Source organism: Rutidosis leptorrhynchoides, chromosome 8 (genome assembly GCF_046630445.1).
Source record: "Rutidosis leptorrhynchoides isolate AG116_Rl617_1_P2 chromosome 8, CSIRO_AGI_Rlap_v1, whole genome shotgun sequence".
NCBI lineage: Eukaryota > Viridiplantae > Streptophyta > Magnoliopsida > Asterales > Asteraceae > Rutidosis > Rutidosis leptorrhynchoides.
In genome coordinates this window covers 143,791,784-143,863,872 of record NC_092340.1, presented here as the reverse complement: position 1 = coordinate 143,863,872, position 72,089 = coordinate 143,791,784, and the positions used below count along the sequence as shown (strand labels likewise).

The following is a 72,089-nucleotide window of genomic DNA, read 5'->3' as shown; positions in this document are numbered from 1 at the left end:
AATCAATTAATATGGAACGTTTATAATCAATATGAACGGGACATTTCATCACCGGCGGACAACACAAACAAAGAACCTTTCTTTTCTCCCGTGAAAAGAACATCACCCACAATCTCCTTGACATTCTCAAGGACTTTCACATCCGTTGGACCAAAAAGAACATACTTCCCGGATTCGGTAATTTGAGGTACCGAAACTAAGTTCTTGGTCAATTTAGGAACAAGATAAACATCTTCCAAAGTAAATGTATCATTATTAACATCAATAATAGCATTACCTTCCTTTTTCACCGGATGAGTTGAGTTGTCGGCCGTGATTACAACTCGATTTTGATTGTGATCTCTAACGTCATGAAGAAGAGTTCCATCACCGGTCACATGATGAGAGCAACCCGAATCAACAATCCATTGATTCTTCTTGACAACATTATCAACGGTAAAACATTGCTCCCATTTGACATCATCATCATCGTTACTTGAACAAGCCACGTTTGCTTTTGTGACTTTGGAACGACAATATCTCTTGATATGACCAACCTTCCCACACTTGTAACATGTAGGAGGTTTCTTCTCATAGTTACCTTTGTAACTAGTTTGCTCTTCTTCCTTTTCTTTGCTTGAAGAACCTTTCTTGTGATTCTTTTCCTTTGAAAACAAAACTGCGTCATTTTCAAATCCTTTAGCCATTTGTTTGGCCAAAGCTTCTTGATTGGAGAGTAAATTCTTCAATTCTTCAACCGAAGGTTGAGTAGCCCACCCCTGAATAGAGGTTATGAACGGGACATACTCTTTGTTCAAACCGCGAATTAGATATCTTCGCAAACGAGCTTCACTAATTTTCTCTTTGTCATCAATCTCTGAAATTTCAGAACATAGATTTTTGACCCATAAGAAATATTCGAAAACACTCATACCTTCTTGTCTTGAGATTGCTAACTCATTTTCCAAGAATTGCAACCTTGCGGTGTTTTTCTTAGAAAAGAGTTTCTCAAGAGTATCCCATACTTCTTTTGGAGAAGTAATATCACGGACGTGTTCAATGAACTCTTTACTAATTGAAGTTCTCAATGCAAAGAGAGCCTTTCCACATCGTACCTTTCATTTTCTTCTTGACTCTACATTATCTAGAGTTTCTATGGGAATTATGGCTTCACCTCCGGACACAAGTTCCCATAGATCATAACCTTGAAGAAAAGCCTCCATACACATCTTCCAATACTTGTAGTTGTTGCCTACAAGTTTCTCCATTCCATTGACCATACCACCATTGTTTCCATTTGAGCCTTCCATTTTTGATAGCAAGATAACTAGTTAGGAACTTTGAGTAAACTTTGAGTATTTGCACACAATAGTTTATCTTAGAACCAAGCTCTAGATACCATAAAACAACTAGTTAATTGCTGTAAATGAAAGAATAGGAAAATAATAAGTAAGAACAATTGAAAAACTGAATGTGTTTGGATTAATTCAATTGGTTACAAGCTTCAAGCTTAAATACAAGATGAAATCAAAAACATAATCATAACAAACAACAAGGCACACTTAAGCCATCTAATAAAGCATGATGACAACTAATAAAGCAAATCAAGTAACATGGAGACTAGTTGGCCACCAGATCAATAACACAACAAAATAAGCAAAAGTATTCGGATTAACTTTAACAGCCTGGACCTGATCAGTGAGTGATGCGCCGCATCTCTTTGTGGTGATGCGTCGTATCCCTTTGAAACGCCGCATTTAAAACCTTCGGGACATTTTGGCGAAGAGATGCACCGCATCAGTGAAGGGATGCGCCGCATTTGTGTGTTTCACGCATACCTTCGGGACATCCCTTTGAAACTCACTTTTAGTGGCGCTTTTATTTTCATATTTTGTTTGCACCAATATTTTAACATGTAATTAGAGGCATACGCTAGCTTAGCTATCATCTTCCTTAAAGGGAACTAGGGAGTTGATTAATCTCATTGGGGATTAATACTTCTCCAAGTTGAAGACAAATTGATCTAAGTTGGAGGTAATCTTTCAAAGAGATAGAAGGATTATGTTTGTTGTTTAAGGAGAAGTACAAGGCTTGTAAATCGGATCTTCTCCGGATTTGAAGAAAAGTGCTTAGTGAAGCAAATACCCCGATTAGTGAATCGGAGAGTGGATTAAGGTGGATTAGTTAACATCCACTCGAACACTATAAATCATTGTGTTTATGTTCTTTACTTTACTTTCCGCATCATTACAAACATAAACACACCACACATTAGTTTGAGTTGACTAACGTGATCAAGTATCGTTCAAATCGTATTGATCATCAAAAAAGTTTTAAAAATCGTATTAAGTAACTATTCACCCCCTCTAGTTACTTACGATTAAACTCATGGTTTTACAAGGTCATCTAACTACTTAGGAATTATATTTGAAAGCCACTCAAGTATGTAGTTTTATTTTTGTAGAACACTCGCATTTAAAACAACTTTATATGATACTCAAACTTGTATTTTGCTGCTTTTCGACTAAATCAAGCCAAAAAAAAAAAATCAAAATATAAAAATAAGACAAGTAACCTTGTATTTAAATAAATTATATTAATTAATTACGCTTCTGTTTAAAAGCAAAACTGCACTTGTTTCATTCTACCATTTTCCTTGAGGTTTATTGGTCGTATTTGGTCGAGATGCAACAAGTTACAAGTTTAAGTGGCCTACAAACTGTTTTTAATACGGGAGGCCACAAAAAGAAAACTGTGTATTTAAGTTACCTCAACTATAAAAACCATTTATAAATTGAGGAATTCTTGGCTTACAAATATTTTACAAAAAATTTACTGTATTATAAAAAGAGGTGGACTAATTATACTAAGACCACTTCCAATCATGACGCACTTTATCCCCAGGACACACCACCACATCAGCGCCACATCAGCTTTCTCTCTCCATTTATTTTTCACTTCCTCCCCATCACACACCACTACATACTTCCTCCCCATCACATATCCACAAAATTAATTAATTAATTAGTGTACAAGTTGTTAATGGTATTGGTACAAGTAAATAAAGCACAAAAAGTAGGAGAGAGAATGATGGAGCCGTCCTCAAAACTGCATGGTGAAGAAATGAGTGAGGGCGGACCTCTTGAGAAAGCTTGAGGAAGCTTGAGGGCGGAGTGAATGCCAACGGTGCCCTCTTGAGGAAGCTTGAGGGCGGAGACCGTTGGGAATGGTTAAGGAAGAGAAATATGGTTGAAAATTTAAGAACTCATGTGATTGGTCCCTATGTGATGTCACCTTATTTTGTAAAACTTTTTTTTATAATATTTTTGTAAGTATAGAATTTTCCTTATAAATTATATTGAAAATATCAATATCATGTTTCCTAGAACTGTAAATTTTCAATCTTTCTCTCCCGACTAACATTTTCAATGTAAAATCATTTTCGAACACATTTGAATTCAATCATTTATTCGATTGTAATAGCCATTATATATTTCTAGAAAAAGTGGCTCCATTTATTCCATTTTGCCACTAAAAAAAAAGTCACTCCGTGTGTTAAATCGCCACTTCATTTATTCAATTTAATAAAGATAAACACATGGAATTTCAGTTCAGAATATATACCATTAAAAAATCTGTATTCACATGCAAGCTAAGTCATTTTCATCTGTAGCTAATTGATTATTATCTCAAATTTTGCTGGTGATCATTTACTACTACACCACTAAATTATATGTATACAAGTGGGATGTATGATCCGGGTGGATCAAAGTGCCAACTTATTTTCGAGAAATCAGGATGGTGTGAAGAAGTCAATAGAGGTTATGAGCATGATCTCTAAGTTGGTTACTGCATCATCCATAATTTTATGCCCATGTTTTATAATGAAAATGGAATGTGGAGAATTATTTGATTCTTTTACTTAGTAAAAAGGACTGATTTCGCGTTGCAGTGAGTCCCAACTATCTCTTTTAGCATATATGAAACTTTGTTGGCGAAAGTTAAGCGAAAATTATAGGGGAAAAGAAGGATAAAAATAGGAAAATAAGAAGGAAGCGTAACGTTTTTTTTTTTTTTTTTTTTTTTGAGAAAAATAAGTTTAAGAAAAAAAAGGTAAAACGTTTTTGTGCAGGCGTTTAGTAAAAATTGTAGGGAAAAATGTAAAAATTAAAAATTAAAAAAAAAAATAAGTCACTGTAGCTCAGTACTTGGCACTTATGTGTACAACTGTTTGTGCACAATATACAAGCGGGTAAAGCTTGAGAGGGAGCACTATTTACTAATAGTAACTCAACTATATGTCTAGTATATATATTATATATGTATATAATTATATTATATTATATTATATTATATTATTATTATATTATATTATATTATATTATACTTACATACTAAACCTCCCCCAAATTTGTCGCTTCAGTTTTAACGAGTTGTCGTTTTGAGTTTGCGTTCACACTACAACTGGTACTCCAACTTTCACACAAATTACACAACCCCCTTCAACTTTACACTTTTTCAGGGGTAAAAAACGTAAATTTATAATTTAATTAAAATAAAAAAACAATTAAAATAAAAAAAACCTTACTCCACCCGAATTTATAACGGGCCCTATCTTCTCGCTCGGTGCGAGTTAAATTTTTTCGATGCCACCGTTCAACTCGAAAAAATCTCACGAACCCAACGGGACTAACTATATGCAAAACGGACATCGTTAAAAAAACACTAAATAACGGGCCCTATATTCACGATCGGTGCGAGTTAAATTTTTCCGAGACCACCGTTCAACTCGAAATAATTTTACGAACACAACGCGACTAACTATACGCGAAACGGACATCGTTAAAAAAAATAAATATTTCGGGCTATATTACATACATATATATACATATACAACACGACTAACTATACGCGAAACGGACATCGTATATCCAAATTGGACCGCGCGTCGAATACAACCGCAGCAACGCGCGGTCGAATTTTTTCTAGTTTAATACAAATATAAGTGTGAAAGAAAGAGGGGAATAGTGCCTCCAGGGTTCTTTACCAAACAAGTAAAAGCTAGAGAGACACATGCCTCTTTATTTGTAATTCAAAGTGTACAATTAAAGAGAGAAAGAAATTAAAGGAAAGAAAACAATATTCCCCATATTGTGTTTGCATATTTACTTTTTGTTACATAAGTTAGTATTGCAAGCATCCATCTTTCAATATCCTTTTGATCAGTGGCGCAACTTAAACTCGAATACAGACGGGGCAGTGTAAAAATTTATTAAATCTTTCAATGTCAGTCGGGGTAAACACTAAAAAAAACCTTATTTTTTTTTAATTTTTTTTAGTGTAAAATTTTTTGTTCCGTAAAATACAGGTGGGGCGGATACCTCCTTTGAATTGCACTAAGTACCGCCACTGCTTTTGATTGTTTAACAATTTTGTTTACAAGTCGTCGATCACAAATGTCAAAAATAAATATTTTTATATTCTTACGAAGAGCGTCGAATTCATCTCTTTTCGTAAATGTACACTATTTGCTATTAATGTTTGGGTATTTAAAATCTTGATTTAATATTGACTAATAATAAGGATAAAATAGTCAAGAAAATTATTTTAGTGATATATTAGTGGGGAAAGGATCATCATCATTTTAATTATCAATAAACTCAAATGATATCGAGAAACCATAGGCTTTTTTTTTTTTTTTTTTTTTTTTTTTTTTTTTTTTTTTTTTTGAAAAGCAAACCATTATATAAACATGAAAGATTTACAAAGATTTGAATTGAACCGAAGAGGCCCAATTACAACTACTACAAATACGACTTGTTGCAAAGTGAGCAACCTACAAATACAATCTCGACAATTACATACACGACAATTGCAATAACTAATTTAAATACATACTAGGATTGCTCAACCACGTTAACCAATCGAATTTTCGTCCTCTCGACCTACGAGAAATTCATTCGAAAGACTTTACTTGAATCTCGAATATCGCCATCGGAATGCACCAACCTTTTTCACGAAAATCAACATTGTTCCGATTCGACCAAATAAGATAGGCACACACCCATAGGGATGGCAATGGATCGGATATGGATCGGGTGAGGCCGTATCCATATCCATATCCATTTATTTTTGTTACTTTTCATCCATCCATATCCATATCCGTCGGGTGAAGCGGGTTAATGGATAATTATCCATATCCGTTTAAATTTATTTTATTTTTAACAATTATAAGCGGTGGTTCACTATATACGATCAAAAGTAATATTTTTAATAGTTTATGCGACTAAAAGTCACATTTTACTAATCTATATAACAAATATTCAATAGATAACCTATTAAACGTGTAAAGATATCGACATGTAAGTTGCTTACTTTTAGTTACATGGAATCACATTTGAACCAACAAAGTACGATAAATACATTTGATTATTTAAACAAAACAAAATATAAGAAAAAAGTTATATTTTTAGAAAAAATATAAAGAAAGATGAATATGAATATAATTAATGAAATATCACTACACAAATGATACTAATTTGAGTGATAAATTTCTATTTTTAGTTATTTTGGGTGAAAGCGGGTTCATCCATGGATGAAATTTTTTCATCCACATCCATATCCATATCCATTTATATCGTCCATATCCACGAATAATCGGGTGGATCGGATGGATATCCACTGGATCGGGTATCCATTGCCATCCCTACACACCCACTCGACCGCTTGCCACACGCATTTTCCTTGAGCCGACATATTAACCGGGCCCATTTCCACGAAGGATTTCGCTCATGCTAAGGTTAGACATTAATCCAAAATCCCACCATGAGAGAATCCGATTCCAAATGTCCATATATTTATTACAAAAAATTAGTGAATGTTCAACGGTCTCAATGTCATCATCACACAATGGGCAACGAATGGTGTCCAAGTCTGCACCTCGCTTATCTAGTTCAATCCTAACGGGTAAATGTTTTTGTGTTGCCCTCCAAACAAACATTTCAATCTTCTTTGAAATTAAATTATTGCGCATAGTAAATTATTTACGCATTAATTTTCAAATACACGCTCTCTGGAATATGAAAAGTCTTCGTCCCTTCCATCTACTATCTCCATCGCCGGTACATTATTCCGGTAACTTGTTCTAGTTTTTTCAATTCATTGCTCCTGTTTTTTATCTTATAATTGTTCATCTGTATTCGATCTACCTTCCCACCATGTATCCATTCCACACATCTCCTTTCACACCCAAAACCGATGACCGCCGCCCTTACACCACCGGCACCACCGTCAACCACATCAATTATCGCCCCATCAATGAAGGTATTTGGGTCACTGTCAACCGGAGTAATCGAAAACCATCAACCAAATCCTCCAATAATCCTGACCTTCATAACACTAAACCTAACATTACCAACCTAAACTCTTCATCTAATCTCATATACAATCACTTTAAACAACGAGAGGCCTCTATCAATCTAATCAAACAATTCGGTAAACCTAAAACCAACACATCCCCACCACTGAAACCTATTGATAAATCCCGTATCACCTCTTACATGTTTCATAATTTCCCTGATAATTGGACCTCGGTCGACTTCTGGAACATTTTTAAACGATATGGCAACATTCATGAAGTCTACATCCCAAACAAAACCCTTAAAAGTGGCAAAAAAAATTCGGGTTTGTTCGGTTCATTGACGTTCCTGAGTATCACAAGGATTCACTCGCAAGACGTCTATGTCTTGTAGTTGCTGGTGATTTTCTTCTCAAGGCATATAAGGCATGGGATAACAACTCTAAAGGCAGCAAAAAACCTATTCCTCAACACACCAATAAACCTACAAACCCCCTTCATACTAAATTGAGCACCTTCAATACTACGGATGACCGAAGTTACATGGAAGCTACCTCAAACAAACAATCGTCTTCAGCCAAAATTCCATCTATTAAGGTAAACTTGAACGAGCCTCTAATCGATCTTCTGGGCCACGCGGTTATAGGTAAGGTTATGGATCTCGAATTTCTTGAATATTTTCATGAGATTTGTCAAAGCGAAAACCTCGATGGTTTCTCTATCAAATATCTCGGGGGCCATGATATAATGCTCGTATACGATGACAAACGACCGGCCCTTGACATGCTTAATAATCCGGGGCACCCTCTATGGAACTGGCTCGATGATATTACCCCCTGGGACCCGGAAGAGTACTCAAACTCCGGTCGTTTAGCTTATATTAATATTTTTGGTGTCCCGATCACTTGTTGGTTAGAGTCTACTTTCCGTGATATAGCGAGTAATTGGGGACAGGTTATCGAAACCTTTAACTGTTCCATTACCAATGATAGTAACCAAGATCTTTCACACGGTTCGGTTATCATCAAAACCATGGATTTTAAACCTATTGATGGGCAAGCTTTTGTTATACATGGTGAATCCAAGCATGTTTCGGTTTTTGTTAATGAAGTACAAAATTTCTCAATGTTTAACTATCAAGAAGATTCGACATATGAATCTAATTCGGATAACGGTTCGGACATTAATGAACCGGTTTCTGACGAGGAGTCTAATACGGAGGATGATGATCCTGTCGATGATATTCCACAGAATGTCCCTACGGTTCAAAATCAAGATAAAACCTACCCTGGCAACACCTCTGACCAAAATTCCAGTAATAATTTACCGGAAAATATAACACCCTCCCAACCATCGAAACGCATGGAAACTTGCAACTTCAATAATTATTCTTCAACTATCCACCTCGACCGCCCTAACGTCCCTGTCCCCTCTACTGATGTAATCCACGATGATAATATCGATCCCATATTTATCCCAGACGCTACTGTACCAGAGTCCCCATCTCCTGATAACCCTAATGATAATCCAAATACTCCAATTACCTCTGACCCACCTGTAGCCCATGTTTCGCCAAGCCCACTTAACCGCTCTATTTCCACCGAAAATAACTCAAGTGAGCCCACCTATCAGCCCAATACCCCCCACAACCATACCACCAGCCCACCAACTCACAGTTCAGGCATCCCCATCGATCAGGTTACTCAGGATCCTACCACTCCAGATACCCACATCTCTGAAACGGCTCCAGACATCCCTATCTCCCCTAAACAGCATCATCATATTTCGCCAGTGGCCCTCATGCCTGATCCACCTCCTACACACACCCGTATTGACTCCTCCGATCCATTTAACCTTGATGAATTGATCTCCATCGGCAAAACTAAAACCAAAAAGAAAAAAAAACCCACTGTTCGAGCAAAATCCACCTTGATTCCAAAAGACAAAGATCATCCGTTCAAAAGAAGTATCAAAGATGATATCCTTAAGGTGAACCCCTCGAGTCAAATCCCACCTGAGGTCCCTCATCCTAACTGTCATAACCCGTCCTTAACCATAAGAACGAGTTAGATAACGTATGATTTCATTGCGAGGTATTGACCTCTATATGCGACATTTTTAAAAGAACAACTGCATTTATTTTACATTACAAACCATAACTCTTATATTAATACAAGCTTTAGACAATATAAAGATGATTATCGTTTAGCGATAATCTTAGACTTACAAACTTTACATGTGATGATAACAATACGATTTCTAGCATATTTTACATTACAATTCCTCGGATATGCAGTTTTATTTTTGACACAAATATGCATACTCAAGATCTTGCTTAAATTCAACATGTTGCAGCGGAAGCTTTTAGTTATCACCTGAGAATAAACATGCTTAAAACGTCAACATAAAGTTGGTGAGATATAGGTTTAATGCCGGCAGCGATATAAATATAGACCACAAGATTTCATATATAAACATTTTAATAAAAATATTCTAAGTGGTTGAGCACTTGGTAACCATACTTAACATTTAATCACGTCGCATATTCCCTTTATTATGAAATCTTACTACACCGTACCAAGTGTAGTCACAAAACGAAGTACTGTGCAACCGTTGAATACTGGTCGTCCAGTCCGGTTGGGGTTGTCAGGCCCGATAGATCTATCAACAGGATTCGCGTTTACAATACCGCTGTAAATATTAGTTACCAAGCTACAGGGAAGTATGCCAGTGGTACAACTCAACGTAGAATATATTTTTCAGTTACTTGTGTCCATAGCGTAAAACATAAAATACATGTATTCTCATCCCGAAATATTTAGAGTTTAAAAGTGGGACTATATACTCACTGTTGTCTTGAAGATATATATAATTTGACTTGGTCTTCCGGTTGATATCACGAACCTATCCATATATAATATATCAATATATATTCATTTTTAAATAATCGTCACATATATATACTTATAATACTTTTAATACTTTGAATAATTCCTTAGTCCGTAGTTAGCATTCCGATGTTAGTAATTCAATTTTAATGGTTCATTTTTAGATGTTTAATAAACCCGCAATGAAATAAATAAAACCCCCATCGTATATGTATTGGTCGAGATTAATCTTGACCCACGGTACCGGTGTTGTCAAATGACGTGTTGCGTACAAACATGGGATCTTATGATTAATCTTCTCGTATTGTTTACGGGTGATCCTGAACCATATAAAATTGAATTATGAGTACATATATATAAAATATCATGTTAATTAAGAAAGATGTGATTTATATAATTTTTTCCCAATTAATCCCGAAGTTAAACTAGTCTTGGATAACCAATTTTGTTTCGGTCATAGTTTCTTCGTTACAACTCCGTTTTCGTTGATTCAACTTGCCATCTCCTTGGATCGAGTCCCTCTTTAAGACTATGAACTGTAAATACCTTAGTTTGTATTCAAAATCACACGGCATAGGTGAAACTTTAGTGAAACTTATGAAGTTAAACATTTTTGTTACAAAAATATCATTCAATGACCATTTTTCTAAAAATACTTATACTTTGAATTAAATCATGAAATTTTTATGTGTTATCATATTCATAGTAAAAATCATTTTTCCAGAACATAAACCTTCAATTCAAAGTTTAAGATGGTTTTTAATTATCCAACCCAAAACAGTCTCCGGTTGCACCCCGACGTCGTAAAAACAGTTTTTAAGGTATTCTTTGAAAAACCAAGTTTTACCTTGTTAAGTTAACATATATTTAAGTTATATTACAGGTCTTGAAGTATTTTAAAAGTTAAGTTAGAAGGATCTATTTAGTTTGCAAACAAGTTTGAAAACTTTCAAACTATATTCTTGTTGTTAAATTTTATACCATAAAATAAGATAGCTATACATATATGAATCGAATAAGGTTATGAACATAGTTACTACCTCAAGTTACTTGGACAAGATTGCTGTAAAAGAGGAGTAAAGACCTAGAACCAAAAGAGTGATGGAATTGGATGAAAGATTGGAAGTAAACTTGTGTTCTTGGAAGGATTTCTTGAAGTGTTTTTGTATGGTTTTCTTATGGTGTTTAAGGCTTGTTTCTATGGCTAGATCTTCGTGGTTTCTTGCTGAATGGTTATGGAGTTTAAGGCTCTTGAGTGTGTGTGTGTTTTTAGCTAAAGACTTGAAGTAAAAATGAATCAAAATTTGGAAATGGATGCTTGTATAAATGGTGTTGGTGGCGTGATCATGGGGGGAGACAAAGAAAAAGTTTTAACTTGTATCTTGTATAATTATTGAAGGTAAATGTCAAAAAGGAATTCCCTCTTGATGAGGGCAGATATAGGATTGATTTAAAGTTGATTTGATGTGTATATACCAATAGTAAATACGTATAGAAGCTAGGTATGATACGAGTACAAATACTCTAGATATACGTATAGAAATTTTGTGAAAAATGGAATGAGGATTCAAATATAGCTATCTTTTGTGAATACACTTATATGATTTTATGTATTTAAGTCCTTAAAAGTGATTAAATACATTACATATACGATATATGTATAAACATTATAGGTTATAAGTATTTATGTCAAATAACGTTACGTATGGTTATCGTTTTGAAAACTTAAGTTAGTAGTTTCAAAATATACTTATAACTTATTGTTATTAAAACAAAATGAGATATTAAAACATTCATTAATCATGTTAAATATGTATATATACATATATATACACAAACGTATAATTATCATATATTGTATAGTTCGTGATATCATCGGTCAAACTAGACGGTCAAACGTTGTGTAAAACTCATTTCAAAAACATAAGTCTCAATAATTTGGATTGCTTATCATGTTGGTAAGGTTTAATTTATGTAAAAATTAATCTTATAAGTATAAATTGATCGAAAAAGTGCGGGTCATTACAGTACCTACCCGTTAAATAAATTTCGTCCCGAAATTTTAAAATTGTACCTATTTTGCGTCATCGAGAAACAAGTGCGGGTATTTTTGTTTCATTTGATCCTCTCGCTCCCAAGTAAACTCGGGACCTCTTCGTGCATTCCAACGAACTTTAACGATCGGTATGTTGCTCTGCTTGAGCCGTTTAACTTCACGGTCCATGATCTCGATTGGTTCTTCTATGAATTGTAGTTTCTCGTCAACTTGAATTTCTTCAAGAGGAATGGTGAGGTCTTCCTTTGCAAGACACTTTTTAAGGTTCGAGACGTGAAATGTATTATGTACTCCGGCGAGTTGTTGCGGTAACTCGAGTCGATAAGCTACCGGTCCAATGCGTTCGATAATCTTGAATGGACCTACATATCTTGGGTTCAGTTTACCCCTTTTTCCGAAGCGTATTACACCTTTCCAAGGTGACACCTTTAACATAACCATGTCACCGATCTGAAACTCTAATGGTTTCCTTCGAACATCGGCGTAGCTCTTTTGGCGACTACGGGCTGTTTTCAATCTCTCCTTGATTTGTACTATCTTCTCAGTCGTTTCGTGTATGATCTCGGGACCAGTTAATTGTCGATCTCCTACTTCATTCCAACAGATAGGAGATCTACACTTCCTTCCATACAATGCTTCGAATGGCGCAGCTCCAATGCTCGCATGATAACTATTATTATACGAGAATTCTGCTAACGGTAAATACTTATCCCATCCGTTTCCAAAATCGATCACACATGCCCTGAGCATATCTTCAAGAGTCTGAATTGTTCTTTCACTCTGCCCGTCTGTTTGCGGATGATATGCGGTACTCATATCTAAACGAGTTCCTAGTGCCTCCTGTAGTGCTTGCCAGAACTTTGAGGTAAATCTACTATCACGATCGGATATAATGGAAATAGGTATTCCATGCCTTGAAACAACTTCCTTTATATACAATCGTAATAGTTTCTCCATTCTATCCGTTTCCTTTATAGGCAAGAAATGTGCAGACTTGGTGAGACGATCAACAATCACCCAAATGGTGTCGTAACCCCAGGCAGTCTTTGGTAACTTCGTGATGAAATCCATGGTAATACCGTCCCATTTCCATTCTGGGATTTCTGGTTGTTGAAGTAACCCTGACGGCTTCTGGTGTTCTGCTTTGACTTTGGAACAAGTCAAACATTCCCCAACATATGTTGCAACGTCTGTCTTCAAATTAGGCCACCAATAATGTGTCTTAAGATCTTGGTACATCTTTCCAACTCCAGGATGTATCGAGTATCTTTTCTTATGTGCCTCGTTTAATATCAACTTCCTTAATCCACCCAACTTTGGTACCCAAATACGATTTGCAAAATATCGAATTCCATCTTCCCGCATAACGAGTTGCTTCTCATACTTCTTCATTATTTCATTTCCTATATTTTCTTTAGTAAGTGCTTCTCGTTGAACTTCTTTGATTTGTGAGTTGAGATTCATGCGAATTTTTATGTTCATCGCTCGTACTCGAATTGGTTCTCGTTCCTTTCTGCTTAGAGCGTCGGCCACCACGTTCGCTTTCCCGGGATGATAACGAATTTCACAATCATAGTCATTTATTAACTCAACCCACCTACGTTGCCTCATGTTCAGCTGTTTTTGATCGAAAATATGTTGAAGGCTTTTATGATCAGTAAACACAGTGCATTTAACTCCATACAAGTAGTGTCTCCACATCTTCAATGCAAACACGACTGCTCCCAATTCTAGATCATGCGTCGTATAATTCCGCTCGTGAATCTTTAATTGTCGGGATGCGTATGCAATAACTTTCTTCCGTTGCATAAGAACGCAACCAAAACCTTGTCGCGAAGTGTCACAATATATTTCAAAATCATCGTTCCCTTCTGGTAACGACAATATAGGCGCCGTAGTTAACTTCTTCTTCAGTATTTGAAATGCGTCCTCCTGCTCAGAGGTCCATTCATATTTCTTACCTTTTTGCGTTAACGCTGTCAACGGCTTAGCTATTCGGGAAAAATCTTGAATAAACCTTCTATAATAACCGGCTAAACCCAAAAATTGGCGTATCTATATTGGTGTCTTAGGAGTCTCCCATTTTTCAATGGCTTCAATTTTTGTTGGATCAACCTGAATTCCTTTGCTACTAACAACGTGGCCAAGAAATTGCACTTCTTTCAACCAGAAAGCACATTTAGAAAATTTAGCATATAGCTGTTCTTTTCTTAACAACTCTAATATCAACCTTAAATGCTGCTCATGCTCTTGCTCACTCTTGGAATAAATAAGAATATCATCAATGAAAACGATAACAAACTTATCTAAATATGGACTACAAACTCGATTCATGAGGTCCATGAATACAGCTGGCGCATTCGTCAATCCAAACGGCATGACCAAAAATTCGTAATGACCATAACGTGTCCGAAAAGCAGTTTTCGGAATGTCCTCTTCTTTGACACGTAGTTGATGATAGCCCGATCTTAGGTCGATTTTCGAATAAACACATGATCCTTGTAATTGATCAAATAAGTCATCAATTCTCGGTAGTGGATACCGATTCTTGATAGTTAACTTATTTAATTCACGATAATCTATACACATCCTAAAAGATCCATCTTTCTTTTTAACAAATAGAATCGGAGCTCCCCACGGTGAAGTACTTGGTCGTATGAATCCACGATCCAGTAATTCTTTTAACTGACTTTGAAGTTCTTTTAATTCAGACGGTGCAAGTCTATATGGCGCACGAGCCACTGGTGCAGCTCCTGGTACTAAATCTATTTGAAATTCTACAGATCTAAATGGAGGTAATCCTGGCAACTCTTCCGGAAAAACTTCAGGATAATCTCTTGCCACAGGCACGTCGTTGATGCACTTCTCTTTTTCTTTCTTTTCGACTTTATTAACATGTGCTAGAATAGCATAACATCCCTTTTCTAAACACTTCTTAGCTTTCAAACAGCTAATGAGTTTTAACTTTGAGTTACCCTTCTCTCCATAAATCATCACCGGCATTTTATCCTTACAAGGAATGCGAATTGCCTTCTTGGCACACACAACTTCAGCTCCTACTTTGGACATCCAGTCCATGCCGACTATTACATCAAAACTTCCTAATTCTACGGGTATTAAGTCAATTTTAAATGTTTCTCCGGCTAAATTTATTTTACAATCACGGAAAATTTTATCGGCTTTAATTAGTTTACCATTAGCTAACTCAATCATGTACTTAGCATCTAGAGGTAATGATGAACAATTCAATTTAGCGTGAAAGTCTCTACACACGTAACTTCTATCAGCACCAGTATCAAATATAATAGATGCGGATAAGTTATTAATGGTAAACGTACCCGTAACAAGCTCCGGGTCTTCACACGCCTCTCTAGCATTAATAACAAATGCTCTCCCTCGTGCAGGTCCGATATTCTTCTCTGGATTCGGGCACTGGCTCTTATAATGACCCTGTTTCCCACATCCATAACAAGTAACAGTAGCCAAAGCAGTTCTATTTGCATTAGTGGCAGGAGTCTTGGTACCATTTGTATTTGTAACGAGAGCCCTACAATCTTCAGCAAGATGACCCTGTCGATTACACTTGGTGCATAACACACTACAGTAACCAAAGTGATGTTTGTGACAACGGTTGCATAAAGGATTTTGTCCTTTATACCCAAAGCTTAAACCACTACCCGCACCTTGCGTGATTTCTTGTTTCTTAAAAGATTGTTGTTGGTTACCTCGATCATAATTTCCATTCCACTTTCTTTTGTTACCTGATACCTTCACATCAGTATTGGATACTTTCTTATCCATGATGACCTGATCCATTAGCTCGTTTGCCATGGTTATAGCTTCATGAATTGTCTTAGGTTTCGATGCTGTAACATTTGCCTTGACCTTTTTGGGCAAACCATCTTTGTACATTTCAATCTTCCGTTCTTCGGTTGGAACCAATTCAGGACATAGCAAAACTAATTCCATGAATCGCTGATTGTAGTTGGTGATTTCAGTACCAACAACCTTCAGGCTTCGTAATTCATCTTCCAACTTCCTAACCTCGTTCCTTGGACAATACTCATTGATTAACATTATTTTGAATTCTTCCCATGGAGTATCATAAGCTACATCTCCTCCTACAGCCTTCACATAATTTTTCCACCACGTGAGTGCACTATCTTGTAAAGTGCATGATGCATACTTGGTCATGTCCTTTTCAACACAACCACTGATTTTAAACACAGTCTCCATCTTTTCTATCCATCGGGTTAAACCGATCGGTCCTTCCGTTCCACTGAATGATGAGGGCTTGCAAGCTTGAAAAGTTTTGTAGGTGCATCCTACACGAGGATTTGGGTTAACTGCAGCAGCTCTTACAGCCTCGACCCATAACATTCTGTCGTTCACTCGCTGATTGATGAGTTCCTGGATTTCTTGTTCCGTCATTCGGTTCAATCGTGCCATAATCTTCAATAAGAATGAAGAAAAAAAAATTAATTATTCACATGGAATATTATAGATGTAGTATGTATTTACAGTACATCATAGCTTATTAATAATATGAACCAGTTATTATTATAAAAGCCTTTTCTTCTTATTAGCATTTTATAATTATATCTAGGGTAGTACCTACCCGTTAAAGTTCATACTTAATAGCTTAGTACGAAAATCAATTACTACCACCCAAATAATACTTAACCATGGAAAATTATTGCATTTCACACTTCACTATTTTACATATGCTTATCTTACATCGAACATTAAGCAAACCACACTAATAATATTATACAAAACATTATATGATCCCATGGTTTAATATGGCAGCGCATCGTTTGGTCTATTTTCTAGGACGTTTAGGTTCAAAGAATCGCTTAACGCTTATCCTGGCTGTCTGCCTATATTTTGGCTGTGGGACTGAAGAACTGGATGCCGGGATAGAACGAATAGGAATAGCGGGAATAGGGGTGGTAGTGTCTAGTGAAGTTGGTGCCACATCATCCTTACTAAACTCGGGATTTGAATTTTCTAATTCATTAGCCTTTCGTTTCTTTCTTAGTTTGAACTCGTCTTTTGTAATTTCCTGTATTTCTTCCTCGGGTTCACTTTCCTCCTCGGGTTCACTTTCCTCCTCGGGTTCACTTTCCTCCTCGGGTTCACTTTCCGGGTTCTCTATAGTCGGTTCATCCGGAATTTGTGAGTCTTCCCCAAAGATATTATTTTCGTCATCGGATAGGTTAATGACTGGAACACCATCTGAAGATTCTGGTTCGGAGTCGCTGAATGTGATAACAAGTTTTGAGCCCGACATCTATCACACAACAACTAACCCATTAGTACTACATAATATTTACATATAAATTTTAACCAACAATGATAAGCAATGGTTTTTAAATCAGACCCGGTCAAAGTCCAGACTTACTAATGTATCCTAATGACTTATCAGTTAGACACACTAATGCAAACCTGGTTCGCTAAGACCACCGCTCTGATACCACATGTCATAACCCGTCCTTAACCATAAGAACGAGTTAGATAACGTATGATTTCATTGCGAGGTATTGACCTCTATATGCGACATTTTTAAAAGAACAACTGCATTTATTTTACATTACAGACCATAACTCTTATATTAATACAAGCTTTAGACAATATAAAGATGATTATCGTTTAGCGATAATCTTAGACTTACAAACTTTACATGTGATGATAACAATACGATTTCTAGCATATTTTACATTACAATTCCTCGGATATGCAGTTTTATTTTTGACACAAATATGCATACTCAAGATCTTGCTTAAATTCAACATGTTGCAGCGGAAGCTTTTAGTTATCACCTGAGAATAAACATGCTTAAAACGTCAACATAAAGTTGGTGAGATATAGGTTTAATGCCGGCAGCGATATAAATATAGACCACAAGATTTCATATATAAACATTTTAATAAAAATATTCTAAGTGGTTGAGCACTTGGTAACCATACTTAACATTTAATCACGTCGCATATTCCCTTTATTATGAAATCTTACTACACCGTACCAAGTGTAGTCACAAAACGAAGTACTGTGCAACCGTTGAATACTGGTCGTCCAGTCCGGTTGGGGTTGTCAGGCCCGATAGATCTATCAACAGGATTCGCGTTTACAATACCGCTGTAAATATTAGTTACCAAGCTACAGGGAAGTATGCCAGTGGTACAACTCAACGTAGAATATATTTTTCAGTTACTTGTGTCCATAGCGTAAAACATAAAATACATGTATTCTCATCCCGAAATATTTAGAGTTTAAAAGTGGGACTATATACTCACTGTTGTCTTGAAGATATATATAATTTGACTTGGTCTTCCGGTTGATATCACGAACCTATCCATATATAATATATCAATATATATTCATTTTTAAATAATCGTCACATATATATACTTATAATACTTTTAATACTTTGAATAATTCCTTAGTCCGTAGTTAGCATTCCGATGTTAGTAATTCAATTTTAATGGTTCATTTTTAGATGTTTAATAAACCCGCAATGAAATAAATAAAACCCCCATCGTATATGTATTGGTCGAGATTAATCTTGACCCACGGTACCGGTGTTGTCAAATGACGTGTTGCGTACAAACATGTGATCTTATGATTAATCTTCTCGTATTGTTTACGGGTGATCCTGAACCATATAAAATTGAATTATGAGTACATATATATAAAATATCATGTTAATTAAGAAAGATGTGATTTATATAATTTTTTCCCAATTAATCCCGAAGTTAAACTAGTCTTGGATAACCAATTTTGTTTCGGTCATAGTTTCTTCGTTACAACTCCGTTTTCGTTGATTCAACTTGCCATCTCCTTGGATCGAGTCCCTCTTTAAGACTATGAACTGTAAATACCTTAGTTTGTATTCAAAATCACACGGCATAGGTGAAACTTTAGTGAAACTTATGAAGTTAAACATTTTTGTTACAAAAATATCATTTAATGACCATTTTTCTAAAAATACTTATACTTTGAATTAAATCATGAAATTTTTATGTGTTATCATATTCATAGTAAAAATCATTTTTCCAGAATATAAACCTTCAATTCAAAGTTTAAGATGGTTTTTAATTATCCAACCCAAAACAGTCCCCGGTTGCACCCCGACGTCGTAAAAACAGTTTTTAAGGTATTCTTTGAAAAACCAAGTTTTACCTTGTTAAGTTAACATATATTTAAGTTATATTACAGGTCTTGAAGTATTTTAAAAGTTAAGTTAGAAGGATCTATTTAGTTTGCAAACAAGTTTGAAAACTTTCAAACTATATTCTTGTTGTTAAATTTTATACCATAAAATAAGATAGCTATACATATATGAATCGAATAAGGTTATGAACATAGTTACTACCTCAAGTTACTTGGACAAGATTGCTGTAAAAGAGGAGTAAAGACCTAGAACCAAAAGAGTGATGGAATTGGATGAAAGATTGGAAGTAAACTTGTGTTCTTGGAAGGATTTCTTGAAGTGTTTTTGTATGGTTTTCTTATGGTGTTTAAGGCTTGTTTCTATGGCTAGATCTTCTTGGTTTCTTGCTGAATGGTTATGGAGTTTAAGGCTCTTGAGTGTGTGTGTGTTTTTAGCTAAAGACTTGAAGTAAAAATGAATCAAAATTTGGAAATGGATGCTTGTATAAATGGTGTTGGTGGCGTGATCATGGGGGGAGACAAAGACAAAGTTTTAACTTGTATTCTTGTATAATTATTGAAGGTAAATGTCAAAAAGGAATTCCCTCTTGATGAGGGCAGATATAGGATTGATTTAAAGTTGATTTGATGTGTATATACCAATAGTAAATACGTATAGAAGCTAGGTATGATACGAGTACAAATACTCTAGATATACGTATAGAAATTTTGTGAAAAATGGAATGAGGATTCAAATATAGCTATCTTTTGTGAATACACTTATATGATTTTATGTATTTAAGTCCTTAAAAGTGATTAAATACATTACATATACGATATATGTATAAACATTATAGGTTATAAGTATTTATGTCAAATAACGTTACGTATGGTTATCGTTTTGAAAACTTAAGTTAGTAGTTTCAAAATATACTTATAACTTATTGTTATTAATACAAAATGAGATATTAAAACATTCATTAATCATGTTAAATATGTATATATACATATATATACACAAACGTATAATTATCATATATTGTATAGTTCGTGATATCATCGGTCAAACTAGACGGTCAAACGTTGTGTAAAACTCATTTCAAAAACATAAGTCTCAACAATTTGGATTGCTTATCATGTTGGTAAGGTTTAATTTATGTAAATATTAATCTTATAAGTATAAATTGATCGAAAAAGTGCGGGTCATTACACTAACCCAAAAAACCGTCCTAGATCAAACATGCTATACATCAAACACCTCGCCCGGAGTGGACAAAAACTAAGGTTCTCACAATTAACAAATCGTGGCAAAACTTCATCAAGCTCATCAAAAGACGTAAGCATGGACACAAATGAATTCGGACAAAGCATCGGTATCCGTTGGAACTCAAGGTAACCTCGCTCCTTCTCTTTCGTCTTTACTTTTTGTTATAAATGTGTACGATCTCTCTTAATATCCGGGGTATTGGGCAAATGGGTAAAATTAGTTGGCTAAAGCGTATTTGTAATAAGGAGAAACCCACAATTCTAGGACTACAAGAAACAAAATGTGAAAAAACCGAAGATAATATTATTGAATCATTCTGGGGTAATTCGGATTTCAAATTTGTACAAAAAGATTCGGTCGGTGCCTCAGGGGGAATCATTACGATTTGGGACTGTAACATATTCTCCTTCGATTATGCTATTGAAGGAGAATTTTTCCTGGCAATATGCGGATCATGGGCGGGTTACGATTCGAAGATTGCTCTTGTCAATGTCTACGGCCCACACTCCCCTTCCAAAAAACCCAGACTCTGGGCTGAACTTACCTCTCTCGTAAACTCTCTCACGTTCCCTTTCATCATTTTTGGCGATTTTAACGAAGTTAGAAACACTTCGGAACGCATGAATTGCGAATTTAACCAACATTGGGCTAACAATTTTAACAATTTCATTAACAACTCCGGACTAATCGATTTTCCCCTAGGTGGGAAAAAATTCACTCGAATCTGCATAAAAAAATGAAGTTTAGTAAACTAGATAGATTCCTTGTCTCCGATGAAATCTTAAAACTATGGCCCAACATCTCTTCCAAAACTCTAGATCGTGACCTCTCGGACCATTGTCCCATTCTCCTTAGGAATACATTCGCAGACTCCGGACCTAAACCTATTCACGTTTTTAACACATGGCTCGATCTCAAGGGTGCTGATTCCGTCATTGCTCGGGCTTGGTCAATTCCAATGATCGGTAACCGCCCTGATTGTATATTCCGTAACAAACTCAAAAATGTAAAATGGAACTCAAAAAACATAGTACACAACTCGATAACATCGACTCCCAAATCCTAGATCACCTTAATGCCATTAATGAATGGGAAGCTATAGCCGAAAATAGACCCTTGTCCGAAACTGAGAAAAATAATTGGCTAAATGATAAATTCTCTCACATTGAAAAAGAAAAAATTAAAACTAATATGTTAAAACAAAAATCAAGAATTAAATGGGCTCTCGAAGGCGATGAAAACTCGAAATACTTTCATAATTACATTAAAAAACGCACAAGTAAAAACAACATACACGGCATATCCATTAATGGAACTTGGATCGAAGACCCAAACATCATTAAACATGAAACATATCTCTATTTCAAAAATCTCTTCAAATCAAACAACCTTAGCAATCACTGTTCCTTCGATAATGCTCCCCACCTTCAATACATCTCCCCCCAGGATAATCTCATTCTCGAGTCCGAACTCCATGAAAAAGAAATCTGGGATGCACTCTCCAACTGTGATAGCTCAAAGGCGCCAGGCCCTGATGGTTTTAATATGAAATTCTTCAAAAAAATACTGGGATCTTATAAAACACGACCTCATTAAAGCACTCGAATGGTTTTGGACCAACTCTGAAATCTCCAAAGGCTATAATGCTTCTTTTTTCACCCTCATACCCAAAAAACCTAACCCTATCGGTCTGAATGAATACCGACCTATTTGTCTAATCGGTAGCTATTACAAAATTCTGACCAAAATTCTCTCTAATCGTCTCGCCAAAGTCATTCACAAGGTCGTTGGGGTTGAACAAACAGCCTTCCTCAAAGGTCGCAACATCTTAGACATCGTTCTTATTGCTAACGAAATTATTGATGAACTTAAACGTAAGAAACGCAAAGGTCCAATTTTTAAATTCGATTTTGAAAAAGCTTTCGACTGTATCGAATGGGACTTTCTGTTTAATACCATGCATCACATGGGATTTGGCCAGAAATGGATTAATCTCATTCGTGCGTGTCTTTCGTCCTCATCCATTTCCATCCTCGTTAATGGCTCCCCTACAACGGAGTTCTCCCCTGAAAGAGGCATCCGCCAAGGGGACCCTATCTCACCTTTCCTCTTCATCATCGTCGCCGAAGGCCTCAACATCCTCGTTAAACGTGCTCTTTCTAATGGTCATATACATGGTATCAACGTCGGGAACGATAATGTTACTGTTACCCACCTCCAGTATGCCGACGATACAATTTTTTTCGGGGAATGGAGTAAAAGGAATGCCAAAAGCATTTCCAAACTCCTTAAATGCTTCGAAAAAGTTTCTGGACTCAAAGTCAATTTCCGAAAAAGCAAACTCTACGGTATTGGAACTTCCCCTTCTGAAACCGAAGAAATGGCAAATTATATCAATTGTTCCACCGGTACCACTCCTTTCACATATCTCGGCCTTCCCATCGGTATCCCCACATCACACCCTTCATCTTGGCACCCTATCGTGGAAAAGTTCGATAAAAGACTATCCGATTGGGCGGCCAAAACCATTTCTTTTGGCGGCCGACTTACCCTCGTTAAATCCATACTAAGTAGCATACCGCTTTACTACTTTTCTCTCTTTCATGCACCTTCTTCTATCCTTAACCTCCTTGAGGCTAAAAGACGCAAATTCTTTTGGGGAGGGACATCTTCAGAAAATAAAATTAATTGGGTAAAATGAGATCAAATACTTCTTCCTTACGAAAATGGTGGGTTAAATGTGGGCTCCCTTTTTAGCAAAAGTATCTCACTACTATGCAAATGGTGGTGGCGTTTTAAAAACGAGGAAAATGCGCTTTGGGTTAAAATTATCACTAGTATCTACGGGAAGGGGGGGGTTGGAATTTAACGTTTCTTGCAGGAATATTTCAGGTCGCACAGTTTGGAAAGAAATCATTAAAGCTGGCAAAGTCGCGAACAACTCCGGGACTTCATTTTCATCCGCCATCACAAAATGCCTCGGAAATGGTGACACTATCAAATTCTGGAATGACATTTGGTTTGGGTCGGAACGCTTCAGCACACTTTTTCACAGGTTATACATGCTCGAGCTCAACAAAGAAGCAACTGTCGCTGAAAGAATCACGCAAATCAACGGAACTCCTTTTGGTAATTGGTGTTGGACACGTCCTCCAAACGGCCGTGTGCTCAACGAATTATCGGAACTAAACAATATTGTATCCTCCATTACACTATCAGACAAACCTGACCCTTGGAAATGCACTCTTGACCCCTCGGGTACTTACACCACCAAATCTATGGCACACTTGATAAACTCCCTTAAGCTTGGTGGTAACGCTCTCAACACGACGATTCCTCGCAACAATCTACTCCCCCAAAAAGTCTTCATTTTCATATGGAGAGCATTTCAAAAAAAGATACCGGTTCGATACGAATTAGACAAACGTGGCATTGATCTCGACTCCATCTTGTGCCCTTTATGCGAGACGGAAATAGAATCCGTTGAGCATTCTCTTGTTCTTTGTCCAAAATCGGCTCTAATATGGAAACACGTACTAGATTGGTGGGCCCAAGACATCTCAATAATTTCCAATTTAAACGATGCTATTATCAATAATCAAGCCTTCGCTCTCAACAAACACGGATCTTCACTATGACAAGCAACCAAATGGATTACATGCTACATAATCTGTAAACATAGAAACTTAAAAGTATTTTCCAAAAAAGTTTGGTCCCTCGCCTCGATTCTCTCCGAAATTCAAACTCAAAGTTATAGCTGGATTTCCAAAAGATTGCGCAAAAAGAAATCAATCATGTGGCATCAATGGCTCATTAATCCTTCCTTCTTCGTGGCGGATCCTCCACATCGTGTCGGTATCGGCTAATACAATACTTACACTCATGTGTAGCCATCGAATACCATTTCTTCTATTGAGGGTTTGATTAATCGGGTTAGTCTGTAGTAACTTTGTTGGCGCTTGATCGTCACTGTTCCTCTCTCTTCCCCGGCTTGACATTTCAAGTTCTTATTCCCTCTTTAGTTTTTATAGTATCCGTCGGCTACCCTCGATAAATAGATTCCTACAATATGTATCTCCATTTCAATTGTATAGATGTGTATAGGGACTTGTAATTTAATTTTCCATTAATAATAATAATTTTTGCTTTTCAAAAAAAAAAAAATATTGTGCATAGTTTCATAAGAGGAGTTACCCGAATAAAATTGATCATAAATAATTGAGGTGGAAAAGTTATCGTTAGATGTGAATGACCATTTCCATACATCTCTCTTGTCCCGATCAAAGTCGTAGTCTTCAACAATCTTATTGGTTTAAGATTTCAAGTCTTTTTTCTATTACTAATCCAAATTAATTATCCTATTTTTTAAATACTTTCTTATTGGTTTAAGATTTCAAGTCTTTTTTTTTTTATTAATAATCCAACTGTCACACGCAAATTCATGCATAACAATATTCCATTATAATTAATAATAATTGTTTTGTTAAATCATCATCTAGTATAGATATTTAATGACTAAAACAAATTCACACTAGACGTTGACGTTGACTAATAAAGCAATTAAGACTGTATACATATATATAAACCCATATTTAGATTGCAGATCAAATTACTCACTCACATTTCAAGGCTTTTCTGTTTTCATTCATCTATCATAGACACATAATAATCGCTATTTAAAATCAAACACTGAAGCAATTATCCTTAATAATATTACTATTATCCGCGCATTTAAATCTTGTATATCCAGATGATTCCGCAAATAACTCCGCCACCGATCCCTAATCCACTACCACCTACTCTGCCATGTATGGATCTAGTTCAAGGTAATTACCCTATAAATTTATAATCGCATTTCTGGAGTTTCCTTAAAGTTATATTTATATTAATACATATATACAAGGTATAGTACTAACTATTTGCATTGGAATTAAATTTAAAGGACCCAGATTGGAATACCTCAAAATTGGCGTCCCTTTATATGAAGCATCAATCAAATGTGATTGGAAAGCTGCTAAAGCCATTCTAGATGAGAAGAAAGAGTTGGTTCGTTATAGTATAACTGAAAATGGAGAAACTGCACTTCATGTTGCTGCATCAGCAAAAGGTGATCCCAAATTGATGGTTGATTTTGTCAAAAATCTGGTTGATATGATGGATAACAAAGACTTGGAGCTGCAAAATAAAAACCACAACACGGCTCTATACTTAGCCGCAGTCGCTGGAAACGTTGAAACGGTTAAGATAATGATGGAAAGGAACAGGGTCTTGCTGACAATAGCTGGTGCTGGAGCGAAGATGTTGCCGTTGTATGCGGCTGTCTTGTTTGGACATTATGATGTAGCCAATTATATATACGAAAATTCGAATTTGGATGATGATTGTTGGACACCTGAAAATCGACGTTGGCTTTTTGAGAAATGCGTCGACAATGAAATTTTCGGTAATACACTTATACTCTCTAGTACATACACTTTCACTCCTAGCTTTGTAAATCGGTGCATATATGTTGTTAATTGCACTTCAATCTGTTTTAGTAGTTAGTACTTATAAGTATTAGCTTATTGTGGTCATCATGTAATATATAACCTAAATTTATAGGTTTTTACATGATGAAGACCAAACACTCCTTAAAAATGCTCACAGGCTCTCTGTTTATCCATTTAAAAAACTTTATGAAATTTTGTTCTGAATTGGTATTTGTTACTCCTGTTATGAATGCTTCCTAAAGTTGGTGATATTTTTTAATCTCCTTTAGATATCGCACTACGTATAAGAGAAAAGCGCCCGGAAGTAGCAAGCAACGGGAGTACACTTGTAGCTTTGGCTCGCAAACCTAATGTGTTTATTGTACCAAAATCCAATGTCATCTGGAGATTCTTTATTTGGGGTAAACATCTCTTTTCCTCGAGTCCAAACTCCGAAGTCTTGTGAGAACTAGCTAAAGCTAACGATCATATTATTATTATTATTTGGATATAAGGTTAAAGTGAACAATAAATATCTATTTTTGTCAACAATAATTTTTCAGTTTTTGCATTCTTTGGTCTGAAAATGGGAGCTCCTGAAAAGGAAACAAAAGCAATGTTGTTGCTAAGAAAGATTTGGGAAGATATTGCGAAGAAGCCTAAGGTGGAAATTGATAATATACTCAGAGGGCCAAAAGATTCAATTAAGAAAGAGAACAAATCATGGTCCGTTCAAGCTACGCGACTACAAGTACTTATATCTAAACATGTTGCAAAAATGAAAGTTGAAACCAATAGCATTATCAGTCGGTTACAAGAATCGAGTAATAAAGTTATCGAGCTACAAACTCTCATTACTAAATACCTTGAAGACATGCATGATGAAACCCATAACATAATCAGAAGTGGTCCGATTCCGATGACGAAGCCAGACAACAAGACATCTTACGGTAAAGAATATCAAGCTCGAGAACTAAACAATCTAATATCCACACATATTGTAAGCATGCATGGACAAACACATAATTTGATCAAAAAAATTCGAAATGAGGATCAATTAATTCAGAAACTGAAAGAAGTCATTCATAAATGTGTGGACGATTTGGGTGTTGAAAGCCAGAAGATACTCCCAAAGCCTGAAAAGGACACTTACTCATCTCGGGTCCTTTTTATTGCTGCCGAAGTAGGCAATGCTAGTTTTTTAATTGAGCTCATCCATCAATATCCCGATCTCATTTGGAAGGTAAATGATAACAATCAAACTATCTTTCACATTGCTGTCAAGCATCGCCATGAAGGTATCTACAACCTATTGTACGAAATAGGTTCAATGAAGGATATGATAACTCCTCTCAAAGACGAAAATGATAACAATATGTTACATTTAGTTGGGAACTCTGCAAAGAGAAAGAGACTTCAAGATGTATCCGGAGTTGCTTTGCAGATGCAGCGTGAACTACTTTGGTTCCAGGTACATATATTCCCTTCCATGCTTCTTGAATTTATGACATTAACTCTTTTTTAAAGTAATCTATAACTATTCTACTAACTTTGTATTGTAGGAAGTAGAGGGTATGATTCCACCTTCTTATAGAGAACGTAAGAACAAAGATGGACTAACACCGTATGAGTTATTCACAGATGACCACAAAGAACTAGTCGCAAAAGGTGAACAATGGATGAAAGAAACAGCAAATCAATGTATGGTAGTCGCAGCTCTTATTGCAACCATAGTATTTGCTGCTGCTTTTACTGTTCCCGGTGGTTATAACCAAAACACTGGTATCCCTTTCTTCATATCCAAAGCAACCTTTATGGTTTTTGTTGTCTCTGATGCCATTTCTCTATTTTCGTCTTCAGCTTCAATTCTTATGTTCTTATCTATTCTCACGTCTCGCTATGCCGAGCGTGATTTTTTGGAATCGTTACCCCGAAAGCTGATTTTAGGTCTATTAACTCTTTTCCTTTCCATAGCAACCATGACACTTGCTTTTAGCGTTAGTTTTTTTGTACTTTACCATAAGGGTTTGTTATGGATTCCAATCCTTATCGGTGTATTTGCTGTGATACCGGTCTTCTTGTATGTGATGTTACAGTATGGTTTGTTTTTCGATGTAATTCGATCAACATATCGTTCCAGATACCTCTTCAAGCCGACAAAGCGTACTCTTTACTATGAAAACCCCAAGGTGTAACTATTCTTTTCCCGATTGTAACTAGTTTGTTTACGTGTATGCATTGTAAGTTGCGTATTATATAATTATATGTATTTTTTTCATGATGAATCGATCTGTTTTGTTAATTATTAGCATTCTTGTGATATGATTAATATTTAATACATTGTCTGGCCAAATTCACTTAGTTATAGGCTATACATATAGTTAGTCGGGCCCAATATCATTGTATAACTTGTCAGTAGAAGTATATATAGTATGACAATATAACTTACATTATCTTATTAACAACAACATCGTAGATATTAAAAGTATCACACTTTCACTTTCACTCACATTTTTGAACGTATGCTTTAAAGTCCTTATATCCTAATTTATTGGTTAACTAGTATGTACCGTTTTCTTCCTCGATTCACTTAAATTGAAGAAAAACAGAGTAACATTCTGAAAGCCCATATCTTAGAACAGAGCAATAAAATTGATACCGAGTGATGTTGATTACTAACCTAATGATTTACATAATGAAAGAGAGAGTGTTAAGAACAACTGAAAGCTAGTGTTATTATGAGTCGTATTTTTAGAAATGAAATGGACTGGGAATAAGATAAATTCACTGCACCATATTGTATTCAGGTAATTTCCTTGTTGTTCCTTTTGGTTAATTTCCTATCCAAAATTTTCAATGGTTCAATTGCAATAATTCCATCATTACATGTAAATGTGAATCTCGTGACCCACTTTATGTAAACACTGATTCGTAATCCTATACTTGATCAAGTCACGTATAACTTCTCATGCCCAAAAGCAAAGACTAACGTAGCAGCATTTTAAACTTCCATTTGGATCACAAATGCATCATTCTCTTTCTTTTGAATCGATCACTGATATTTTGAAACATACATTTACACTATAACGCCCATTTCCCGGATAAACTATAACGATACACTCTCAAAGAATCATATTGCAAAAAAGCCCATGCAAGTCGCAACGAATGCTTGCGACCTTGCAACTATTTAAATTCTGAGAGGTATCATGGTTCATCAGGCGGTCCCAAGGGTCAAGAGATATACAGTTATAATGTATCTACATCTTGAGTTGAGTTTGATGCGCCGTATTGTGATGAGCAACCTGAAATAGATTATAACAAGATGTGTCAAGAAGAAGAAGAAGACAGGCCTACTCAAAGAGACACCAACAGTGCACATCCACGAGTTATATCTGTCAAGTTTGATGAATCAGAGTCCGACTATGTTGAGGAAATCGAGATGGAACATGAACATAATCGTTTTAGTGAAATGAACCTAGGTCCACCAAAACAGTGTACCTTTTGGGAAACAAGGTCAGCACTTTCATCCTAAACTGCCAGATTATGATACACTTGCGGCTCATTTGATGCTATCAAGCAGCACAAATAGTATCGTCAAATGACGAGCCTTCTGGTTAGATATTAGATCAGATATAATATGGAAAGAAAACTATATATAGTAGCAGATAAATTTCGATATGGGTCGCTCTTGGGAGCGAGTTTTACTTTTGTTTTGCATTTTTATTTTTTTTTTACTTAGATAATTCGTTTATTCAAATGTTGTTAAATGAATTCTCTTCATTCATATGTAATCAAATCAAAAATTAACTTAAGTAGTTAATGAAGAAAGTAAAAGGCACATTCCTATAAACGTCGATGGTTGTTTCTCTATTTACAAGTCTCGGTTGCTTTTCACAACAGGAAGTCAGCAAAACATAATCACATAAGAATGTGTATTCGAATGCTGTCAAAACATTTGATTGTAAAAAATCAAACAAACTAGAGTATGGAATGTGTCTATATAATATGATACAACAAACTTGTGTCGTCCAGCACAAACTCAGCAACATCTACAAGTTAGAAGATCCAAACATGTATAAACCCTTTCTACATTTGATCAAGTTCTTCTGCACTTGTTAATTGTTCCATTCTGTATATGCTTGTTCTTGCCCAGCAAAAATTGTACAAATTTCTACAAACCCCTTTACTAAATGGATAAACCCTTTCAGGAACCGATCTGCACATTAAATTGACCAAAAATTCGATCTTGTGTGGTTTGAATTCTAGATTATAAGCTCACGTAACCAACCTTTCTACCCAATAAAAAACCATCCAAGTCTCAAGAGAAAAAAAACTTATAGGGAAATCCATATAGTTGACCGGTTTCCATGAGCCACATAAGCTCTAATTCATCATGTTGAATTTTAAACCATAATTATAACTAATCAACAGATAATTAACCATTTGTTTAACCCTTACAAGCATTACACTTGTAATTTCTTTGTTTGATTTACATATCTATCAGAATTTACATAGAAGTGAAACACATATATGCCAATGAGCCACGTGTGTTACATCGAGATCATATTTAGAGTTTAAATATACAAAACAATAACATTAAGACACGAGTTGCAATGACTAACCTCATGTATGGTATACGACGTCGTCTCACCAGTTCATATGTAGTTTGATTTGTCATGATCAGATAACTACAAAATAAGAGTAACAGTAGTATGCACAAACATTTATGACAATCAATTAATTTGTAAGAGTAAAATTGTAAAAGTTATCTAAAGATTATAATATATAGATGTTTAATTACTGTTTGAAGACCGAGTACTCACCTATGAAATATGAGTAGAAGGACGAGGAATATTAGCGACATTAACAACACAGATAGCATTATGATAACAATCACATCAATCAACCTGATAAGAAAACAAACAAAAAAACGTTAAATTTGGCACCTACTTTCCTCACATAACATAGAATTTTAGAGGTTACAACCTACCATGCATCTGTAACATGATCTTGTAGATACTCGACATATAAGATGCATGTCCAGACGCATAAAGCTGTTTCTTCAAATATGTACCACCTGTCAATCATTACCCTAAGTGAAAATATTGTTACGAAAGTTCCCTCGAGTATGGAAAAACGCACACACAGAAGCATATACAAGATTCTTTTGTTTCTGTCTATATAGTTTTCAATCAATATAAAACCTTCTACAGGTTGTAATGAAGCTGAGGTAACTTATTCTAAGGAGGCTAATCAAGAACAGATTTAGTGGATTATGCGTATACAGATTTGGTGAATGTAAGTAAAGTAACCAGAAATAAACTTCTATGGTTCAGTTTTAGGCAGGAAGTTGCAGTCATTTAATGCTCAAACTAATAAGCTATGCATCAACGCATAACAGTACCAATAAACTAATATGTAACTCACTTAATGCTGAGATGTTTTTGAGATGAAAATCTCTAAAGACTCTTAAGCTCCTTAAAGAAAGATGTATTCACTAAGTTTAACAGGCTACATTCCTTAAACAAGCAACAGGCACATCTCCAATAGCAGGCACAGAGGTAACTATGAACAGCAACGAGTCGAGTTTGGGTGAACTGAGTAATGAACTAAAGATAACTAGACGGCACCCAGTAGATGTAAAGTGGAAATATCATATATTGAAAAGCAAGAAAATATTGAATTAATTACAGTTTAAAAACTAGTATGGGTGAGCAATAAATGGTTCGGTCCGGTCTTTAATCAGCGTCTCAAAACATTTTTAACCACAAATACCAAACCAAAAAATAATAAAACCGAAAACCGAATTGATGAACACCCTAAAAACTACACAGTTATTACATACAAGGTAATAGGGATATTACCAAGCAATTGTATGAAGCAAATCAATTTCATGAAGCAAAAAAGATGTACACACCAAAACCGGCAATGGTTGCCCTGTCCTATGCAGGTTCCCAGCCAGGTGCAATGGTGATCAAACTGAAGAACGCATTTGTCGCAGTCATAACAATGTTTTGTTCTTGGAGGCTGTCATAAAGTAACACTCACACTGTTAATTAATTGGATCACTACAAAAAATTTAAGTGACTACTGTCTAGATACATGATCTCAGTTATGTATTGCCATATCAGTCATATTTGAATCTTAAATTACGCAACCATGAGTCTACAAAAGCCTTGGTCATAACGTAGTTCACATATTACCAACCAAATTAAGCAAGTGAAAAAAAAAAAAATTCTAAAAAAGAAAGGTACCTGCACCACATTACAGCAGGAGCAGGTGCACATCCTGAAAAACAAACAGAATTCGTCACGTAAGGAATCTTCTTTGGCATAATATTTTCTCCAAATGGTACCACAGAAAGATTCACTAAATAAGGAGTTCCTGTGAATTATACTATATGTATATGTATTATGTGTCATCTATTAAAGAAAAGATAAAATAATTCTTGTTTACCTGACAGATGTTCCACGAGGATACAGGTCCATCACGAGCTCTGTCCACTTCATTCCGTTATCAACTAAAACGCTTTCTCCCAATTGGTTGTCTTCCATTGTCACAACTACACTTCCATTTTTAATTTGGAGCACTTTTTCTTTCCTTTAATCATATATATAAATACAAAAACAACACCGCAACTATTAGATACTCCAATGTTTCATTCATAAACACAAGCACAATCCATTAAAACTACCTTTTCACCTTAAAAACTGTTTTAACTTAAAGATGAACAAATTAATTTAAGCAGGTGCTTACTTTGATATCTCGGATGTCCTTAATGAGGCATCAGTCCTAGCCAAATCTCTCATTGCATCAATCACATACCTGATTTAAATGAATACATATCCATCCATCATAAATATGAAACAATAGCTTTATAAATAGATACATCAATCCTTATTATTACTTTGTTACTTACCCTGGAGAAGAAGCAGATGTTAAAAAATATTGAGATACTGTAGCTACAAATAACAACAAATACACCACTGTATGCCTGCAATTAGCAACTTTTTCAGATTCCGACCAAATTACACAAACTGCACAAACAAAACCGAATTAATTTACTAACTACGAGCGTAATATTAAGAAGTATATTCAAATTAACCACTAATTATATTGTTCCAACACATAACTGATACAATACCTAGCTAATAGTGTGCTTACCATTACCAATTCTTTAACTGTTCAAGGAATTCATCGTCAAAAATAAAAATAAAACCGATGAAAATAAGATGTAGCACCACTAGTGTTAATTTCATACACAACGTAGATCGTCTACCTGCAACCAAAATTAAACACGTGATGTATACCGAATTCCGTTGAGAAATAATCATTTATCAATATAAACTCATACGAAGAAATTAAACATATATACATATAAAATCAGGTTGTATGTATTACCAGGATCGGAGAGACATTGAAACCAGTTGAAGCATCGATCAGAATACCGATCAGATGTGTCTCGCAACGGAATGCAACAACTGATTATCATCATGATTCAAATCCGCATTAGATTCGAACACTATAAAAACCCTAGAAAACTGATTGTTGCATCATCTGCAATGTGAGCTAGAAATGATAATTCAATGTGGGGTGAATAGAATTTCAGTCTCGACTGGAGTGGAAACAAGTGTTTATGGCAGAATTTCAGTTTTAGTCCTTTAGGTTTTTGAATACTATTATTTCGGCACTCATATTGTCTAACAAGTTACATTATTAGTCGTTTTATTTACCCTTAATTTTCTTTTCTTTTATTTTTTTACCAAAACCAAGGGAATATATTAATAGCAAAACTTCACTAAATCAGTGAAGAATCGCAAACATTACAAAATACTCAAATGGGTTTACAATGACTTACCCACTTGATAAAAACCTTACAACTTCTTATAGGAAATAAAATGCAAAAGCCATAAAACAGTATACATTGCTACATAAAATATCCATATAAGAACACATAAGTAGTAGTAGCCTTAAAATATAAATTCAAGTAAGTTTGATTGAAAGTTGTTATTAGATTTTATGGTTATGAAAATAAAATAGGGTTAAATACGGGGGCGCTGAGTTTCGCAGATTTTGAACAATTTTTTTAGACAAAAAATAATACTCTAGTAGTTGGGTAATACATGAAGTGACCCGTCCTAATCCATAAGGATGAATACAATAACATATGATTTCATTGCGAGGTATTTGACCTCTATATGATATATTTTACAAACATTGCAATCGTTTTTAAAAGAAAAACTTTTTTTATATTGAAAGTTGACAGGCATGCATACCATTTCATAATATCCAACTATAAATGACCTAATCTGTCATTTACTTAATCATAATCTTTATTGAACTCAACGACTTGAATGCAACGTCTTTTGAAATATGCCATCAATGACTCCAATTAATATCTTTAAAATGAGCAAATGCACAGCGGAAGATTTCTTTAATACATGAGAATAAACATGCTTTAAAGTGTCAACCAAAAGGTTGGTGAGTTCATTAGTTTATCGTAATCATTCATTTCCATAATTTTAATAGACCACAAGATTTCCTTTATCCAATAATCATACACTCGCAAGTGTTTAAAAATCATTCATATGGATTGAATACCTGGTAACCGATATTAACATAATGCATATAGAATATCCCCAAAACAGAAATCCATCTGTATAATATAAACTCAAAGTACTAAAGCATACCATTTTTCATTATGGGTGGTGTTAGTGCCCGTAGATCTACCTTTAGGATTCGCGTCAATTAGGGTGTCTGTTCCCTAATTCTTAGGCTACCAAGCTAAAAGGGGTGATATTCGATTCAATAATCCAACCATAGAATGTAGTTTCGATTACTTGTGTCTATTTCGTAAAGTATTTATAAAAGTAGCGCATGTATTCTCAGTCCCAAAAATATATATTGCAAAAATATTTAAAAAGGGAGCAAATGAAACTCACGATACAATATTTTGTAGTAAAAATATTCATATGACGGAACTGAACAATGCAGGGTTGGCCTCAGATTCACGAACCTATATTGATTATTTATATTTATATGTTGGTCAATAACTGTCTAACAATTTGTAGTGACCCGAACTTTTCCATGTTTATATATATTAATTGAGATTGATGTTTACATGATTAAATGTTTCCAAAATGTTAAGCAATCAAACTTGTTAAGACTTGATTAATTGAAATAGGTTTCATATAGACAATTGACCACCCAAGTTGACCGGTGATTCACGAACGTTAAAACTTGTAAAAAAAACTATATGATGACATATATATGGTTATATATATAGTTAACATGATATTATGATAAGTAAACATATCATTAATTATATTAACAATGAACTACATATGTAAAAACAAGACTACTAACTTAATGATTTTGAAACGAGACATATATGTAACGTTTATCGTTGTAACGATATTTAATGTATATATATCATATTAAGAGATATTCGTACATCATAATATCATGATAATATAATAATTTAAAATCTCTTTTGTTATTATAAACATTGGGTTAACAACATTTAACAAGATCGTTAACCTAAAGGTTTCAAAACAACACTTACATGTAACGACTAACGAAGACTTAACGACTCAGTAAAAATGTATATACATGTAGTGTTTTAATATGTATTTATACACTTTTGAAAGACTTCAATACACTTATCAAAATACTTCTACTTAACAAAAATGCTTACAATTACATTCTCGTTCAGTTTCATCAACAATTCTACTCGTATGCACCCGTATTCGTACTCGTACAATACACAGCTTTTAGATGTATGTACTATTGGTATATACACTCCAATGATCAGCTCTTAGCAGCCCATGTGAGTCACCTAACACATGTGGGAACCATCATTTGGCAACTAGCATGAAATATCTCATAAGATTACAAAAATATGAGTAATCATTCATGACTTATTTACATGAAAACAAAATTACATATCCTTTATATCTAATCCATACACCAACGACCAAAAACACCTACAAACACTTTCATTCTTCAATTTTCTTCATCTAATTGAACTCTCTCAAGTTCTATCTTCAAGTTCTAAGTGTTCTTCATAAATTCCAAAAGTTCTAGTTTCATAAAATCAAGAATACTTTCAAGTTTGCTAGCTCACTTCCAATCTTGTAAGGTGATCATCCAACCTCAAGAAATCTTTGTTTCTTACAGTAGGTTATCATTCTAATACAAGGTAATAATCATATTCAAACTTTGGTTCAATTTCTATAACTATAACAATCTTATTTCAAGTGATGATCTTACTTGAACTTGTTTTCGTGTCATGATTTTGCTTCAAGAACTTTGAGCCATCCAAGGATCCATTGAAGCTAGATCCATTTTTCTCTTTTCCAGTAGGTTCATCCAAGGAACTTAAGGTAGTAATGATGTTCATAACATCATTCGATTCATACATATAAAGCTATCTTATTCGAAGGTTTAAACTTGTAATCACTAGAACATAGTTTAGTTAATTCTAAACTTGTTCGCAAACAAAAGTTAATCCTTCTAACTTGACTTTTAAAATCAACTAAACACATGTTCTATATCTATATGATATGCTAACTTAATGATTTAAAACCTGGAAACACGAAAAACACCGTAAAACCGGATTTACGCCGTCGTAGTAACACCGCGGGCTGTTTTGGGTTAGTTAATTAAAAACTATGATAAACTTTGATTTAAAAGTTGTTATTCTGAGAAAATGATTTTTATTATGAACATGAAACTATATCCAAAAATTATGGTTAAACTCAAAGTGGAAGTATGTGTTCTAAAATGGTCATCTAGACGTCGTTCTTTCGACTGAAATGACTACCTTTACAAAAACGACTTGTAACTTATTTTTCCGACTAGAAACCTATACTTTTTTTGTTTAGATTCATAAAATAGAGTTCAATATGAAACCATAGCAATTTGATTCACTCAAAACGGATTTAAAATGAAGAAGTTATGGGTAAAACAAGATTGGATAATTTTTCTCATTTTAGCTACGTGAAAATTGGTAACAAATCTATTCCAACCATAACTTAATCAACTTGTATTATATATTATGTAATCTTGAGATATCATAGACACGTATACAATGTTTCGACCTATCATGTCGACACATCTATATATATTTCGGAACAACCATAGACACTCTATATGTGAATGTTGGAGTTAGCTATACAGGGTTGAGGTTGATTCCAAAATATAAATAGTTTGAGTTGTGATCAATACTGAGATACGTATACACTGGGTCGTGGATTGATTCAAGATAATATTTATCGATTTATTTCTGTACATCTAACTGTGGACAACTAGTTGTAGGTTACTAACGAGGACAGCTGACTTAATAAACTTAAAACATCAAAATATATTAAAAGTGTTGTAAATATATTTTGAACATACTTTGATATATATGTATATATTGTTATAGGTTCGTGAATCAACCAGTGGCCAAGTCTTACTTCCCGACGAAGTAAAAATCTGTGAAAGTGAGTTATAGTCCCACTTTTAAAATCTAATATTTTTGGGATGAGAATACATGCAGGTTTTATAAATGATTTACAAAATAGACACAAGTACGTGAAACTACATTCTATGGTTGAATTATCGAAATCGAATATGCCCCTTTTTATTAAGTCTGGTAATCTAAGAATTAGGGAACAGACACCCTAATTGACGTGAATCCTAAAGATAGATCTATTGGGCCTAACAAACCCCATCCAAAGTACCGGATGCTTTAGTACTTCGAAATTTATATCATATCCGAAGGGTGTCCCGGAATGATGGGGATATTCTTATATATGCATCTTGTTATTGTCGGTTACCAGGTGTTCACCATATGAATGATTTTTATCTCTATGTATGGGATGTGTATTGAAATATGAAATCTTGTGGTCTATTGTTACGATTTGATATATATAGGTTAAACCTATAACTCACCAACATTTTTTGTTGACGTTTTAAGCATGTTTATTCTCAGGTGATTATTAAGAGCTTCCGCTGTCGCATACTTAAATAAGGACAAGATTTGGAGTCCATGCTTGTATGATATTGTGTAAAAACTGCATTCAAGAAACTTATTTTGTTGTAACATATTTGTATTGTAAACCATTATGTAATGGTCGTGTGTAAACAGGATATTTTAGATTATCATTATTTGATAATCTACGTAAAGCTTTTTAAACCTTTATTGATGAAATAAAGGTTATGGTTTGTTTAAAAATGAATGCAGTCTTTGAAAAACGTCTCATATAGAGGTCAAAACCTCGCAACGAAATCAATTAATATGGAACGTTTTTAATCAATAAGAACGGGACATTTCAGTTGGTATCCGAGCGTTGGTCTTAGAGAACCAGAAAATTTGCATTAGTGTGTCTTATCGAGTTTGTTAGGATGCATTAGTGAGTCTGGACTTCGACCGTGTTTTCTTTAAAAATGATTGCTTAACATTTTTGTTGGAAACTATATATTTTTAACATATGAATATTATGTGATATATTAATCTCTTAACGTGTTTGATATTATGTGATAGATGTCTACCTCTAGAACAAGTCCCATTGACTCACCTAATAATAATGAAGAGTCAAATGTAAATTGGAATGATTTGTGGACTGATTCACAAGTTCCCGAAGAGGAACCGGAAGAAGAGTCGGAACCGGAAGAAGAATCGGAACCGGAAGAAGAATCGGAACCGGATGAAGAAATAGAACCGGTGGGGGAAATAATAAAACGGTTAAGTAAAAGAAAATCCTCAACCAACCGACCAAAGTTAATTATGGTCAATGGTGTTTCCGCCAAGGAAGCAAAATATTGGGAGGATTACCAATTCTCCGATGAATCGGATTCCGACGAGAATTCCGATGATGTTATAGAAATTACCCCAACTGAATTTAAAAAGGCAAAAGAAAATAATAAGGGAAAGGGCATAAAAATAGAGAAATCTAATTCCAACCCCGATGAACTCTATATGTATCGTCAACCCCCGAAGTCCTTAAGTTGTAACAATGACCCGGGAACCTCTAAACCACCAGGTTTTTCTAAACCAATGTGGACAACGACGGCTCGTATTAGGGGAACATCATATATCCCTAGAAACTTGGCAAAACGAACCAAAACCGAAGAAGAAGAAACGAGCGAGTCGGAATAAGATAGTTGTATTCGTGTGGTGTAATATATGGAATATAGTGTTCTTATGCTTTATGATATATGTAAAAATTGCTTGTATTAATAAGTATTTTTTTTTATGAATCTAACTCTTGTCTATTTTACAGTTTAAAAACACAAAATGGATAGACAACCCAATATTTTAAGAGACCTACCCGGAGACATGATTGATGAAATCTTGTCTAGAGTCGGCCAGAATTCTTCGGCACAACTATTTAAGGCGAGATCAGTTTGTAAGACATTCGAAGAACGTTCCAAGAATGTCTTGGTTTATAAGAGACTTTCGTTTGAAAGATGGGGGATATCACATTGGGAAACCCATAAGTTACGATGTGTTTACTTTGACACATATATTGCGGGGAACCCAAATGCTATTTTACGCAACGGGTTAAGAAATTATTTTGACTCAATATATCCGAATATTGGACTTCGTGATTTAGAAAAAGCGGCTAACATGCAACATAAAGAAGCATGTTATGCTTACGGATTAGTAATGTTCGCTTCTCACCAAAGTGAGAACAAGAACATCGGGCTACAACTATTAAACAAAACGTTTCCACAAGTGACGGAGTCGGTAATTGGGGTAAGAAATGAGGTTTTTAGATTATTACGGGACTGTTGGAAATTACGTAACCCTCGTCCCTTTGATGACGTTACAACACGCTGTCTTATCAACGGCCATAACGGTTATGTTGCACAAGACCAAGGATGGGAAGTAGTCCTAGTAAAACCAGAATGCATGACTTGTTTCTGGACGTATGAATTACGTGTCTTTATTGCCTTTGCTGAACGACTTGTGTACTAGCTAGAATTGTCTTCACAACTATCTTGTATCAAAGTTATTGTGTGCTATATTTCATGCTTTATGTAAAATAAGCGGTATTGTAAGTTTGTAAAATATTGTATAAAAGTTTGAACGCGAAATATTATTATAATCAGTTTTTCATATAGAATTGTAGTAGTTGAATTGTATATTAGCTACTAAGTATGAACTTAACGGGTAGGTACTACCCGAATTTAAACTTATAAAACGCTAATATGAAGAAAAAGCTTTTATAAATGAGTTCATATTATGCTACGAAATAATATTAACTACTCTTAATATTCTGTATGATTAACTTGTTCCATTTAACTATTTTGAAGGAAATGGCACCGACTACTCGACACACCGTGAATATGAATGAAGAGGAATTCCGTACTTTTCTAGCTTCAAACATAGCCGCAGTACAGGCTGCGCTACATACCAACAATAACCTTGGATCTAGCAGTACATGAAATCGTGTAGGATGCACCTACAAAGAATTCACTGCCTGCAAACCTTTGGAATTTGATGGAACCGAAGGACCGATCGGATTGAAACGGTGGACCGAGAAGGTTGAATCGGTGTTTGCCATAAGTAAGTGTACTGAAGAGGACAAAGTGAAGTACGCTACGCATACCTTCACAGGTTCTGCGTTAACATGGTGGAATACCTATCTAGAGCAAGTGGGACAAGATGATGCGTACGCACTACCGTGGTCAGCATTCAAGCACTTGATGAACGAGAAGTACCGTCCCAGAACCGAGGTCAATAAGCTCAAGACAGAACTTAGAGGGTTACGAACCCAAGGATTTGATATTACCACGTACGAAAGACGATTCACAGAATTGTGCCTATTGTGTCCGGGAGCATTCGAAGATGAGGAAGAGAAGATCGACGCGTTTGTGAAAGGATTACCGAAAAGAATCCAAGAAGATATAAGTTCACACGAGCCCGCCTCCATATAACAGGCATGTAGAATGGCTCACAAACTAGTGAACCAGATTGAAGAAAGAATTAAAGAACAGACTGCTGAAGAGGCCAATGTGAAGCAAGTCAAAAGAAAGTGGGAGGAAAACGGTGATAAGAATCACCAATACAATAACAACAGCAATTACAACAATAATCGCAACAATTATCCCAACAATCGTAACATCAATCGCAACTACAACAAACGGCCCAACAACAACAACAACAACAACAACAACAACAGCAACTACAACAATCATCCCAACAACAATAATAACCGCAACAACAACAACAATCAGAAGCAACTATGCCAAAGGTGTGAAAAGAATCACTCGGGGTTCTGCACCAAATTTTGCAACAAGTGTAAAAGAAATGGTCATAGCGCGGCGAAGTGTGAGGTCTACGGACCAGGGGTTAATAGAACGAAAGGAACAAATAGTGTCGGAACGAGTAATGGCGGAGCAAGTAGTGTCGGAGCAAGTTATGCCAATGTAGTTTGTTATAAATGTGGAAAACCAGGCCACATTATTAGAAATTGCCCGAACCAGGAGAACACGAATGGACAAGGCCGTGGAAGAGTTTTCAATATTAATGCGGTAGAGGCACAGGAAGACCCGGAGCTTGTTACGGGTACGTTTCTTATTGACAATAAATCTGCTTACGTTTTATTTGATTCGGGTGCGGATAGAAGCTATATGAGTAGAGATTTTTGTGCTAAATTAAGTTGTCCATTGACGCCTTTGGATAGTAAATTTTTACTCGAATTAGCAAATGGTAAATTAATTTCAGCAGATAATATATGTCGGAATCGAGAAATTAAACTGGTTAGCGAAACATTTAAGATTGATTTGATACCAGTAGAGTTAGGGAGTTTTGATGTGATAATCGGTATGGACTGGTTGAAAGAAGTGAAAGCGGAGATCGTTTGTTACAAAAATGCAATTCGCATTATACGAGAAAAAGGAAAACCCTTAATGGTGTACGGAGAAAAGGGCAACACGAAGCTACATCTTATTAGTAATTTGAAGGCACAAAAACTAATAAGAAAAGGTTGCTATGCTGTTCTAGCATACGTCGAGAAAGTACAAACTGAAGAAAAGAGCATCAATGATGTTCCCATTGCAAAAGAATTTCCCGATGTATTTCCGAAAGAATTACCGGGATTACCCCCACATCGATCCGTTGAATTTCAAATAGATCTTGTACCAGGAGCTGCACCAATAGCTCGTGCTCCTTACAGACTCGCACCCAGCGAGATGAAAGAACTGCAAAGCCAATTACAAGAACTTTTAGAGCGTGGTTTCATTCGACCAAGCACATCACCGTGGGGAGCTCCTGTTTTGTTTGTCAAGAAGAAAGATGGTACATTCAGGTTGTGTATCGACTACCGAGAGTTGAACAAACTTACCATCAAGAACCGCTACCCACTACCGAGAATCGACGACTTATTTGATCAACTACAAGGCTCGTCTGTTTATTCAAAGATTGACTTACGTTCCGGGTATCATCAAATGCGGGTGAAAGAAGATGATATTCCAAAGACTGCTTTCAGAACACGTTACGGTCATTACGAGTTTATGGTCATGCCGTTTGGTTTAACTAATGCACCAGCTGTGTTCATGGACCTTATGAACCGAGTGTGTGGACCATACCTTGACAAGTTTGTCATTGTTTTCATTGATGACATACTTATTTACTCAAAGAATGACCAAGAACACGGTGAACATTTGAGAAAGGTGTTAGAAGTATTGAGGAAGGAAGAATTGTACGCTAAGTTTTCAAAGTGTGCATTTTGGTTGGAAGAAGTTCAATTCCTCGGTCACATAGTGAACAAAGAAGGTATTAAGGTGGATCCGGCAAAGATAGAAACTGTTGAAAAGTGGGAAACCCCGAAAACTCCGAAACACATACGCCAGTTTTTAGGACTAGCTGGTTACTACAGAAGGTTCATCCAAGACTTTTCCAGAATAGCAAAACCCTTGACTGCATTAACGCATAAAGGGAAGAAATTTGAATGGAATGATGAACAAGAGAAAGCGTTTCAGTTATTGAAGAAAAAGCTAACTACGGCACCTATATTGTCATTGCCTGAAGGGAATGATGATTTTGTGATTTATTGTGACGCATCAAAGCAAGGTCTCGGTTGTGTATTAATGCAACGAACGAAGGTGATTGCTTATGCGTCTAGACAATTGAAGATTCACGAACAAAATTATACGACGCATGATTTGGAATTAGGCGCGGTTGTTTTTGCATTAAAGACTTGGAGGCACTACTTATATGGGGTCAAAAGTATTATATATACCGACCACAAAAGTCTTCAACACATATTTAATCAGAAACAACTGAATATGAGGCAGCGTAGGTGGATTGAATTATTGAATGATTACGATTTTGAGATTCGTTACCACCCAGGGAAGGCAAATGTGGTAGCCGATGCCTTGAGCAGGAAGGATAGAGAACCCATTCGAGTAAAATCTATGAATATAATGATTCATAATAACATTACTACTCAAATAAAGGAGGCGCAACAAGGAGTTTTAAAAGAGGGAAATTTAAAGGATGAAATACCCAAAGGATCGGAGAAGCATCTTAATATTCGGGAAGACGGAACCCGGTATAGGGCTGAAAGGATTTGGGTACCAAAATTTGGAGATATGAGAGAAATGGTACTTAGAGAAGCTCATAAAACCAGATACTCAATACATCCTGGAACGGGGAAGATGTACAAGGATCTCAAGAAACATTTTTGGTGGCCGGGTATGAAAGCCGATGTTGCTAAATACGTAGGAGAATGTTTGACGTGTTCTAAGGTCAAAGCTGAGCATCAGAAACCATCAGGTCTACTTCAACAACCCGAAATCCCGGAATGGAAATGGGAAAACATTACCATGGATTTCATCACTAAATTGCCAAGGACTGCAAGTGGTTTTGATACTATTTGGGTAATAGTTGATCGTCTCACCAAATCAGCACACTTCCTACCAATAAGAGAAGATGACAAGATGGAGAAGTTAGCACGACTGTATTTGAAGGAAGTCGTCTCCAGACATGGAATACCAATCTCTATTATCTCTGATAGGGATGGCAGATTTATTTCAAGATTCTGGCAGACATTACAGCAAGCATTAGGAACTCGTCTAGACATGAGTACTGCCTATCATCCACAAACTGATGGGCAGAGCGAAAGGACGATACAAACGCTTGAAGACATGCTACGAGCATGTGTTATTGATTTCGGAAACAGTTGGGATCGACATCTACCGTTAGCAGAATTTTCCTACAACAACAGCTACCATTCAAGCATTGAGATGGCGCCGTTTGAAGCACTTTATGGTAGAAAGTGCAGGTCTCCGATTTGTTGGAGTGAGGTGGGGGATAGACAGATTACGGGTCCGGAGATTATACAAGAAACTACCGAGAAGATCATCCAAATTCAACAACGGTTGAAAACCGCCCAAAGTCGACAAAAGAGCTACGCTGACATTAAAAGAAAAGATATAGAATTTGAAATTGGAGAGATGGTCATGCTTAAAGTTTCACCTTGGAAAGGCGTTGTTCGATTTGGTAAACGAGGGAAATTAAATCCAAGGTATATTGGACCATTCAAGATTATTGATCGTGTCAGACCAGTAGCTTACCGACTTGAGTTACCTCAACAACTCGCGGCTGTACATAACACTTTCCACGCCTCGAATTTGAAGAAATGTTTTGCTAAAGAAGATCTCACTATTCCGTTAGATGAAATCCAAATCAACGAAAAACTCCAATTCATCGAAGAACCCGTCGAAATAATGGATCGTGAGGTTAAAAGACTTAAGCAAAACAAGATACCAATTATTAAGGTTCGATGGAATGCTCGTAGAGGACCCGAGTTCACCTGGGAGCGTGAAGATCAGATGAAGAAGAAATACCCGCATCTATTTCCAGAAGATTCGTCAACACCTTCAACAGCTTAAAATTTCGGGACGAAATTTATTTAACGGGTAGGTACTGTAGTGACCCGAACTTTTCCATGTTTATATATATTAATTGAGATTGATGTTTACATGATTAAATGTTTCCAAAATGTTAAGCAATCAAACTTGTTAAGACTTGATTAATTGAAATAGGTTTCATATAGACAATTGACCACCCAAGTTGACCGGTGATTCACGAACGTTAAAACTTGTAAAAAAAACTATATGATGACATATATATGGTTATATATATAGTTAACATGATATTATGATAAGTAAACATATCATTAATTATATTAACAATGAACTACATATGTAAAAACAAGACTACTAACTTAATGATTTTGAAACGAGACATATATGTAACGTTTATCGTTGTAACGACATTTAATGTATATATATCATATTAAGAGATATTCGTACATCATAATATCATGATAATATAATAATTTAAAATCTCTTTTGTTATTATAAACATTGGGTTAACAACATTTAACAAGATCGTTAACCTAAAGGTTTCAAAACAACACTTACATGTAACGACTAACGAAGACTTAACGACTCAGTTAAAATGTATATACATGTAGTGTTTTAATATGTATTTATACACTTTTGAAAGACTTCAATACACTTATCAAAATACTTCTACTTAACAAAAATTCTTACAATTACATTCTCGTTCAGTTTCATCAACAATTCTACTCGTATGCACCCGTATTCGTACTCGTACAATACACAGCTTTTAGATGTATGTACTATTGGTATATACACTCCAATGATCAGCTCTTAGCAGCCCATGTGAGTCACCTAACACATGTGGGAACCATCATTTGTCAACTAGCATGAAATATCTCATAAGATTACAAAAATATGAGTAATCATTCATGACTTATTTACATGAAAACAAAATTACATATCCTTTATATCTAATCCATACACCAACGACCAAAAACACCTACAAACACTTTCATTCTTCAATTTTCTTCATCTAATTGAACTCTCTCAAGTTCTATCTTCAAGTTCTAAGTGTTCTTCATAAATTCCAAAAGTTCTAGTTTCATAAAATCAAGAATACTTTCAAGTTTGCTAGCTCACTTCCAATCTTGTAAGGTGATCATCCAACCTCAAGAAATCTTTGTTTCTTACAGTAGGTTATCATTCTAATACAAGGTAATAATCATATTCAAACTTTGGTTCAATTTCTATAACTATAACAATCTTATTTCAAGTGATGATCTTACTTGAACTTGTTTTCGTGTCATGATTTTGCTTCAAGAACTTTGAGCCATCCAAGGATCCATTGAAGCTAGATCCATTTTTCTCTTTTCCAGTAGGTTCATCCAAGGAACTTAAGGTAGTAATGATGTTCATAACATCATTCGATTCATACATATAAAGCTATCTTATTCGAAGGTTTAAACTTGTAATCACTAGAACATAGTTTAGTTAATTCTAAACTTGTTCGCAAACAAAAGTTAATCCTTCTAACTTGACTTTTAAAATCAACTAAACACATGTTCTATATCTATATGATATGCTAACTTAATGATTTAAAACCTGGAAACACGAAAAACACCGTAAAACCAGATTTACGCCGTCGTAGTAACACCGCGGGCTGTTTTGGGTTAGTTAATTAAAAACTATGATAAACTTTGATTTAAAAGTTGTTATTCTGAGAAAATGATTTTTATTATGAACATGAAACTATATCCAAAAATTATGGTTAAACTCAAAGTGGAAGTATGTGTTCTAAAATGGTCATCTAGACGTCGTTCTTTCGACTGAAATGACTACCTTTACAAAAACGACTTGTAACTTATTTTTCCGACTAGAAACCTATACTTTTTTTGTTTAGATTCATAAAATAGAGTTCAATATGAAACCATAGCAATTTGATTCACTCAAAACGGATTTAAAATGAAGAAGTTATGGGTAAAACAAGATTGGATAATTTTTCTCATTTTAGCTACGTGAAAATTGGTAACAAATCTATTCCAACCATAACTTAATCAACTTGTATTATATATTATGTAATCTTGAGATATCATAGACACGTATACAATGTTTTGACCTATCATGTCGACACATCTATATATATTTCGGAACAACCATAGACACTCTATATGTGAATGTTGGAGTTAGCTATACAGGGTTGAGGTTGATTCCAAAATATAAATAGTTTGAGTTGTGATCAATACTGAGATACGTATACACTGGGTCGTGGATTGATTCAAGATAATATTTATCGATTTATTTCTGTACATCTAACTGTGGACAACTAGTTGTAGGTTACTAACGAGGACAGCTGACTTAATAAACTTAAAACATCAAAATATATTAAAAGTGTTGTAAATATATTTTGAACATACTTTGATATATATGTATATATTGTTATAGGTTCGTGAATCAACCAGTGGCCAAGTCTTACTTCCCGACGAAGTAAAAATCTGTGAAAGTGAGTTATAGTCCCACTTTTAAAATCTAATATTTTTGGGATGAGAATACATGCAGGTTTTATAAATGATTTACAAAATAGACACAAGTACGTGAAACTACATTCTATGGTTGAATTATCGAAATCGAATATGCCCCTTTTTATTAAGTCTGGTAATCTAAGAATTAGGGAACAGACACCCTAATTGACGCGAATCCTAAAGATAGATCTATTGGGCCTAACAAACCCCATCCAAAGTACTGGATGCTTTAGTACTTCGAAATTTATATCATATCCGAAGGGTGTCCCGGAATGATGGGGATATTCTTATATATGCATCTTGTTATTGTCGGTTACCAGGTGTTCACCATATGAATGATTTTTATCTCTATGTATGGGATGTGTATTGAAATATGAAATCTTGTGGTCTATTGTTACGATTTGATATATATAGGTTAAACCTATAACTCACCAACATTTTTTGTTGACGTTTTAAGCATGTTTATTCTCAGGTGATTATTAAGAGCTTCCGCTGTCGCATACTTAAATAAGGACAAGATTTGGAGTCCATGCTTGTATGATATTGTGTAAAAACTGCATTCAAGAAACTTATTTTGTTGTAACATATTTGTATTGTAAACCATTATGTAATGGTCGTGTGTAAACAGGATATTTTAGATTATCATTATTTGATAATCTACGTAAAGCTTTTTAAACCTTTATTGATGAAATAAAGGTTATGGTTTGTTTAAAAATGAATGCAGTCTTTGAAAAACGTCTCATATAGAGGTCAAAACCTCGCAACGAAATCAATTAATATGGAACGTTTTTAATCAATAAGAACGGGACATTTCACAATTTAGATCAGGTCATAGTGTATCACAATCCTAATGCTCGAGATTATCATGCAAAAGTCAACAAAAGTCAATCTGACTAAAAATGATTTCCAAAATTTATACGCGTTTATTATATAATTTAAATATAGTCGTTTTATATATATTTAAATATTTTTGTCAGATTTTATTAAAGTAAATAATAAAAGTCATTTATTAATAGAAATTTATATTAAAATAGATATATGATAAAAATATACTTTTATATATCTTAAGTAATTTATAAAGTTTACTTAACATCATAAAAATATAGTGGCATGTATTATTAATGTAATTATATTACGTGTGATGAAAATATATTTGTATCACATATTTAAATTCTATAGATAATAATAATAATGAATAAAAGTTGTATTATTTTGAAATAACCATAATTACTAATAATAGTAATAACAATATTTATTTACTAGTGATGATATTAATTATAAAATGATAATTTTTAATAATACTAAGATGGTAATAATAATGATACTTTATAATAACAATAATATTTCTATTAAAACGATAATTTTGATAAACTGATAGTTTTAACTTTTATGATACTTTTAATAATAATAATGATAATAATAAAAATGATATTTTATCTAAATCAAAATCTTATCATTATTTTAACTGAATCATGATACCTATACTCATTATTTCTTACTCGACTTGTTTAATAGCTTTTAGTCCTCTTTTAAATCGCATTCATAATGATAATAATATTAGTCACAATAATTAGATGTTACTAATATTAATTCTAATGATAAAGATACTAATAATAATAAATATTATAATAACATTAATGATATTACTAATAACTATTTTAATGATAAAATAATAATAATAATAATAATAATAATAATAATAATAATAATAATAATAATAATAATAATAATAATAATAATAATAATAATAATAATAATAATAATAATAATAATGATAATGTTAATAATAATCTTAATGATAATAACGATAACAATACTTATAAAAATGACAATTTTTAATGATAACATTTATAATAATAATAATAATAATAATAATAATAATAATAATAATAATAATAATAATAATAATAATAATAATAATTAGTTAATAATAATAACGACGATAGTAATAATAATAATCATTTTAACAATAACACTTAAAATCATAGATAATTCAATTGACTATATCTTTTAATCCGTTCATCGAAACCATACGCTTTCTAAATGAAAAGTTATTAATTTTTCGCCACCTTTCCAACGACATGCATATCCTATACCTTATCTAAGTAGCATATGTATCTAATTCAGAATTCAACATAACTTATCTAATGACAATATCAAACGTACAAGCATGCATAATCCTATATACTCGAGCACTAGTCAGGGATACACTATTAATATATAAAAGTTAAGTTATGAGTGCTCACGAATCAATATAGTGATTCAATATTGCAGGAAAAGTACGTAGACACAACGGAGATGATAAACACTAGGTTGACCTCACGAGCATACCCACGAACTATACCCATAACCTTCATAGCTATAACCCATAATTTCCTTAGCTCTATCCCACTCAAAAACTCGTTTTGAAAACATGTGAGCAGAACCTCGTCGTAGTATTTTATGTATAATACTAATAATAATAATACTACTACTAATAACAGTATGATTAATAATAATATTAATCTTAATAATAATAATAATAATAATAATAATAATAATAATAATAATAATAATAATAATAATAATAATAATAATAAATAATATATAATACGGAGTAATAATAGAGGAAGAGAGATTGAGAATGGATACACTGAACCAGAAATCGTTCGACTTATAAAGACTTGGCACACAAAACCCACTCATGCGATCGCATGAGTTTGTGAGGGTGGCCTCATGCGATCTCATGAGCCACTTTTCCAGCTCACATTCTTGTTTAACTCGTGGGTGGCTCGGTTTTTATAATATATATATATATATATATATACACATACACACACACATATTATATATATATATATATATATATATATATATATATAATATATTTAATTTATATTATTAATTATATATTATATTATATTTACATGCAAAGTTGACTTGTAAATTTAGTTCCGAAAACTTGTACATTAACATTCGACTTACGTCTCGGTTCCGGTTTTCCAAACGACGTTTCGTACACTAGAAAATTTGCATTTCACGTTACGCGACAAGTACCTTTATAAACAATTATGCTTAAAACATCGTTAAACTATATCATTCCAAATATAACTTGTACGTTTGAGTGTTATGGTCATTTGCTTCTATTAATCGACGTCTCGTTATATAAAAGTATTATCTTAAATCAAAATGTTTTATGACTACATTATTATTTTATCTCATTACATTGTAAAGTGTATATATATATATATATATATATATATATATATATATATATATATATATATATATATTTTCCTCAAAATATAAGTTTGAAATATTTATTTAAAAATATAATATTTAGTTTCTCATAATTAATTATATCTCAAGTTCATTTAAAATCATTTCAAAATTACTATATAGTGATACTTTTATCTTTGTGAAAAAATAAAAATAAAAATATATTTGTAAATTTATAATACAAAGCTTATATTAAGTTCTTCCAATTTTATATATATAAATAAATTTCCTTATAAAACGTTCTAATAATAAAATTTTTATACTGAAAACGTTTTAGTACATTTGAAACTAAGTCAAATAAATATGAAACTTTTGTTTTCCAAAACATTATATATTTAAGAATCATTTTGTTAAAAGGTTAAAATAATGGAAGTCATTATATCGTAAAAATGTTTTCTAAAAGTAAAAATCGTTAATAATTCATAACAGGTTTTCAAGTTTTTAAATTACCTTTTGCTGGTGAAGCGTGATAAAGTCCAAGGATTAGATAAGCGTGTAAAACGTCAATTCGCTTAACTTATCGATATTCATTTTCTAAGTTATCTATATTCCCCAATAATATAAAAGTTAAATAGTTTTTCTTATCAAAATTTACGAGGTAAATTATTGTAAGACATGTATTGCAAATCAACAGGAATCTTCACTAATATTTGTCTAACTCTCGATAACTGACATATTTGTTCTTATTTGTAAATCTCTTTACCATTTTCCGAATATTGTTAAAATGGAAAGATTTCTCAAATCAATGTGGACCTCTTAATAGAGATTTGTAATCAAAATTCAATGTATCTGATAATTTAATCATTTGATATAATATTCTAATCCATCGATAAACATATTGAAGCAATTACGTTCATGTCAAGTATTATACATTTAATACTTTGTTAACATTTTCAAGTTATAATATATATACATATACATATATAATCATTTCCATTTATATAACGGTTCGTGAATCGTTAGAATTTGGTCGAGGTTAAATGAATGTATGAACACAGTTTATGATTTTTGAAATTCAACTTAACAAACTTTGCTTATCGTGTCGGAATAATATAAAGATAAAGTTTAAATTTGGTCGGAAATTTTCGGGTTGTCACAGTACCTACCCGTTAAAGAAATTTCGTCCCGAAATTTGTTTGGAATGGTCATGGTTGACAATAAGTATGTTTTCATGACGTATACGAGCTGAAAATTGGAGTTTTATCATCAGCGAGTAATATGGATAAAACATTTCGATAATATAAAGAGTACGAGTGAAGTTAACGCAAAAGAGTGAAATGAGTAAATGTAGATTCGTCATATCTTTTGACATAGACAGGATTGATTTCTAGAATTCAAGGGATTTGGAGAAAATCTTTGTAATAAGATTTGATTCTCCGGTAATTAAGAAATTAGGATCCTCTTTGGTTAGCTACGATGATCTGTCTTGATTGCTCTGTCTGATATTTCACTATAAATCCACTCCCTTCGTTTCCTTATTTCCACAATTCATACCTTCTATTCTTTCTCCCTCAATTCATACTTAAAGCATTCATCAATATGCTTCATCCAGTTCTGCTTCTTGATATATTCCTAACTTTCATATCTGGCATTCTTCTTTTTCATCTACCGCCGGAAGAATCTATTTACTTCTACTATACTCTTGGTTTTATAGTGTTTTTAATTCTCCCGTGTTTTTATATTGCTATATGCATCGATATATATGGTTTGTAATTTCTGGGTGGTTGTTGGGCTTTATATCTTCCCTTATATTTTAAAGTCCCTACTTTTGTCTTCTATAATCATTGTCATCCACAGTTAATGCTCTCTCCTATTTGCTGCGATTTATACCCCCATTTCTATTTCGGAGATTCATTCTTTTGTTTTCTCTTCCCGACTTTAAATCAAGCGAATAATGGTCCAGAATTCGTAGGTATGAATTTCGGAATGATCATAATTAATGTTCTAAGAAGGAAATTGTAATGACACGATCTTGATTTGTCAAATTACCAGAATACCTTGGAAAAGGCCGAATCATCAATGAAAAATATTTTCTTGATATGTTTAGAGGTTAAGTAAAATACAAGAGTCGTGTAACATGGCACATGATGAAATTATGATCTGTAAATCATCACGTTCCATTTAGAAACTCAGCATGACTTACTGTAATATAATCACGTTGATCAAGTGTCATTATATTATACTAACTCATGCTTCAGTTCCCAACACTACTTCAAAAGCATTTATATTTTAAATTCAAATTTTTCAGAATTTAGAAACTAAAATAGTTTCTTTTATGATGTGACGCAGATAGCGCGAAGAGATAAATTATTCCAGATAAGAATAGTTATGAAAATATCTTTAGAAATATCAAGGATATTTATAATGAAAGATATGATGGTATCTAAGATCGGAGGATGATGAAGAATATTGTCCGCAAGGGTTTAGAGTCAGGAGTAAGGTATTCGTTAATGATATCAGTAGATACTGAATCATTTGGATTCTTTGAAGGCAGGTTTAGTCTTTGTGATTTTTTCACAGCTTCCTTCATAGTTTGCTCAATCCGTTTTCCAGTTGCAAACCTTCTCTTTTTCTGAGTTTTGTCAACACACTATTCTTTATTATCAAACTTCTGACCGTAATTGCTGTCTACAGTCCTTGCCACTTTATCAACCTTTTCAAAACTTCATAGTACTGATTCGTAAGCTGGGGTGTTTTTCAGAAACTTCACATTCGAAGTATGTAAGTTTAAGAGATAGACGTTATATGTATATATGTATAACTGTTGTAATGAAAACGCTGCGAGATTTGAGATTGATGATTGATGATTTCCGATAGTTGATATGGCAAGTATTGTCACAGGATGCAGATGAGTAGATGGTGGGATTACAATGAATACACATAGTGATTCTTCGGAGAGAATTACGCCAAAAAGTAGTGAAGTTGTTGATACATTTGCTGCTAATGTAATGGGATATAAAAGGTTCCCCGGTAACAAAAGGGTAGTCGTATATATCAGAGTTATAATAAGGCTACTCCGGATGAAAAATCGAGGTTGACTTGCTGGAGCTGTGACAAAATTTGCTACTTTGAAAAGCAATTGCAAAGTTATTTTTGCTAATAAATGCCAAAGGATCTATGCGGGTACGTGTTAAACTTTTACTTAGATTTCGAGAGTTTTCCAGGGGCAGCACTATACGCGTAAATCTTTCTTTCCGTTGATATCATGAGATTGGTTGACTCTATCGATTATTCCTTAGTTGAGGTGTTTTCAAGAATTTTGTAGGTTGTCATTGTCAATATTCGTATGAAATCTTCGTGAATCTTGAATGATACGAATATCTTTATGAGTGTTGTGAATAATAGTGATGTTCTAGCACAGTTTTGAATTCAAAGTATGGCTTTGAAAGATGTAGGAATCTAAGAGTGATGATACCGGTTATATTTCGAATTGAATTCTGAGATTTCAAAATCAGAATATGTAATTGGATTTGAATGTGTATGGTTGTTTTGATTTCTATCAAAGAATGTATATTGTTGTGAAAGTAGTGAGTAGAGTTGATGATTTGCTGAATCAGAATCGAAGAATGTAACATATTAATTGTGAATTTATATATCTCTCAGGTATTACCTACCCGTTAAAAAAAATTCATAAGTAATATTTTTGTACAAATGAATTTTATTACAGTCTTTATGAAAATATATGTATATATATTTTCTTCAGATGTAATACATATTTAATGAGTTAATATACTATTAAACTCATTTGATTTACGGTTGGAGCTAGAGTGAGTAATCCCTAAAACTTTAGAAATTACGTAATCTTTATGGATTATTTCTTCAACGTAAATGAAATTAGGAATCAATACTTCGTTATTTGTCGATGAATGTGATGTTAAAGCGAAGGGGTACAAAATAGTAGTATTTTTACTGCGAAATACTATTAAATATGATACAATTTTACACAAGTTATTTATTTATTTATAGAGTGGATATATCTAAACCTTGCTACAACACTTATAGGTAGTGTACCTAATCGTACAGTAGTGTAGTTTTTAGTAAGTCCGGTTCGTCCACAGGGAACTCGCCAAGTTTAACGCTATATTTTTAAAACTATATTTGTAAATAAATATATATATAAATATAAGTAGTATTATTATTATAAAAGGGGGTTTTTATCGTTTAATGACTGGTTTGTCGATTTTAAAACTTTAGTCGCAGTTAAAACCTAATGTAAAATCTTAAATATATAAAAGACTTAATTTAAAATGTAAAGTAAATGACAATAATTAAAGTGCGATAAAATAAAATTGTGATAATTAAAAAGTACGATAATTAAAAGTGCAATTAAATATGAAATGACAGTAAATAAAAGTACGATAATTAAAAGTGCAATTAAATATGAAATAAAGGAATTATGCTTATTTAAACTTCCGTAATCATGATGTTTGACGTGTTGATTTTAGTTTATTCCCATGGGTTAATTGTCCTTTGTCCTGGATTATTCAATATGTCCGTCTGGTTTTTGTCCATAACAATCCATCAGTCATAAATATAAAGTGCGAGTGTCCTCGTCAAATTATCCTTATATCCGAAGTCAAATATTCCAACTAATTGGGGACTTAAACTATAATTAAACCAAGTGTCCTTGTATATAATTTCCCCCTATTTTAATAAGTCCATTGACTATTAATCCATTCCCGTTTCCGGTTAAATGAACGATTATTAGTACTTATAAATATCCCGCCCATCGTGTCCGATCGAGTGTATATGGTTATTTATAGGTACGTCCAATTGTAAATCTTTATATTAAATTAACAAACTATCATTTAATTAAACAAATATAAAGCCCATTAATAGCCCATAGTCTAATTTCCACAAGTGTCGTTCTTTTGTCCAAACCCCAATTATGGTACAAAACTCAATTACACAATCTTTAATATTTTAGCCCAACATCACAATTACTTCGGCTTAAATAAGAATAATAATAACTTAGCTACGAGACATTAATTTAAAAAGGTTGAACATAACTTACAATGATTAATAATAGCGTAGCGTTACACGGACAGAATTTCGACTTACACCCCTACAACATTCGCTAACATACCCTTATTATTAAAATTAAAATTAAAATTAAAATTATAATATATATATATATATATATATATATATATATATATATATATAAATATATATATATATATACGTTTGAGAGATGGAGAAAGAAAAAGATGTGTTTTTGTTCGACCAAAACTGCGAAATTTATAGATGTGGCCAGCATATTGGGGCCATGCGATCGCATGGTTTTTCTACTTTCTGGCCATGCGATCGCATGGCCTGGGATTCCAGCTCACATATTGTTGTTTGCTTCTTGCCGACGGTTTTAAATAAATATATAATATATAAATAATTTTAAGAATTATTTATATATTATATTATATTTATGTACATAGTTGACTTGTAATTTTCGCTCCGTTGCGTCGCACGTTGAAAGTTGACTTTGGTCCCGGTTCCGGATTTTCGAACGTCCTTGCGTACAATATAATATCTTGTATTTTGGGTTTCGCGTCTTATACTCTTGTAATTTTGAGACGTTTCTCATCAATAATTTGAACCACTTTGATTGTACTTTGTACTTTTGAGCTTTTTGGTCGTTTGCGTCTTCAATTCGTCGAATCTGTCTTTTGTCTTCACCTTTTATTATTTAAACGAATATTACTTGTAAATAGAACAATTGCAACCAAAAGCTTGTATTTCTTGATGGAGAATGCTATGAAATATATGTTCGTTTTTAGCATTATCAAATATTCCCACACTTGAGCGTTGCTTGTCCTCAAGCAATATAGTCTTGAAATAAAAATACTAGAATCACTTCTTTATTCTTCACACTTTGTACATCAGTGATTTCTATACGGCGGTATGAACAATGGTAGTAACGATGTGGTTTACAGTCCCACATGACTATGAAAATTTAGATCCTTTAGGAAATTGGATCTTTATGAAAACATTTGATCTTTTGTAAATTCAATCTAGCTTTTACTCTAGATAAGTTTTCCGGAATAACCCTTCACCGGTGTTTGCGAAATTGTTTTTGTGGGTTTTGTGGGTTTCAGATTTGAAAATTTTAGCTTAAAACTTGCGGTTTTGTGTCACCCACTTGCTAACCTTGTATTGGGAAAGCAACACGTCCAGTATACTTGCTCCGTATATTACCTTTCGGTAAACTACCGTCCGGTTTGTAAAGGAAATCATTGAACAAGCAACTGTGAAGGCAATGTCCCGTGACATACTTTTAATTATGGTCTATAATGTGTCGGATGCAATTACTATCCTTAGTAGGAGCAATAGTGAAATGTCCCGTTCATATTGATTATAAACGTTCCATATTAATTGATTTCGTTGCGAGGTTTTGACCTCTATATGAGACGTTTTTCAAAGACTGCATTCATTTTTAAAACAACCATAACCTTTATTTTATCAATAAAGGTTTCAAAAGCATTACGTAGATTATCAGATAATGATAATCTAAAATATACTGTTTACACACGACCATTACATAATGGTTTACAATAGAAATATATTACATCGACATATGTTTCTTGAATGCCGTTTTTACATAATATCATACAAACATGGACTCCAAATCTTGTCCTTATTTTAGTATGCAACAACGGAAGCTCTTAATATTCACCTGAGAATAAACATGCTTTAAACGTCAACAAAAATGTTGGTGAGTTATAGGTTTAACCTATATATATCAAATCGTAACAATAGACCACAAGATTTCATATTTCAATATACATCCCATACATAGAGATAAAAATCATTCATATGGTTAACACCTGGTAACCGACATTAACAAGATGCATATATAAGAATATCCCCATCATTCCGGGACACCCTTCGGATATGATATAAATTTTGAAGTACTAAAGCATCCGGTACTTTGGATGGGGTTTGTTAGGCCCAATAGATCTATCTTTAGGATTCGCGTCAATTAGGGCGTCTGTTCCCTAATTCTTAGATTACCAGACTTAATAAAAAGGGGCATATTCGATTTCGATAATTCAACCATAGAATGTAGTTTCACGTACTTGTGTCTATTTTGTAAATCATTTATAAAACCTGCATGTATTCTCATCCCAAAAATATTAGATTTTAAAAGTGGGACTATAACTCACTTTCACAGATTTTTACTTCGTCGGGAAGTAAGACTTGGCCACTGGTCGATTCATGAACCTATAACAATTATGTACATATATATCAAAGTATATTAAAAATATATTTACAACACTTTTAATACATTTTGATGTTTTAAGTTTATTAAGTCAGCTGTCCTCGTTAGTAACCTATAACTAGTTGTCCAACGTTAGATGTACAGAAAAAAATTGATATATATTATCTTGAATCAATCCACGCCCCAGTGTATACACGTCTCAGGCTAGATCACAACTCAAAGTATATATATTTTTGAAATCAACCTCAACCCTGTATAGCTAACTCCCACATTACTGCATATAGAGTGTCTATGGTTGTTCCAAATAATATATACACATGGGTCGATATGATATATCAAAACATTTGCATACGTGTCTATGGTATCTCAAGATTACATAATATATTAGAATACATGTATAATACAATATAATTTAGCTAGGATATGATTAATATATATTTGTTACCAATTTTCACGTTGCTACAACAAGAAAAATTATCCAATCTTGTTTTACCCATAACTTCTTCATTTTAAATCCGTTTTGAGTGAATCAAATTGCTATGATTTCATATTGAACTCTATTTTATGAATCTAAACAGAAAAAGTATAGGTTTATAGTGGGAAATATAAGTTACAAGTCGTTTTGTAAAGGTAGTCATTTCAGTCGAAAGAACGACGTCTAGATGACCATTTTAGAAAACATACTTTCACTTTGAGTTTAACCATGATTTTTGGATATAGTTTCATGTTCATAAGAAAAATCATTTTCCCAGAAGAACAACTTTTAAATCAAAGTTTATCATAGTTTTTAATTAACTAATCCAAAACAGCCCGCGGTGTTACTACGACGGCGTAAATCCGGTTTTACGGTGTTTTTCATATTTCCAGGTTTTAAATCATTAAGTTAGCATATCATATAGATATAGAACATGTGTTTAGTTGATTTTAAAAGTAAAGTTAGAAGGATTAACTTTTGTTTGCGAACAAGTTTAGAATTAACTAAACTATGTTCTAGTGATTACAAGCTTAAACCTTCGAATAAGATAGCTTTATATGTATGAATCGAATGATGTTATGAACATCATTACTACCTCAAGTTTTCTGGATAAAGCTACTGGAAATGAGAAAAATGGATCTAGCTTCAAAGGATCCTTGGATGGCTTGAAAGTTCTTGAAGCAGAATCATGACACGAAAACAGTTCAAGTAAGATTTTCACTCGAAATAAGATTGTTATAGTTATAGAAATTGAATCAAAGTTTGAATATGAGTATTACCTTGTATTAGAAAGATATCTTACTGTAAATAAGAAAGATTTCTTAAGGTTGGATGATCACTCTACAAGATTGGAAGTAAGCTAGCAAACTTGGAAGTATTCTTGATTTTATGAAACTAGAACTTGTAGAATTTATGAAGAACACTTAGAACTTGAAGATAGAACTTGAGAGAGATCAATTAGATGAAGAAAATTGAAGAATGAAAGTATTTGTAGGTGTTTTTGGTCGTTGGTGTATGGATTAGATATAAAAGATATGTAATTTTGTTTTCATGTAAATAAGTCATGAATGATTACTCATATTTTTGTAATTTTATGAGATATTTCATGCTAGTTACCAAATGATGGTTCCTATATGTGTTAGGTGACTCACATGGGCTGCTAAGAGCTGATAATTGGAGTATATATACCAATAGTACATACATCTAAAAGCTGTGTATTGTACGAGTACGAATACGGGTGCATACGAGTAGAATTGTTGATGAAACTGAACGAGGATGTAATTGTAAGAATTTTTGTTAAGTAGAAGTATTTTTATAAGTATCTTGAAGTCTTTCAAAAGTGTATGAATACATATTAAAACACTACATGTATATACATTTTAACTGAGTCGTTAAGTCATCGTTAGTCGTTACATGTAAGTGTTGTTTTGAAACCTTTAGGTTAACGATCTTGTTAAATATTGTTAACCCAATATTTATAATATCAAATGAGATTTTAAATTATTATATTATCATGATATTATGATGTACGAATATCTCTTAATATGATATATAAACATTAAATGTCGTTACAACGATAATCGTTACATATATGTCTCGTTTCAAAATCATTAAGTTAGTAGTCTTGTTTTTACATATGTAGTTCATTATTAATATACTTAATGATATTTTTACTTATCATAATATCATGTTAACTATATATATAACCGTATATATGTCATCATATAGTTTTTACAAGTTTTAATGTTCGTGAATCACCGCTCAACTTGGGTGGTCAATTGTCTATTTGAAACCTATTTCAATTAATCAAGTCTTAACAAGTTTGATTGCTTAATATGTTGGAAACACTTAATCATGTAAATAACAATTTCATTTAATATATATATAAACATGGAAAAGTTCGGGTCACTAGAGTACCTACCCGAAATTTTAAGCAGTTGGAGGTGTTGACGTATCTTCTGGAAATAAATGCGGGTATTTCTTCTTCATCTGATCTTCTCATTCCTAGGTGAACTCGGGTCCTCTACGAGCATTCCATCAAACCTTAACAATTGGTATCTTGTTTTGCTTAAGTCTTTTAACCTCACGATCCATTATTTCAACGGGTTCTTCGATGAATTGAAGTTTTTCGTTGATTTGGATTTCATCTAACGGAATAGTGAGATCTTCTTTAGCAAAACATTTCTTCAAATTCGAGACGTGGAAAGTGTTATGTACAGCCGCGAGTTGTTGAGGTAACTCAAGTCGGTAAACTACTGGTCCGACACGATCAATAATCTTGAATGGTCTGATATACCTTGGATTTAATTTCCCTCGTTTACCAAATCGAACAACACCTTTCCAAGGTGCAACTTTAAGCATGACCATCTCTCCAATTTCAAATTCTATATCTTTTCTTTTAATGTCAGCGTAGCTCTTTTGTCGACTTTGGGCGGTTTTCAACCGTTGTTGAATTTGGATGATCTTCTCGGTAGTTTCTTGTATTATCTCCGGACCCGTAATCTGTCTATCCCCCACTTCACTCCAACAAATAATTGACCTGCACTTTCTACCATAAAGTGCTTCAAACGGTGCCATCTCAATGCTTGAATGGTAGCTGTTGTTGTAGAAAAATTCTGCTAACGGTAGATGTTGATCCCAACTGTTTCCGAAATCAATAACACATGCTCGTAGCATGTCTTCAAGCGTTTGTAACGTCCTTTTGCTCTGCCCATCAGTTTGTGGATGATAGGCAGTACTCATGTCTAGACGAGTTCCTAATGCTTGCTGTAATGTCTGCCAGAATCTTGAAATAAATCTGCCATCCCTATCAGAGATAATAGAGATTGGTATTCCATGTCTGGAGACGACTTCCTTCAAATACAGTCGTGCTAACTTCTCCATCTTGTCATCTTCTCTTATTGGTAGGAAGTGGGCTGATTTGGTGAGACGATCAACTATTACCCAAATAGTATCAAAACCACTTGCAGTCGTTGGCAATTTAGTGATGAAATCCATGGTAATATTTTCCCATTTCCATTCCGGGATTTCGGGTTGTTGAAGTAGACCTGATGGTTTCTGATGCTCAGCTTTGACCTTAGAACACGTCAAACATTCTCCTACGTATTTAGCAACATCGGCTTTCATACCCAGCCACCAAAAATGTTTCTTGAGATCCTTGTACATCTTCCCCGTTCCAGAATGTATTGAGTATCTGGTTTTATGAGCTTCTCTAAGTACCATTTCTCTCATATCTCCAAATTTTGGTACCCAAATCCTTTCAGCCCTATACCGGGTTTCGTCTTCCCGAATATTAAGATGCTTCTCCGATCCTTTGGGTATTTCATCCTTTAAATTTCCCTCTTTTAAAACTCCTTGTTGCGCCTCCTTTATTTGAGTAGTAAGGTTATTGTGAATCATTATATTCATAGATTTTACTCGAATGGGTTCTCTGTCCTTCCTGCTTAAGGCGTCGGCTACCACATTTGCATTCCCCGGGTGGTAACGAATCTCAAAGTCGTAATCATTCAATAATTCAATCCACTTACGCTGCCTCATATTCAGTTGTTTCTGATTAAATATGTGTTGAAGACTTTTGTGGTCGGTATATATAATACTTTTGACCCCATATAAGTAGTGCCTCCAAGTCTTTAATGCAAAAACAACCGCGCCTAATTCCAAATCATGCGTCGTAAAATTTTGTTCGTGAATCTTCAATTGTCTAGACGCATAAGCAATCACCTTCGTTCGTTGCATTAATACACAACCGAGACCTTGCTTTGATGCGTCACAATAAATCACAAAATCATCATTCCCTTCAGGCAATGACAATATAGGTGCCGTAGTTAGCTTTTTCTTCAATAACTAAAACGCTTTCTCTTGTTCATCCTTCCTTTCAAATTTCTTCCCTTTATGCGTTAATGCAGTCAAGGGTTTTGCTATTCTGGAAAAGTCTTGGATGATCCTTCTGTAGTAACCAGCTAGTCCTAAAAACTGGCGTATGTGTTTCGGAGTTTTCGGGGTTTTCCACTTTTCAACAGTTTCTATCTTTGCTGGATCCACCTTAATACCTTCTTTGTTCACTATGTGACCGAGGAATTGAACTTCTTCCAACCAAAATGCACACTTTGAAAACTTAGCGTACAATTCTTCCTTCCTCAATACTTCTAACACCTTTCTCAAATATTCACCGTGTTCTTGGTCATTCTTTAAGTAAATAAGTATGTCATCAATGAAAACAATGACAAACTTGTCAAGGTATGGTCCACACACTCGGTTCATAAGGTCCATGAACACAGCTGGTGCATTAGTTAAACCAAACGGCATGACCATAAACTCGTAATGACCGTAACGTGTTCTGAAAGCAGTCTTTGGAATATCATCTTCTTTCACCCGCATTTGATGATACCCGGAACGTAAGTCAATCTTTGAATAAACAGACGAGCCTTGTAGTTGATCAAATAAGTCATCGATTCTCGGTAGTGGGTAGCGGTTCTTGATGGTAAGTTTGTTCAACTCTCGGTAGTCGATACACAACCTGAATGTACCATCTTTCTTCTTGACAAACAAAACAGGAGCTCCCCACGGTGATGTCCTTGGTCGAATGAAACCACGCTCTAAAAGTTCTTGTAATTGGCTTTGTAGTTCTTTCATCTCGCTGGGTGCGAGTCTGTAAGGAGCACGAGCTATTGTTGCAGCTCCTGGTACAAGATCTATTTGAAATTCAACGGATCGATGTGGGAGTAATCCCGGTAATTCTTTCGGAAATACATCCGGAAATTCTTTTGCGACGGGAACATCATTGATGCTCTTTTCTTTAGTTTGTACTTTCTCGACTTGTGCTAGAACAGCATAGCAACCTTTTCTTATTAGTTTTTGTGCCTTCAAATTACTAATAAGATGTAGCTTCGTGTTGCCCTTTTCTCCGTACACCATTAAGGGTTTTCCTTTTTCTCGTATAATGCGAATTGCATTTTTGTAACAAACGATCTCTGCTTTCACTTCTTTCAACCAGTCCATACCGATTATCACATCAAAACTCCCTAACTCTACTGGTATCAAGTCAATCTTAAATGTTTCGCTAACCAGTTTAATTTCTTGATTCCGACATATATTATCTGCTGAAATTAATTTACCAGTTGCTAATTCGAGTAAAAATTTACTATCCAAAGGTGTCAATGGACAACTTAATTTAGCACAAAAATCTCTACTCATATAGCTTCTATCCGCAACCGAATCAAATAAAACGTAAGCAGATTTATTGTCAATAAGAAACGTACCCGTAACAAGCTCCGGGTCTTCCTGTGCCTCTGCCGCATTAATATTGAAAACTCTTCCGCGGCCTTGTCCATTCGTGTTCTCCTGGTTCGGGCAATTTCTAATAATGTGGCCCGGTTTTCCACATTTATAACAAACTACATTGGCATAACTTGCTCCGACACTACTTGCTCCGCCATTACTCGTTCCGACACCATTTGTTCCTTTCGTTCTGTTAACCCCTGGTCCGTAGACCTCACACTTTGCCGTGCTATGACCATTTCTTTTACACTTGTTGCAAAATTTGGTGCAGAACCCCGAGTGATACTTTTCACACCTTTGGCATTGCTGCTTCTGATTGTTGTTGTTGCGGTTATTATTGTTGTTGGGATGATTGTTGTAGTTGCTGTTGTTGTTGTTGTTGTTGTTGGGCCGTTTGTTGTAATTGCGATTGATGTTGCGATTGTTGGGATAGTTGTTGCGATTATTGTTGTAATTGCTGTTGTTGTTGTATTGGTGATTCTTATCACCGTTTTCCTCCCACTTTCTTTTGACTTGCTTCACATTAGCCTCTTCAGCAGTCTGTTCTTTAATTCTTTCTTCAATCTGGTTCACTAGTTTATGAGCCATTCTACATGCCTGTTGTATAGAGGCGGGCTCGTGTGAACTTATATCTTCTTAGATTCTTTCCCGTAATCCTTTTACAAAAGCGTCGATCTTCTCTTCCTCATCTTCAAACGCTCCCGGACACAATAGGCAAAATTCTGTGAATCGTCTTTCGTACGTGTTAATATCAAATCCTTGGGTTCGTAACCCTCTAAGTTCTGTCTTGAGCTTATTGACCTCGGTTCTGGGACGGTACTTCTCGTTCATCAAGTGCTTGAATGCTGATCACGGTAGTGCGTAAGCATCATCTTGTCCCACTTGCTCTAGATAGGTATTCCACCATGTTAACGCAGAACCTGTGAAGGTACGCGTAGCATACTTCACTTTGTCCTCTTCAGTACACTTACTTATGGCAAACACCGATTCGACCTTCTCGGTCCACCGTTTCAATCCAATCGGTCCTTCGGTTCCATCAAATTCCAAAGGTTTGCAGGCAGTGAATTCTTTGTAGGTGCATCCTATACGATTTCCTGTACTGCTAGATCCAAGGTTATTGTTGGTATGTAGCGCAGCCTGTACTGCGGCTATGTTTGAAGCAAGAAAGGCACGAAATTCCTCTTCGCTCATATTCAAGGTGTGTCGAGTAGTCGGTGCCATTTCCTTCAAAATAGTCTAATGAAACGAGTTAATCATATAGAATATCAAGAGTAGTCAATAGTATTTCGTAGCATTATATGAACTTATTTATAAAAGCTCTTTCTTCATATTAGCGTTTTATATTCTTTAATTCGGGTAGTACCTACCCGTTAAGTTCATACTTAGTAGCTAACATACCATTTCAACTACTACAATTCTATATGAAAAACTTAATCACAAAAAAAAAAAAAAATATCATATTCAAACCTTTATACAATACTTGCAAACTTACAATACCGCTTTTTTTTACATATAGCATGAAATATAGCACATAAAACTTTGATACAAAGTAGTTGCGAAGATAATTCTAGTTAATAAATAAGGCGTTCAGCAAAGGCAATAAAGACACGTAATTCATACGTCCAGAAACAAGTCATGTATTCTGGTTTTACTAATACCACTTCCCATCCTTGGCTTTGTGGAACATAACCGTTGTGACCGATAGTAAGACAATGTGTTGTAACGTCGTCAAAAGGATGAAGGTTACGTAATGACCAACAGTCTCGTAATAACCTAAAAACCTCATTTCTTACCCCAATTACCGACTCCGTCACTTGTGGGAACGTTTTGTTTAATAGTTGTAGTCCGATGTTCTTGTTCTCACTTTGGTGAGAAGCAAACATTACTAACCCGTAAGCATAACATGCTTCTTTATGTTGCATGTTAGCCACTTTTTCTAAATCACGATGTCCTATATTCGGATATATTGAGTCAAAATAATTTCTTAACCCGTTGCGTAAAATAGCATTTGGGTTCCCCGCAATATATGCGTCAAAGTAAACACATCGTAACTTATGGATTTCCCAATGTGATATCCCCCATCTTTCGAACGAAAGCCTTTTATAAATCAAGGCATTCTTAGAACATTCTTCGAATGTCTTACAAACTGATCTCGCCTTAAATAGTTATGCCGAGGAATTTTGACCGACTCTAGACAAGATTTCATCAATCATGTCTCCGGGTAGGTCTCTTAAAATATTGGGTTGTCTATCCATTTTGTGTTTTTATACTGTAAAATAGACAAGAGTTAGATTCATAAAAAAAATACTTATTAATACAAGCAATTTTTACATATATCATAAAGCATAAGCACACTATATTACATATATTACACCACACGAATACAACTATCTTATTCCGACTCGCTCGTTTCTTCTTCTTCGGTTTTGGTTCGGTTTGCCAAGTTTCTAGGAATATATGATGTTCCCCTAATACGAGCCGTCGTTTTCCACATTGGTTTAGAAAAACCTGGTGGTTTAGAGGTTCCCGGGTTATTGTCACAACTTAAGAAATACGGGTGTTGACGATACATATAAAGTTCATCGGGTTTGGAATCAAATTTCTCTATTTTTATGCCCTTTCCCTTATTGTTCTCTTTTTCCTTATTAAATTGTGTTGGGGTAATTTCTATAACATCATCGGAATCCTTGTCGGGATCCGATTCATCGGAGAATTGGTAATCCTCCCAATACTTTGCTTCCTTGGCGGAAACACCATTGACCATAATTAACTTTGGTCGGTTGGTTGAGGATTTTATTCTACTTAACCGTTTTATTATTTCCCCCACTGGTTCTATTTCTTCTTCCGGTTCCGATTCTTCTTCCGGTTCCGACTCTTCTTCCGGTTCCTCTTCGGGAACTTGTGAATCAGTCCACGAATCATTCCAATTTTCATTTGATTCTTCATTATTATTAGGTGAGTCAATGGGACTTGTTCTAGAGGTAGAAATCTATCACATAATATCAAACACGTTAAGAGATTAATATATCACATAATATTCACATGTTAAAAATATATAGTTTCCAACAAAATTTGTTAAGCAATCATTTTACAAGTAAACACGGTCGAAATCCAGACTCACTAATGCATCCTAATAAACTCGATAAGACACACTAATGCAAAATTCTGGTTCTCTAAGACTAATGCTCTGATACCAACTGAAATGTCCCGTTCATATTGATTATAAACGTTCCATATTAATTGATTTCGTTGCAAGGTTTTGACCTCTATATGAGACATTTTTCAAAGACTGCATTCATTTTTAAAACAACCATAACCTTTATTTTATCAATAAAGGTTTCAAAAGCATTACGTAGATGATCAAATAATGATAATCTAAAATATACTGTTTACACACGACCATTACATAATGGTTTACAATAGAAATATATTACATCGACATATGTTTCTTGAATGCAGTTTTTACATAATATCATACAAACATGGACTCCAAATCTTGTCCTTATTTTAGTATGCAACAGCGGAAGCTCTTAATATTCACCTGAGAATAAACATGCTTTAAACGTCAACAAAAATGTTGGTGAGTTATAGGTTTAACCTATATATATCAAATCGTAACAATAGACCACAAGATTTCATATTTCAATATACATCCCATACATAGAGATAAAAATCATTCATATGGTGAACACCTGGTAACCGACATTAACAAGATGAATATATAAGAATATCCACATCATTCCGGGACACCCTTCGGATATGATATAAATTTCGAAGTACTAAAGCATCCGGTACTTTGGATGGGGTTTGTTAGGCCCAATAGATCTGTCTTTAGGATTCGCGTCAATTAGGGTGTCTGTTCCCTAATTCTTAGATTACCAGAGTTAATAAAAAGGGGCATATTCGATTTCGATAATTCAACCATAGAATGTAGTTTCACGTACTTGTGTCTATTTTGTAAATCATTTATAAAACCTGCATGTATTCTCATCCCAAAAATATTAGATTTTAAAAGTGGGACTATAACTCACTTTCACATATTTTTACTTCGTCGGGAAGTAAGACTTGGCCACTGGTCGATTCACGAACCTATAACAATTATGTACATATATATCAAAGTATATTAAAAATATATTTACAACACTTTTAATACATTTTGATGTTTTAAGTTTATTAAGTCAGCTGTCCTCGCTAGTAACCTATAACTAGTTGTCCAACGTTAGATGTACAGAAAAAAATTGATATATATATTATCTTGAATCAATCCACGCCCCAGTGTATACACGTCTCAGGCTAGATCACAACTCAAAGTATATATATTTTTGGAATCAACCTCAACCCTGTATAGCTAACTCCCACATTACTGCATATAGAGTGTCTATGGTTGTTCCAAATAATATATACACATGGGTCGATATGATATATCAAAACATTTGCATACGTGTCTATGGTATCTCAAGATTACATAATATATTAGAATACATGTATAATACAATATAAGTTAGCTAGGATATGATTAATATAGATTTGTTACCAATTTTCACGTTGCTACAACAAGAAAAATTATCCAATCTTGTTTTACCCATAACTTCTTCATTTTAAATCCGTTTTGAGTGAATCAAATTGCTATGGTTTCATATTGAACTCTATTTTATGAATCTAAACAGAAAAAGTATAGGTTTATAGTCGGAAATATAAGTTACAAGTCGTTTTGTAAAGGTAGTCATTTCAGTCGAAAGAACGACGTCTAGATGACCATTTTAGAAAACATACTTCCACTTTGAGTTTAACCATGATTTTTGGATATAGTTTCATGTTCATAAGAAAAATCATTTTCCCAGAAAAACAACTTTTAAATCAAAGTTTATCATAGTTTTTAATTAACTAATCCAAAACAGCCCGCGGTGTTACTACGACGGCGTAAATCCGGTTTTAAGGTGTTTTTCATATTTCCAGGTTTTAAATCATTAAGTTAGCATATCATATAGATATAGAACATGTGTTTAGTTGATTTTAAAAGTCAATTTAGAAGGATTAACTTTTGTTTGCGAACAAGTTTAGAATTAACTAAACTATGTTCTAGTGATTACAAGTTTAAACCTTCGAAAAAAATAGCTTTATATGTATGAATCGAATGATGTTATGAACATTATTACTACCTCAAGTTTTCTGGATAAAGTTACTAGAAATTAGAAAAATGGATCTAGCTTCAAAGGATCCTTGGATGGCTTGAAAGTTCTTGAAGCAGAATCATGACACGAAAACAGTTCAAGTAAGATTTTCACTCGAAATAAGATTGTTATAGTTATAGAAATTGAATCAAAGTTTGAATATGAGTATTACCTTGTATTAGAAAGATATATTACTTTAAATAAGAAAGATTTTTTGAGGTTGGATGATCACTCTACAAGATTGGAAGTAAGCTAGCAAACTTGGAAGTATTCTTGATTTTATGAAACTAGAACTTGTAGAATTTATGAAGATCACTTAGAACTTGAAGATAGAACTTGAGAGAGATCAATTAGATGAAGAAAATTGAAGAATGAAAGTATTTGTAGGTGTTTTTGGTCGTTGGTGTATGGATTAGATATAAAGGATATATAATTTTGTTTTCATGTAAATAAGTCATGAATGATTACTCATATTTTTGTAATTTTATGAGATATTTCATGCTAGTTGCCAAATAATGGTTCCCACATGTGTTAGGTGACTCACATGGGCTACTAAGAGCTGATCATTGGAGTGTATATACCAATAGTACATACATCTAAAAGCTGTGTATTGTACGAGTACGAATATGGGTGCATACGAGTAGAATTGTTGATGAAACTGAACGAGGATATAATTGTAAGCATTTTTGTTAAGTAGAAGTATTTTGATAAGTATCTTGAAGTCTTTCAAAAGTGTATGAATACATATTAAAACACTACATGTATATACATTTTAACTGAGTCGTTAAGTCATCGTTAGTCATTACATGTAAGTGTTGTTTTGAAACCTTTAGGTTAACGATCTTGTTAAATGTTGTTAACCCAATGTTTATAATATCAAATGAGATTTTAAATTATTATATTATCATGATATTATGATGTACGAATATCTCTTAATATGATATATATACATTAAATGTCGTTACAACGATAATCGTTACATATATGTCTCATTTCAAAATCATTAAGTTAGTAGTCTTGTTTTTACATATGTAGTTCATTATTAAAATATTTAATGATATTTTTACTTATCATAATATCATGTTAAGTATATATATAACCATATATATGTTATCATATAGTTTTTACAAGTTTTAACGTTCGTGAATCACCGGTCAACTTGGGTGGTCAATTGTCTATATGAAACCTATTTCAATTAATCAAGTCTTAACAAGTTTGATTGCTTAATATGTTGAAAACACTTAATCATGTAAATAACAATTTCATTTAATATATATATAAACATGGAAAAGTTCGGGTCACTACAAATAGTAAAGATCAACCTATAGTTTTTCGGTCTGGCACAAGGTCCTGTCTTTGACCATGCTATGCAACCACCGTTCTTACGGTTGACACCCGATTTGGTTCAGGTGACCTAATGAATTCCAGGTGAATTCCTAGGATTTTACGTTCAATGATAATGAACGCATTGAAAATGTGTTTTCAGAAAACAAATCGGTTTGTAATTTTGATCAAAATATTTTCTCGTTCAAGCTCGAGTTTAGATATCATCGAATTCCATGAGTTTGTAATTCTCAATCTTTAAGGTCAATCTTTAGGATTGAGTAATATCAGGCTTAAAAGCTGATTTTTGATCTTTAAGAAGATTATCCTTTCTGGGGATCTGATTCATTAGTCTTATCAAGCTAATTTGCATGGTGCCTCCCTATTTTACGAGACAGATCCTCTCATGGTTAGGATAAGTCTGACCACTTGGCAACCCTGTTTGATGTTGAGGTCCGTGGAATTCCAGCTGATTTTCGAGAAAACTTTTCAAGGTTTTTCGTAGACTCTACAACTGGTCTGGACGACAACTTCCTGACCTAGATCAAGAAGCGCGTGTCTTTTTCGGAAGACTTTACTTCCTTTTAATGATGGAATTGATTCATCGTGTAGATCTATCTTTCTTTCAAATATATTATAAGAAATTGGGTAAAACTGATAAAATTGTCCAAAACAAAAGTATCTTTAGTTATTTGTACAAAAATATGTGATATATATTTTAAATAACTTGGTAAATTTTTCCCACACTTGGCTTTTATTTTCCTTTCTTTGCCTTTTTATTGTCCTCTATTCCATTTTAAATGAATTCTAACATTTTGGGTTGTTTCTCAATTTATGTCTTTTCCGAGGAAACAATAATTTCGGTGTTAACACCTAGTTTTATTGCTCATAAATATGCATAAACATGATTTTGAATTCATTTATTTAAAAATTTTAAATTTTTTTACTAGAATTGGGTAGTCAGTATATAAGACTAGGGCTATTCTTTATTATCAGAGAGCACTAGATTCTAATACAACTACTGCATTACTAGTATTTTTAATGGTAACCAAGTGTTTAAGTTTAAAATTTTAAAAATCTGAAAGAATTTAACCCCTTCCCACACTTAAGATCTTGCAATGCCCTCATTTGCAGAAATCAGTAACAATTTTAAATTATTGAGGGTGATTAGCGTAGAAAAATGATTAAATTTTACCAAAGTTTCCAAACATATTGGCGTTTGTTTGCTGAATGATAAATGGTGCACATCATTTGTTCATTTCGTCTTGTTGTTACATCACATTTGTTTTTCGTTTTGTCGTCAAAATTAGTAGCTTTTGCTGAACTTAATGCCAGTCTTTGAAAATGCGCTTGTTTTACCCTGTTGTGTACAATTGACAATATACATACATACAAATAATAACATGCATGATAATTTGAAATGCAACTTAACATCCCACTTTCAAATCAAATATGAAATATTAGTACAACATAATAAAAATATTAAACATTACAATAAAAGTATCACAATATCATAGGTTTAAACATAAATAAAATAGAAATAATAAAAAAATAAAAATCATAGAAATCACCAACGGGAATTATATCAATCTGGATAGGGGTTCCAGTTCATGTCGTAGGTCGAGTTCCATGGTTGGTGATAGGTGTACTGGTAGGCCTGGTTAGGGTCGTAGAGAGTAAATGGTGGTCTCATCTCGGGCTGGTGTGGAGGATAGTAAGCGGGTCGGGTCGGTACGTAGTGATCCTGAGGTGATAGCCGATTCATGATCTGACGCTGATGATAGTCCCATCTATCATACTGTCGTTGCCTAGAATGCTCGACTATGTCTATCCTGGTTTG

At 34.1% G+C, this 72,089-nt stretch overlaps 1 protein-coding gene and 1 pseudogene across 1 annotated transcript; one reads left to right on the top strand and one right to left on the bottom strand.

The window, feature by feature from the left end:
• The first annotated feature begins 25,326 nt into the window (after positions 1-25,326).
• Positions 25,327-28,469, top strand: LOC139861719 (uncharacterized). Its single transcript, XM_071850216.1, has 5 exons — positions 25,327-25,525; positions 25,642-26,142; positions 26,458-26,589; positions 26,731-27,638; positions 27,730-28,469. Exons 1-5 carry the CDS (start codon positions 25,450-25,452, stop codon positions 28,360-28,362), a joined length of 2,250 nt encoding a protein of 749 aa, XP_071706317.1. The 5' UTR covers positions 25,327-25,449; the 3' UTR covers positions 28,363-28,469.
• Positions 28,470-29,482: 1,013 nt separating this feature from the next.
• Positions 29,483-33,662, bottom strand: LOC139861418 (protein S-acyltransferase 10-like; annotated as a pseudogene).
• Between the last annotated feature and the right edge of the window lie 38,427 nt (positions 33,663-72,089).

Bases quoted from the DNA above. Each gene is read 5' to 3' on its own strand.
- LOC139861719 (XM_071850216.1), top strand. From the start codon at position 25,450: ATGATTCCGCAAATAACTCCGCCACCGATCCCTAATCCACTACCACCT. The intron at 25,526-25,641 runs GTAATTACCCTA...TTAAATTTAAAG, and splicing joins ATGTATGGATCTAGTTCAAG to GACCCAGATTGGAATACCTC. The intron at 26,143-26,457 runs GTAATACACTTA...AATCTCCTTTAG, and splicing joins CGTCGACAATGAAATTTTCG to ATATCGCACTACGTATAAGA.